This window comes from Chelmon rostratus, chromosome 17 (assembly GCF_017976325.1).
Source record: "Chelmon rostratus isolate fCheRos1 chromosome 17, fCheRos1.pri, whole genome shotgun sequence".
Lineage (NCBI taxonomy): Eukaryota > Metazoa > Chordata > Actinopteri > Chaetodontiformes > Chaetodontidae > Chelmon > Chelmon rostratus.
Window position 1 is genome coordinate 19117371 of NC_055674.1, and position 71323 is coordinate 19188693.

Sequence of the window (71323 nt, forward strand, 5' to 3'; positions counted from 1 at the left end):
CATGCAATGAAGCTGGAGAGGATGGAGTTCTTTATCTGTCCAGCGGTACTGCCCACCCCCACATCCCTCAAGCCCCGATGGATTTAAAGAGGAGAAACAACACAGATTATCTGCTCAGGGCTGAGTACACTTCATGGGGTTCACTTCTCCATGACATGACGCTGACATGAAGTGAGGTAGAGATGGAGAGAGAGAGCGAGTGAGGGATGAAAGGACAGAGTGTGCTGATGTCAAGCCACTGACAGTGATGGACACAAAAACACCCCTGAACGTGACAGTGGAAAGGATGTTTTTGAAGTTATTCCTGTGGAGCTTTTGCTTCATGCACAGGCTCCTCCAGGATTTCCCTGCATTTCATTTTAACCTCTACCCTCACAAGAGCCTCTGAGGATCGGAGCTCCTTCAGAGTTGTCACAGGTCTCTTGGTGTCTTCCCCCATAAATCTGCTTCTCAGACTCTCAGTCGCCTTTTCAAGACGGCCTGCTCCAGGCAGATTCACAGCTGGGCCACTCTCTTTCTGCTTCTTAGTGACTGAATTAACCGGACTCAAGAGGTGCTCAGTGACTGGCTTGGAGGGTCAGAGCTGATTAATCTGCATATTATTTTCTCGATTAATTGGATTAGTGGTCAGAAAATGGTGAAAAATGTCGATCAGTGTTTCCCAAAGTAAAGAAATAGTAAAGAATATCCACATTTAAGAAGCTGGAATCATAGTTTTGCCTTTTTTTCCTTTGATATTGCTCAAATGAATTAATCAATTCTTAATTAAGTGATGAAATCAATAGTTGATACCTAATCTATTGGAGTGTTCTTTCATCCTCATGGGGAGGCTGTAGCATGATAATCCAGATGCAGCTGGATTTATACTACAGTCAAGTGACACACAGGGGATCTCCATTTAACTAATTATGATGATTTGTGCCCTTTTAAAAGGGTTTTAAAAGGGTTGCATACTTATGCAAACATGTATTTTCTGTTTCATATGCATTCATAAGCATTAATGGGATAGAAAAATGTGATTAAATAAAAGTAAAAGCAGCTGACTGAAACAGGCTTTACATTTACAAAACTCCCCTGAGATTGGAGTTGGTTTTTCTGAAGCAGTGGGCTGTGGTCCTGCTGTGTCGTGTCTTTGTGAAGGACAGGTTGCTGTAAACCTGAGGACCCCAGGGGAGGACACTCCTGATGGCAGCCCTGAGCAGCACAGACGCAGCATGATGCCACGTCAAAGTGAAGTGCAGCCATGTGTCACCGACTGCCTGCACTTTTCAGTTTAAGACCATGTGCTCTGGCCACGTCTGAACGCGCTTCAGCACTGTATGGTTCAACAAGTGTCGGCTCTAAAAACCTTGTAGCTTATCATTTCACATAAGCCTTGATCAACATTTCTCCATTGAACTCACGATAACGGCACGAGTCAGTATGAAAGGTGAAAGGTCAAACTGCAAGGTAGTTATAAAGGCAGTGTGAAGGTCCTACATTCATCTTCATTTACAGTAAAGGCAGTACTGGAAAGAAACTAAATACGTTCACTCAACTGCAGTATTCAAATACAGCTTTGAGGTACATGTTCCTGAGTATTTCCACTTTATGCTACTTTATAATTCTGCTTGATACATTTCAGAGGGAAATACTTTTACTAAACAATATTCATCAGACAGTTACATATAAAAAGATGATAATCTCGTAAAATACAACGCATTGTTCAAGATTAAACCAGGTAGTTCCCAACCTTTTTTCCACTTGTGATCTCTTAAAAAACAGCAGATCACATTTCAGGTATCTATGAGTTGTCAGCAGTTTCACATTAGAGATTTTCCCTTCAAATCATCTTTCTTTTATATAACTATTTGAAGCCCAAAGAGGTCAAATTATCCAACCTGATTAGATACTTGAAGTCCAAACGAATGAAAAAGAACTTTGCTTTTTCTTCATCATCATCTTGTGACCCCTGGGGAACTGGCCCCTGGGTCAAGAACCCCTGGAATAACTGTGTGTGGTGACATTCTGTCGCTGTACTTGTCTTTAGTATTTGTACTTTTAGCCAATTAAATTGTGAATTGAACTTTAACTTGTATACTGGAGTATTTTAAGTGTTGCATTGGTACATACAGTACGTAAATAATCAAAGTACATCTAATTCATAACTGTCTAGTTTAACCTCTGAGTTGATTGTTTTCAGTGTGTTTCAGGACAGCGGTCACCCAACATTTGTCTTCTTCCATTTAGATGAAGAATCATGACGTTTCCACTATGTTGTACTGAGAGTGAAATAAGAGAACAGTGAGGCTTACACCTTATCAAACTTGCACTTTATCCCCTTGCAGACATTTGGAGTACTTCAATAACTTTTATTTATTAATGCTCTGATCAACATCCTTGACCGCTGACAAATCACGCAAACAGAGCCAGGAAAGTGCTACAGGTTATCACCACTGTGCATTTAACAGTAACTGATCTTGTCATTTCTTCAACATTACCTCTTAGATCAATCGCAGACTGACAAAAACTGCATGACTGGATCAAATTTAAAGCAAAAAAGCTTAACAGGCAATTCCAAATACGTTGTGGCCATTTATGTGTTGTGGTTTTACACTAATTAATTACACTAATACCGTTGCATACAACAGCAAGTCTCATTCAGTTTCATTGAAACTTCACTACAGTAGTGTCCATGACAGTCTATAAAATGATCGACAGTTTCTATACAACTAGGAATTAGGGAGCTAAACAAATCTCAGTGTTGTGTTTAAGAGTAGAAAAATAGAGCTTTTTAAGTTGAAAAATCGACTTTTGGTTAAATTACACAACACTCCAAACGCTCAGCAACAGACTTAAAACGCGACTGCTTTTTTCACTAAAATATATATTCTAAAGGTGAGGATTTGCCAAAAAAATCTGAAAGCTGCTGCAGATCATGCATGTTACATTTCTAACACCTGGCCCCTGCTGGTTGGGAGCAACAGTGAGACGTGGTGTCTATTTGCCCACAGTGAAGGACTGCAGCCCTGTGATGGCTCTGCCCAGGATCAGGGCGTGGATATCATGAGTACCTGGAGGTGGAGACAACAGATATTACACAGAATCAACAGGTGCAGGCTTAGGTGACTGTCGGATTAATAAACTCTCTGATAAAACTAATGTGATGCAATTTAGTTCAAACCTAATCTGCTGTGTTTGGATTCATACAGTCTATCGTGTGGAAGTCAATTTTAACTGTTTCTTCCTCCTCACCTTCGTAAGTGTTGACAGACTCCAGGTTCATGACGTGGCGGATGACGTGGTACTCGTCTGCGATGCCGTTGCCTCCCAGCATGTCTCTGGCCTGCCTGGCGATGTCAAGGGCTTTACCGCAGTTGTTTCTCTTCAGCAAGGATATCATCTCTGGGGCTGCTCTGTTAAGAGAACACCATATTTGTTTTGGCTTAGTTTTATGGATGGCAGTGTCAGTCGATAACCACACTGGTCCACACGGAAATATCACAACAACTATAGAAAGTCGTGGTCCGCAGAGAATGAATCTGAAAAACTTTGGTGATCACTTAACTTCAATCTAGCGCCATCATCAGGTCTAAATTTAATTTGGCCAATACTTTGCTTAATGACCAAATAGCTACAAAACTACCCCGTCAGCCTCAGCTGTACTTTGTTTTTAGTGCTTATTACCAAATGTTAGCATATGAGCAAACAAGAAGAGACAAAGCAGTCTATCGCTAAGGTCACATCATGAAACGCTCCCTCACATATTTGTTCTTTCTGAATGTAAGCAAGTTACAAATGATGTCAAGACTCCTAATGATTTTTAAAATCAGGAAAAGACTTTTCTCCTTTTTGTCCTGACAGAAAGAGGTCAGAGTGACCGTGTGGTTTGATGGAGAGAAACCAGCCGATGGCATGTCACATCCCATCGGACACACTTCAGTTAGAGGGTTAAGTGGTCTTTACTTTTTCTCATCGATGAGTCTCCCCAGCCGCACACAGCACTGCAGGCCGATGGTGATCTCTGTCAACATGTCGGCCAGTTTCTTCTGCATCAGCTGATTCCTTGCCAGTGGGACGCCAAACTGGACTCTGGAGTAGAGAGCAACAACTTTATCCTCACTATAACCTACTGAACTCGCCAAACATAATTGATGCATTACAAAACACCGAAAATTTCATCTAGTTCCAAACACATCTGACAACACAACTTTGGTAATGCTGGCAAAAGAAAACATGACACAAACAACTGGGACAGCTAACCTGTCGAGTGTGTACTGTCGAGCTGTATGGAAACAGAACTCTGCAGCACCCAGAGAGCCCCAAGCTATACCATAACGAGCGTTGTTCAGGCAGCCGAAAGGACCCTGGAGGCAACAAAAGGAGTGTGATGAGCAGTTACTGCTGTGTGTCCTGGAAAATTTCCTGAGCAACACTGTATCACCAAAAACCTATGCGATACTCGACAATAACAAAGTCTGTGAGTCATAACTTTTATTTTATGGGCATATTATGGATGTAACAGAGCAAAGGTGCACATGACTTTATGTACAACATTTCTCTCCACTCACCCCGAGGCCGGTGGCATTAGGCAGCAGGTTCTCCTCAGGAACCTCCACCTCATCCATGAGGAGCATACCAGTGATGGAGGCTCTCAGGGAGAACTTTCCCTCGATCTTAGGTGTCGATAGGCCCTTCATTCCCCGCTCCAAGATGAAGCCGCGGACCTTCCCATCATCACATTTGGCCCAGACTACAGCAATATCTGCCAGTGGAGAGTTTGTGATCCTGGAGGTGGAAGCAAAGGGAGCGTTAGGGAGACTGTAAACAACACAGAAACTGACATGAGCTTCATGAAGTATTTCAACTGTGAAGAGCTCCACCATGTGGACAACTCATGACACTGAGCCCTGTGCCACAAAAAAACCTGTATCATGAAAATACGAACGGTACACAAGGGGGCAAAAAAACGAAGCATAAAACCAAGACAACTAAAAGAAAACATCAGAAAGTGAGTGGCTGTTGTAGTGATATAAAATCTATTTTATATCACTTCCTTCTTTCAGAAAGTAAATCAGTGTTGTTAAGGGGATGTAATAAGTTAAACTACAAAGTGTAAACCCTACAATGACACAATGTGTCATCTATCATGGCTGATAATTTTAGTTAAAATCCTGACTCAAGGTCTTGACATTAGAATGAAACGTGTCATGATTTTGCACATCCTCACTACTCACCAGGACTTTGAGCCGGTGAGAGTGTAAGTGCGGCTGGACGGATTGTATTTGGCTCTGGTTTCCATTCCGCTGGGGTCACTGCCGTGGTTAGGCTCTGTCAAGCCAAAGCAACCCAGAATCTCTCCACGAGCTGGGAGAGGCAGACAGGAATAAACCGAGTGCTCATTCACTCATCACTGGGTTTTTACGGTTAATGAACAACATCTGCCTGCAGATTCATTTTCACCCATCTGTTGTTGACAGATAAAATGTTGTTGTTGTTGCTTCTTACCCAGCTTGGGGAGGTACTTCTGTTTCTGCTCTTCTGAACCATAGGCATTAATGGGATGCATGACCAGTGATGACTGCACACTCATGACTGAGCGATAGGCGCTGTCCACTCTCTCTATTTCTCTGGCAATCAAACCATAGGCTACATAGCTTGTCCCAGCGCAGCCATAACCTTTACATCAAACACAGGAAGAGGACTTATTGTCAGTGTTATCAAATATTAAACGCAAAGCCTTAAATGAACGAAAGTTAAGAAAGGAGTAAGGTTTAATGGGCTAAAACTTTCATAGATGCACTTAAGAGATTTCTCAAAAGCAACCACACACACAGGGCCAGCGTGCACACGGCCCAAGTCCACTTCAGGCAGTCTTTTTTTGTGAGAGAAATTTTACATAAGATATGTAGACATGTTTACATAAGAAGTATGGTGAAAGTTTATGGTACACAATAAAACGCTATAATGAACACATATCTGTGCCGCATTCTGTGCAGGTCAACAAAGTATTAAAGGGCATATACTGTGACATGCATCCCCGTCAACTTAAGCAGACTTGTTCAGACTCACCTTTAATGGTCGGACCCAGGATACCCATCTCTCCCATCTCTGACACAATTTCTCTGTGAAACACTGCCAAAAAAAACCAAAACACAACCAGCAGTCACACGAGGTTAAGTTAGAGTAAGTCAACAAACTGACAAAGTCGTAACATATCAAGATGTCATTAAGAAGCTGTGTTTAGCATAAACACTGACAGACAGCTGAACTGTTCATTATGTATGCGAGGGTAACACGGTGACTCATTAAAGCTTCATGAAAAATCAAGTGATGAATAAAGGGCTCACCTTCATTTCTGTTTGCCATGAGGATGCGAGGCATGAGTTTCTCTTGGCAGTAGGTCCGGAAGGAGTCCCTGATCATGATCTCATCCTCCTTCAGCTGGCTCTCCAGCTCCAGGGCATCCAGCCAGTTAAACTGGACCTTAGCTGTCAGAAGAGGAACAATAAAAACCCTGTTTAAAATATCTTCTGGTGAGAGCTTCAGAGTCAAAACATACATAGATAAAGAGTGATCAACACCTACGTGCTTTAGACTTCTGCTCAGTCTTCTCTGCACCTGTGGAAAATTCAAATCAGGAAAAGATCAAAACTGTGAATAAATTGTAAGGATTTAATTTGAAGATAAAGCACAGTTTTTCCCTGAAAAAAGTTACATGTGTTGCTTTGTATGGTTCCCTTGGATGCAGTGATACAAAATGGATCAGTTTTTTACATGAAATGCAATGGGGGAGACAACCCTGCGCCAGTAAAAGCTCCAAAGCATGTGGTGAGCAAATATACCCTGAATACATTAAATTTATATTCATAATGGCAGGTGGTGATGCTGAGCCGCAAAGCACAGTGTGCTGAATGAGGTGAAATCCTGTCATAGCCCAGTTTTATTTTTTTTTTTACTTTTTTGTCATGTGTTTTTGTTTTTTGTTTTTAATTTTATATATTGATTTATTTGGGAAGGTGGGTGGGCTTTAAGTTACAAACAGTTGAGAATACTTGCTTTTAACCTCTGCAAATGACACTGAAACCATCTGGATGGAAATTTGTGGGTCCTGAACTGTCCCTGTAAACAATGCTTTGTCTGTGGCCTGCATGCTGTCACAGCACTTACCCCATCTGGCAGGGGCCGCAGTCCCCTGTGTTCTGCAAGCTGAGATGATGGCACATCTCCGAGGGTTGACCAACAGACGGCACACAGCGCCTCTCAATGCCATGATGAAGACTGGTCTATAAAATAAACATTTACAACATTTGATCCACGTTTATTAAACTGGCAAGTGAACATGCAACCGTGCACGTTGCACTGAAAGTAATAAAAGCAAATAAATCATTCACAACTGTCTCCCTAAAGTGAGAATTGAGAGGAGCAAGAGCTGAACTGATGAAGTTGGTCATTAACCCTGATTGACTGAATGACCCTGGATAACTCCAAAGTCCATAAAATGTTGATGCATAAATTGAGATTAATATGAACGTAGGGCTTCCAAATGTGTATGAGAAATTAAAATAATGGCTGCTGCAGCAAACTGTCAGGGTGACTGTTCACTGTAATATCAAACAAAGAGACCTGTCACACTGTTAGTCCACACCAACCCTATTTTGTGTGTATTCAAGATAAGCTACCCTGGCTAACCTGCGTGGCCTTAAATAACTTTGCTGAATCAAGCTAACAACAGTAGCTCGGGACAGCTAGCTTTTGATTTAGGTGTTCATGGAAGAATTTCCGAATGATGCAGTAACAATGTACCGGATGAGAGCCGTGTGTAGAGAGTAGCAGTAAAAATCACGGTGGCGTTAGTATAGGGAGAATTTATTTACCTGTTTAAAGCGGGATAACGAGCTTCCCTTCTCTGCCTCTCAGGTTGACAGCGTAGCAACTCTGAACGTACCAACACAGCATGACGTCATCACGTAACGCAAACCAAGCTGGATGTGCCATATTGTGTGTGGCGGCACTGTTGAACCGTGTGCCAAATGACTATTTTTGTACAAAATCAATACATTTATCAATGCGAAGGCAGTGCATATAAAATCTGAGACTCACACATTAAAACGTGTTTGAAGCCTTTGTTTGTGGCCAGCCATCATCACTGAAGATGGCTGCCCTGAGAGGATGCTTCAGCCACTGCAGACGACTCTGATTGGCTCATTAGCAGAGGCGTGAATGTCGGAGGAGTGGATATGTATGACTATGTTCAGGTTTCAGTTCCCAGAATAAAAGCAACCGCGTATGAGGAGGAGCGACGGAAGCTGGCACTTTCCCAGTAGCCTCCCATTCTTGACAGCAGACACAATGAGTACTTCAATTGTTCCCGTAGAAACACTCCTGTCTGCTGCATGCTGTGACCTACACATTCTTAAATTACTCAACGACAGCTGTTTTTCCACTCAAAAATACTGCTTGCACTGTTGGCTTCCATAAGGTCAGACATGACATAACAGCAGCAGAAGACTGCAGCGTTCAGTCAAATAAAGCTCCACGAAGGTCTGATTTTGGATAGAATAATCTCAGTTTTACTGGAGTCACTTATGCAATGGGAAACCCCTTTAAAAGCTCTTTTTAAAAAAATGAAAAATGAAATGAAAAATTTAGTTAGTGGTAAAAAAAGACAATTTATGATTTGTTTGTACCAGTGGTGGAAAGTAACTACAGCAACTGCATTTGCATTTTCTGTACTGTAGAATCCTGAGGTATTTTCTGTGAGTATTTTCATTTTATGCTACTTCTACTCCAGCACCTTTCAGATGGAATATTGTACATTTTACTCCATCATCATTTATTAGGGTACAGGGTATGAAGAAGGTACAATTGGCTCCATGGCAGGCTACACCGTACATTAAAAAGCTACTTACATGGCATTTCATCAGTAATAACACAATATATTATAATATGTCATAATAGAGCTCTGACAAAGGCCATTTTGGCTGTACAGTGAGCACTTTTTATTTTAGCTGAATTCTATATACTTTTAATGAAATACAATTTTGAATTAAAGACACTTGCATGTATGAAATTTTTGTACAGAGTGATTTCTGAATACTTCCTCAACCACTGACTTGTATAATGTACTTTCCTTGTCTGACCACTCACAACTGATCAGGTTCTGACTTTTGCATTTTAGAAATTATTAGCATCTCATTCAAGGGGTTTTTGGACAAATTCAAGAGCAGCTACAAGACACATTTCACACTTTAGGTCACAGTCATCATCCCCATGAAAAGTAATAAAACACATTCATCTCCACCATATTGATTTGCTAGTGGTAGTTACTTTACAGATATGATTTAATATGGCCAGCTCATACAACATGATTCATTACACTGTCCAACAGTTGACTATGATAAGTAGTTAAAATCAGCTCCATCTGTACTGGCGACAGCATGTAGCTTGTTCAGGGGGCATTCCAATGATTTAGTAATTTAGTGTTTCACTTTCATGAAGCTGGGAGACTAGCAATAAATAGATTTTAAAAAGAACCCTCATTAGTTCATCTGTGTTGTTTTTTTCTGACTGTGGAAAGCTCCATGCAGAGCCGCAGAAGACATTACAGCTGTTTCCAAAGGCTAAATAGTTCTCTTTGAGTGAACCTGATGTTCAAAAATGGAGGATTGCTCCTTTAATGCTGCCATAATACAGTACAGTCCATTAATATATTCATGCAATACTCTGAAAGGGGCCATTCTGCATAGCGAATGATTTTAGCCTAAAAACGTGTGCACATTTATCTTAAAATACTTGTATATCGTTATGTCAGTGCATTTTTGAATGCAGGGTTTTTACATGTAATGGAGCCTTTTTACACTGAGGCATTTCTTATTTTTACTTGAGAAACTTACCTCTTACCACGGCGCCTACCAGCTGCTGTCGTGACTCACATAGTGCAGAGTCACATCAGGCGACGTGAGGCCTGTAAGTTGAATTATGAATGAATATATTGCTTTTATAATTAATGTTGTCTCGAATTTCATCAGACCAATAAAAGTTATGCTATGTCATTGATTTGCTGCACGCTTGGCTGATGAAGACACATTTCCACTCTGTGTGAGTAATGATGGACAAACAAAGACTTCGTTATGTTTCATTAAATATTCAGATGAATTGTATTTGCTGCATTGCCATTGCTTATTGGACAGTTATAACAGCTCATTGGACAGATGCGCCTGTATCAGTTAACGGTACTAGAAATTAACCCAGTCTCCAGGACTATAAACCCGCCTTCGCTCTGTGATTGGTGTAGCACCTTGTCAATCACGGTGTCCTGCCTCTTCATTGGTCGGCACTCTCCTCCAGGGGTTCTCCCTTTAAACGTTGGCAGGACAGTCAAGATTTTGGAGCGGATTTCTTCCAAGTGTCCGAGTTGACAGAGGCGCTGTAAGAAAACCTCCGTCAGGGCTGGAACTATGCTGTAGTGGTCGCCTTTGGCCAAGAAGAAACACCCCGTTATAATGGAACTGGAGGAGAAACCGAAATATGGTAACTATTCCAAGTCCAACACGGGCACGTTTTACTTGATTTTGTCTTGGGACAGCTGCCACTCATTAACGTCACGTCTGTAAACTAACGTTAGCTAGTTTAGTTTTGGCGCATAGCACACAGTGTTCCTGAAATTGTTTCATTTACATCATTACGTTTATTGTTTCTGCTTTTTTTTTTTTTTGGCTCAAGTTAGCTCGAGCACTTTCTCTGCTGCCTCGTGAACTTTATACGCCGACCTAAATATTATCTCGTGCCTAAAACTGCGACTTCACGACGCGTGAACACAAAGTTTTGTTGCCCGTCGCGTTTTTAAAACCCAGGTTGTGTGCGAGTGAACTGGGGGGTACGGGCTGGCCCCAGCACTGTCGGGCTGTGCAGTGTCCCAGTTTGCCTGGTGCTTGTCCAGTTGCTGCCACATTCCTCAGACTGGTATGGCAGCTTAGCTGACGCCCAGCTATGTATAGAGCTTATTAGAAAATACCTCAAACATGTGAGGAGGGTCTCCGTGTGTCAGCTACATGCCTCCACTGTCTCATGCTAGTGTCACATTGGAAATATTATGCTCAGTTTCAAGCACAGAATACATGTTTGTTTACAGTCTAATTTTAATATATCTATATTGTTTAAAGCAGTGTCTCTTTAGTTGCTTGTGTTGGTGTAATTATGTCCTCCTCACCCCAGGTGTCCCATACAGATGTGTTTATATGGTGACACACCCTGTTGTATGCTGGGTGCCACACAGCTCTTTGCTCATCTCTCAGGGGCAGTGCATTTCATAAAGACATGTATACGGCACATATTTACTGCCTTGTTTTGGGCTAATAACCTCATCTTTTGTACACAATAGTAAATTAAATGGACTCAGCAACATGTTGAACATGTTTACTTTATTCAGGATGTCGACGAGCAGGAATGAATAACAACACGAGTCACTCTTGCTGTCCGCTGGCTTTCACGATGTGCCTTGAACATAATGTTTTCCTCCTCTCGTCTGCACACACCCTTTTCCACTCTTCCTGCCACACGATGGCTAATTGACTCACGTTACCAACTCTGCACTGAAGGCAGCACCATACTCTTTGTGTTTTTTTCATAACAGTTGAAATATGTTAGTCAAGGATTCAGATGGTGTGATGCAGAGTAAGATGGCAAATAGGGAGAAACAGATGTGGAACGTTATTTAGACCACTGGAGAAGATGGTTGTCTGGCTGTAAATTCACTTAAGAGATGGCTGCGGTTTGAGATAACAGCCTCTAGAAACTTTAAGTGCAACACACAGATTAATATTTCTAAGTGCATCTTGAGACTTTGGCACAGGAAAAAAAAAAGAGACCAGGGCAATGACCTAAACACGCCACAGGGAGCACACTGTAGGATCCACTGCACTTTCACATGTTGGAGTAATTTCAGGCTGAGATATATCAAGAAACCTCAATGACAGGATTGGAAGCAGCCGGGCAGCCATGCCCTGGTGCAGATTAGGTGTAATTATAAGCCATATTTAGGAGAGGAGGTTTGAAACCTGATGCCGAGCTTCTCCTTCTTCATGCTCGTTCAGTTTGTTAAAGATTGTGCGAGCTATGTTTGTCCCGTTGCATTTGTTCGGTTCCTGCACTCGACAGTTTTCCCTCACCGCGACAAAAACACATCTCCGCCACTGCAGCCGCCTGCTTCCACTTAAATGCGCTTCATCATACCCTAACAACCCAAACTGGATCATGTGACTCCGCTAGCCGTCTAGTGGCTCTGCCAACTTGCCTACAGTCTGCAATACAAAGGCATGTTCAGAGCCGTGTGAGACTGATTGGTTATTAAGGTCAGGGGAAAAGGGTCTGGGGAGAAGGAGAGATACAAATGCTGAGCAGTTTGGACGTGGGAGCAGGACCACCACCAGTGGGCTGTGTTAGTCAGTTTCTTCTACCAGTCAGTGGCTGTATTTGTTGATCTTGGATGAGCTTGCTGACCCTTGTTGATGAGGAATGTGTTTCTTTGTTAATAGAAAAGCAACGGTTTCCTTGGAGCTTAAACAGCAACAGCTGTTTTCCTCATATGCTCCTTGAAATGTGTGTCGCACCAAGAGAATATTTAGTGTAGAAAATGTCTTTGTGATTGCTTCCTGTTTCCTGCTCCTGCTTGTGTTACTGATTCGGTCCGATTCATATAGCCCACATGTATGAACTGTATCTTGGTTTCACTTTCCTTCATCTGTGTCTGAGATACAGAAATAGCTACTCTGAGATAAGGGCTGGATAGTGACTTCATTACAAGTCGGAGCAGAAGTTTCACCCTGACACGGCGGTGAGGTCAGTAATGTCCCAAGAGATGACGCATTTCAAAGCTGAACTTGTTAGAGGATTATGAAGGAGAGGCTGTTGTGTGAAAATATGACGTGTCCAGACTTTTTTTCAGACTCTAGGAAACTCCTCTGTTGCTTGGCTTCCAGATTTTATGCGACAGACGCACCAAATCTTGTAAGAATACAACATTTTACTGTGGACACATACCGTAGGTTTGTGTGTGATAGTGATGTTGCTTCCTTTTGAACACTGTAAATAGATCTGAACGTGGACTAAACGCTCCACACCCTCTCACTGTAATGAAAGACATGTGGGAGATGTGCAGTGAGGGCAGCAGCTGTAACCTCTAGTTACAGTCTGCCTACTGTATTGTCTTGCTTTGATATCACCGCCTTTTAAGATACAGCCCTTGGATTTCTTGAACTGTGGCCTTTTTTACTTACTCTCTTCCTTCAGCTATTTATTTGACCTGTACTTCAGCTTCTTTTACACGAGTTGGGGGTGTTACTGAAACTGGAGTGTTAACAGTGATATGTGAAGGTTGACAGAGCAGAAATGATGGTTGGACAAAGCAGCCACAGGAGTCAGTTTGCCGTGACCAAAATGTGGCATGGGGCTCTTTCACAGCAGACAAACACAGGTGTAACACATTGCAGTGCAGCAGCCGCTGGGAGGGAGCCATCGTTAATGTTTTAAGTTATACCTGTGCTTTTCTGCTTCAACAAGCCAGCTTGTCTGCTTTGATAGAAGTGTTGTTAATGCTAATTCAATAAAATGCAACTTTGCTATTTTTGTTACTGGCATACCCAGTTGCATTGTCAGCTGATAAAATATAATCAAGTTTATGTCTCTGGCAACGGAGGCATGACAGAAGATGTATACTAGAGGTTATACATTTACGATGCACAGCTCACAGCGGCTGATTTTTCACATGTTGACTTGTCAGAGTAGCAAAAAGCTCAGATGTTCCTGACAACATGGTGGTCTGTTTAAGTGTCACGACTGTTTGGTAGTGAGCCAGCATGAACAATGCCATGATCCTGAAACAGGAGCAGCTACACAGAATTCAGCCACAATTGATTTTAGGATTAACAGCTGGTTGATCTTTTCCTACTGTGACATGTCCTGTAAAATGTCCTCCATGACAGAAACCGACCAGATTTCATATAGACTAAGGTAGTGAAGCTTTGAAGGGAGGTGCACAAAGACAGCTGAGGGAAACTCATGAATTTCTGTTAAAACAAAACGCAACATAAACTATGATGATACAACCCAGGTAATATTCGACTGGTTATTTTTTTCATCTTTTTTTAACAGCAATTGTTAAATACTAACTACGAGTAGATGCATCAAAACTGTTCTTATAATCAAAGCACACAAAAGCACAATACAAGTGCTGATTGTTTCTCTGTAAATGGGTGCCCTTGTTTAGACTCATTATAAAAAAGTCTGGTATTTCATAATTAAATCAAAGCTTTGACACGTGTAGCATCATTTGTGTTTTTTAATGATTTTAGTGAATGCTCAAGGGTTGTCTGGTTGCACAGCGGTGGTTCACTGGAATTAGATTCGATACACTAGAGAGATTTTAACAGATTAAAACTGTTGCTTGTTGCCAACAAAGAAAAAAATGATTCAATAATTAATTTAGCCTGTTTAAAAACCAGACCGATGGGTTTTACTTCACCTTACGTCACTCGCTGAGCTGTCCCAAACCAGCTGTCCAATCCAAGAACAGGGTTCAGGATCAGTTGGTCACGACTGATGAATGTGTCTCAGTTCAACAGTCAAAGAGCAATAGATGGAAGTAAGAACTACTGTTGTGATGTGTTGTCTGCTGTGTGTCATGCCTGGTATCATCATCCAAGAAATCAGATTCCCCAGAAACTACCAGTCTCTGTTTCAGAACCACTTTCTGAAAAAGTCTTTTTGTTATGGAAATTGCAGCGAAGCCAGAGCTCCTGATGGGAATTCCCATTGCAGAGAAACATTGGCCATAAAACAAGAACAGAATGGATGGAAACTTTAAGTCATTCTAGTTGAATTTCCTGTTTCAGCATCTGTCGAAAGCATTTGGGGCATTTAGTCCTTCTGTGGACTCTTTGTTAAAATTATTAATTAATTCATCCTAGAGTGATTGCCTTTGGCTGTTCAAAACAGAATAGAGTGATCCAGAATTTTTAGTGCATGAAAAGATTTGTTTTATCACTCGGTGTCCCAGTGCAGTACTGCCATGTCCCCACAAGATGGGAGCAATCACTTTTAGAGTAAGAGATTTGTGCTGCTCCACAAGGCAGTTTAAAGGCAATATTTAGAACACAAAATTAGTGTAGGTTAATATTGCGTGCCTTCAGTTCTCTGCAGGTGATGGTGTTTGCAGGCCAAAATATCCTGCACACCTGAACCTAATCACTCCTCCTCCACAGCAGCTACACAGACCACCACCGGAGGCGATAGCGCAGGCAGAATTTCTCCTTGTTTTCTCCAAACACGTGTTTCCGATAACATCAAAGCAACTCGAGTTTAGTTTTACAGCAGTCCCCAACCCGTCTTTCACATGTCCACACCTCTTCTCGTTCACTCGCACCGTGCTGGAGATTGGTTCTTTTGCCCGGTTCGATGGCTTCTTTTTTTAAGGCAGAAACAAAGAGGAAAAACAGACAAAAAGAGGTCATTTGGAAGTGGGAGGAGAAAGAGGGAGATGCCCAGGTGGGGCCCAGATTGGAAAGAGGCAGTTGTTTCAGGATAAACACAGAAGGGAAGTCTGAGGTGGAGCGTTGCTGGCTGCCCGGGCTCACAGCTATTCAGGGACAGGTTGGACTGGTTTCTCCCTTCACAATACCTGTGTTTCCCCCACTCTCGCTCAGTTAAACCGGCAAGAAGGAGTCAACCTGAAAAAAGGGGGAAGAGTAAAAGGCTTCTCTGTACGTTTCAACAGTTGGCCCAGAAAGGAATTTCAACATGCCCGAGGAGGGAGAATATTATGGAAAGCATGGTAATTGCTCTTTTTGCTTAAGTTTAATTTGATTTGCAGCTTTCTTTCATTCGGTATCCATCCAAGAAACATCAAATGAGCAGAAGATTATTGATTTTGATCTTTAGGCTTTGCTTTTCTCACTGCTTAAAATGTGAATCGGTCTCACGAGGTGTGGAAATTGTTTTGAGTGAAACTGGAGCAGCAGTATCAGCATGTCAACATTGTGGGGGAAGAAAGGGTGTGTGTGTTTGTGTGGAGCCGTCTACTGCTGGTAGCTCTGCTGATTGTACAGGTGTGTGAGCTGGGAAAGTCAGTTGCCAGTTTTCTCTTTCACAAATATTACTGTGCTGTGTGTCGACAATCATTTCGAGAGCAGGCTTTTCTCCTGAAATGGCTTCATTAAGCCTGCTGTCACTGATTCCTACAGCTACATACTGAAGTTAACGAGTTAGCCCTTTTCTGTATTGGGTCAAATAGAGTCCTTCAGCTATTCATCTTCTTCAGTGATAATGTCACATATGGAAACAATTAAACTTGCCAAAAATGGCACTTCAGTACACACATCACACTGTGTATATGAAACGCAACACCCGTGGTCTTACTAACAGGAAGCTGAGGCTTCCCTAAGAGCTCGTCTGGTAAATGCTTGCTGCAGCATTATTTTCTGGACCACATACATATTTAATACGCAAAGGCGCCACAGAGGATATCATACTCCTCCGTCTGGACTCTAATCTGCTGGGATCCAGTGCTACACATGTACATATACATGCTGTGGTGGTATTGATGTTGGTGCACAGTGTGATACTTTGTGTGAGTTTTTTCTGTCTCTTGTATTATCTGCTGGTTTCCAACAGGTGTGTGATGAGAGATGAAACTCAGATAAAATTTTGTTATTCAGCCGATAAAGGCTGAGAGAGAAACTCTCTTAACGAAGAGAGAGGAGAGCTATGAATGAACAAGGGGCAACTGTGTTAAGGACAGCTGTTAGTCTCTGATGACAGATGAGATTGTATGAAGGAGTAAGATTATATAAACCATTATAATATCTTTATTTTTGTGTTTGTGTGCAGCCTGCTCTGTATTCGCTCTTCAGTCATAATGTGGCACATTTCTGTCCTGGAGTGCACCGACCTGCCGAGTGAAGCTGATGTATTTAAGCTAGAGCTGCAAGATGGATTTGTTTAGATAACGGATGCTCTGCCTCCTGCTCCTGACATGCTGACCTCAGATAACCTGCAGCAAACGTACGCATATGCCTGAGCCTGCAGTAATTACTCATAAAACATGAGTTGACGACTCCGAATCTCCAGTGACATTAAGGCAGTGGCAGTCCTGATCGTCAAACCTTGTGACAGCTTCATGCATTGCAATCCCATGGAAACGCTGGAGATTGTTATATAAATGTGTTGAGATGGGAAACTTTGCTTGTGATGGTCCATTTGTAGGAAGTCTCACTATCATAACCAATAGGGCAGAGTTCTTTGCAGAATAATGATGCCTTCATATTCTGACTGCTTCTGGTTTGAAGGAGCAACTTCCGGCTTTTGGCTTCAAATTCAAATTTTACCTTTTCAAAGCATGTGCACAATTTTGCATATCTTGCTTAATCTTTTGGCATAAATCAACATGACATTATCACCTTGTCAAACTAGATGTACTGCAATAAATGATGTGGCCCCCCTCTAGTGGTTATTTAGTCATGTTGCCACCGTCTTTCATGGGTTTGCTTCTGCTTAGTCACCAGGGAGGAATTTGTTGGGTTGCCAGGCGTGTCTGCCTGGAGGGAAAAGTCATCTGACAGAAGAACGAGAGGAAGAGGGGGGGTGTGCTTTTTTTTTTTTTAACCTTAAACCAGACCCAGTCTGGGTGCAAGGTGCTTCTCTGTTTGTAACTTCCGCACATACGTTGCACAGTTGTAGACCTCTCACCTAGCCATGCTTTCAGTAGCTACAAAGCTAAGAGCTCACTGAGTGATAAATACACATTTTTTTCTTGTTATGCAGGCGAGCCAAGGAAGTATGACCCGACCTTCAAGGGCCCGATCCAAAACAGGTGAGATAGAGATGTGTTCTGGCTTTTTATTGGGTGTAAGTGGCTACAAAAAGTTTTTTTCAACCCTTAAAGCGTTGCTCTCTCAATTCTAGGGGCTGCACAGACATCGTGTGCTGCATCCTATTCATTATTGCCATACTGGGTTATATTGCAGTGGGAATTCTCGGTAAGGAAACAGCACTGCAGTTTGGTTTACCTTTTTAAAAATGGCAACCTATAGACATACAAAACCCTTTTGTCACCTTTCCTTTCTATTTTTGTGCTTCCAGCCTGGTCACAGGGTGACCCCAGGAAAGTGATCTATCCCACCGACAGCCGAGGCCAGTTCTGTGGGCAAGCTGGCACCCCTCTCGAGTGAGTTGCTTTTCCAAGTATAGATTATAATTACCCCTGTTTCTCTGCTGGAAATGTTCTGCTCACTTTGAGCACTTCTTTTGTAAGCGTTTTCTTCCTCTGACCATGTTGCGTGTTTTAACAGGAACAAGCGGCTGTTGTTCTACTTCAACATCATGAAGTGTGCCAGCCCCATGGTCCTCCTGGAGTTCCAGTGCCCGACCACACAGGTGTGAACTCCACTCTTCTCTCATCATGTATTCACTGGCGACGTGAAACTTGTTTTGTTGTATTTACATTTTCCCAGCTGTAAGCAACTCCTCCATTTCCTGTTTGCATTGCTCTGTGGGACGAAAATGTCCCTCAACAGCACACTCAAGAGGTGGTTTTAGTCTGAATTCTGTTTTGAGTTTACTTTATTTTGCGATTTTTCCCAGTATGAACTCTCCAAACTCTAAATCTGCTTAGAATTACAAAGTATGATATCGATTTGGGACTCGGCTGTTGCTTTAGTTTTCTCCGTTATTACCATCATTTGAAAAATGGTTTGTCTTGGCATTCAGTCTCCCTGCTGTGCTGCATTTTTCTATCCACAATTTCAACCAGTGAATGCTTTTCCTGCACTCCATATAACTGTCCTGCTGTAAATGCTGCCTCCTCCTTAGATGTGTGTCGACAAATGCCCCGAAAAGTTCATGACACTACTCAAAGCCTACAGCAACAAAAATGACTTTGACTACTACAAGCAATTCTGCAAGGAGGGTGTGACTAATACAATGGTGAGTTTCAAGCCTGAATTTAAGCCTCCTGGAAGCCTCTTCCTTTCTGTAATATCTCAGTTGTTTTGATTGTCCAAAGGTTTCCACACGCCTGCTCATCTCTTTTGGATGTACTGTGTTTCAGGGTGTAACAGAAATCCTCAGATTAGGTCTCTGTCCTGCCATGCTGACCCCCAGCAAGCCCTGTGAGTTGGATCTCTATCGATCCATCGATCTAGAAAGTTCTGACGTATAAAAATTGACCAGCCTTGTTGTAATTTTTCTGCATTTCTTCTACCTTCCTTCAGTCACTCGTAGGTGTTTCCCAGCTTTGGGCCAGAAAGGAGGGGTGATAACTGTTGGAAACAACTCTCATTTTGATGATGGAAGCGGAAACATGAGAGATGCTAAGGATCTTGTGGATGGAGTCAAGTGAGTATATCACAGAATAATACTGTTCTGTCCCAACCCGCCCCACGACATGTTGCAAATAATACCTGACGAGGAATTCCATCGCACTTGAACCGATAAATAAGCAGGAATCTCTCCACAGGAATGCCACCGTGGTTATTGAGGCTCGTCAGGTGGTCATGAAAATCTTCGAGGATTACACACAGTCCTGGTACTGGATCCTGATGTAAGTCGCCATTTGTAATTTTTTTCCCCCTTTGATCCAGTCTGTCTGAAGGAATGAAACATCAGCTGGTTTCACCCCTCACTCTCTCTGTGCTTACCTCCCCTCCTCTATCCATCAACTCTCTCCAGTGGGTTGGTTATTGCTATGGTCACCAGCCTGCTCTTCATCATTCTCCTGCGCTTCCTGGCGGGAATTATGGTCTGGGTCATGATTGTCTTGGTGATACTGGTCATAGGATATGGTAAGGGTCAAAGCCATTATCTTTGTCATAGCCGCCTCGCAGTAGTTCAGCACTCCAGGGGCCTGTTTCAGAAAGCAGGTTTAACAAACTGAATGTAACGTGTTTTCTACAACTGGTGATTTGAGTTAGTTCAGTGAACAGAGTGTGTTTACTCTGATGCTGTGTCCCAGTTCCATATTACATACTATTTGTATTCGATATAAACTACATACTATACTCTATATAGTATCTTACTTTGACTGTTGGTTGAAAAATAAAAAATAACCTATTTTACTGTTCCATGCAAAAAGGAAAGGGTACAGTACTCGTGCTGTCAAACTCCAAACATTGTTTCCTGCGACGTTCCTGCAGCTTTTTACTGCCAGACACAGTTTTTAAAAAATATGAAAATGTAGCAAATCTCAAGTTTTCACTTGCTCACATCACAATACGAGGCCAAGTACAATAAACAAGTGAAATTAAGTATTTTGTCCTCCTTGACTTGAAAACTTGATGTGCTACCCTTTCATATTTTTTGGAATATGCTCACTGGATTTTAGGTTTAGCACTCCACTGAGAGTCCCACTGTTGAAGTGCAACCTCGTTTTCCAACGCAATTCTTTTTTTGGGATTTTTCCCAGCTGTGAGCAGCCCCTCCATTTCCTCTGTGCATTGCATTCTGGGAGAACATCTGGGTTTTTTTAGTATCTGTACTGACTACTTTGATTATAGTTAATTTTGTCACTTTGCCAGTGTGAACACACTTCATGCTCAACCTGGTTTGAATTAACATGTAATATGATATCGGAAATCATCTTGAGTGAAGCGCATGTAGCACAAAGCAACAAAATCAACAGAGCTCTGATACTAAGATTCACCATGGCAACAGGTGAATAACCTCCATTTTAATCCAGTGGAGCTAAAGATGTTCTTTCAACTGTTAGTTCACCTTTTTTGCCTGTTCGACATTTTATTCAGCACAATCCACTAATTCGTTTACCAGATTTCCAGAGCAGATGAAGAAATCTACATCCATGAGCTTTGCAGCATATGAGAGAACACAAAAGAATATTCTTCCTCACTATAACTTGAATTCCTCACTGTTCCCTGTCTCACTCTCTGTGTCGCAAACCTCCTCGTGCACCAGGTGCTACATATCATGCAGCTCCCTCCTTAAATGTGCTGTCATGTGTGAGTCAGACCTACTGTACGTCCGACGATGTTAATATTGTTTCTGCAATGAATTACAAAGCAGTTCTTTGTTACAGCTGTCAAACACCAAATAGTAAAGTTACACTCAAACTTCATAGTCAGATCTGTCTGTCAGTGTCCTCCCAGCAGCCACAAAAAAGTGAAAGTTATTTTAACAGTAATCCTTTCATTGTGTCTGCCGAAACAATACAAGCACTCATGAGGAAGTTACACCTGGAGTCTTATCTTTCCTCCCTTCCTCCAGACGTACAGCGAGTGAAAAGATAAGGGCTTCTCACAGGGAGGAGGATGCACCGAAGGTCAAACTAACCTGTGTGGAAAAACAGGAGGAGATGAGACACAGGCGTACTACACTATGCCTATTACAGCAGCTTATTTCATGGCTAAAAGGGGCTTATGGAAAAGATTGCTGTCAAAATATGAAGAAGAAGCTTTAAAAGCAGCAGGAACAAACAGCTTCAGACTCACAGGAGTGGAGCAGGTTACTGTAGCTTTACAGAGTAAGACACTTAGATTAGATAAGACTTTATTGATCTCACAATGGAGAAATTCACTACAGCAACTGACTCAGAGGTGAAGTGATTTGAGTTTCCCTCAACTCCTCAGTTTTCACTGAACCTACTTTCTGGAAAAGACCCCTGATGTTTTTAGCCCAGTTTACGTTTTTAAAAAGTGCTGTTGTTTTCATGCACACACATTAGAAGATTTTTATATCGTATTTTTTGTTTCTGGTTTGTTGCAGTGTTTCCATTTTAATGAATCTAGTTGTTTCCTATTGCCATTTTGAAAGTTTGTTTGTTCTGTGGCGTGTTTGTTGTCGCTCTTTAGGTATCTTCCACTGCTACATGGAGTACGCTGCCCTGAAAGGAGAAGCAGGAGCTGATGTGACTTTGCAGGAACTGGGCTTCCAGACAGACTTCTCCGTCTACCTGCAGATCAGACAGACCTGGCTGGCCTTCAGTCAGTACACAGCACATAATCTACACGCTTGTACATTCTGACATGTCGCCGTGAAACTGGGACACCCATTCCACCTCTCCCTCTGCCACCCTTCTCCTTTAGTGATTATCCTGGCCATTGTGGAGGTCATCATCATCCTGCTGCTCATCTTCCTCAGGAAGAGGATTCTCATTGCTGTTGCTCTCATCAAAGAAGCAAGCAGGTCAGACTTCACATTAGAGCTGTAGGCACTTTTAGAGGAGAGGATGAGAGGAGCGGAAAAACAGATCAATGAAAGTTAAGATGTTAAATAGTTTGACTGAAAAGTCATTTTGGTCCTCATGGTAATGGATTAAAGTGTCAGAGTGTTGGCACAGGTACCGATGAAGTAATTGAAATATAACCCATCGTGATGATAGATGTGGGGTTTTGGGTTTGTTTGTTTTTTTTGCTTGGTTGTGATGCTGTCGTTGTGTTTACAGAGCCATTGGACATGTGATGTCTTCCCTTTTCTACCCACTGTTCACTTTCCTCCTGCTGGCCATGGTCATCGCCTACTGGGCAGTTACTGCTGTGTATCCTTTCACCTCACTGTCAGTCAGAGATATTCAGGGTTGACTATAGTCAAAAACGTTGGAGCAACAGCTAGAGAAAATGAATACCCAGCAGCACTTGTGTAACTGTCCATGAACCAGGCATTTAACCACCATCTACAGTGACTGAGTGCTTTCAGAGGAAATAACTCTGTTCTATTAAAGACATTAAAGATGAGTAACAGCTTGAAATATGATATATGACAAGACATTTTGTGACATGTCAAAATATAACCAATCCTTGCCTTGACAAACAACAGTGGCTGTGGTAATGGAGGCAGTTGTCAGCTCTGAGTAATTAAAAAAATGTACAAAGCAACGATCCATTTCATTTGGAAAGCCAGGCCAGACGGCAGAGTGCAACATGGCAAACTTTAAAGAATTCAATCCAAATGTCCAGACTTGTGGACTGAACCCCTGCAGACTTCTGTCATACATACACTGACACGTTTGTTGTCATCATGAGGGCTCAGTGTTTTTCATGCATATGAGTCAATAATTACATTACAAACACTGGTTATTTATGCAGGATGTGTTCAGGGCCTGCTGTTTTACATAGCTGCCTAACACGGCTAAAACTGGTGTGTCTACGCATATTTTGGGCAGGCTGAGACACTTCCTGGGAACAAGTTTGTGAGTTGACGAGTGTGGTGAAGTCTGGACTTTTGGATTTAACTTTAGTGTTGCAGTAGGCAGCTGCTAGATGCAGAAGCAGAAATACATAAAGGCACATGTGGGTAAGTAATTAAGCTCAGGTGGGGGAGCCCATCAGCCATTAATGTGAGGTTTTGGACACTTTAAACAAAACAGGGAAGCCCAAATTGCTCTCAGTATATGTGTGGGAAACATGTAAGTGACTCTGGACCAATGTGTGCCAAAAATGAATGTAATTAAGGCAATGTCGTAATAGTGGGCTGTTGATTGAGGTTGGGATATGCAGTCATTTATAGTCCATATGAGCGTTGTCCTTGACAGCACTGATCAGCTTCTTGTCTACCTCAAATGAACCCATCTACAAAGTTTTCAATGAGACGGAATGCGAACACTCGAGAGCAACGTGTGACCCAGCGGTAAGTTTTCTCATTTTATTTATAACTGAATGTTGGAACCTCTAGGCAGCATTTTTTTATTTTACTACAGTACACCTCTGTTCATTAGTTGGCATTCTGAACCCTGAATCCCTTAAATCTTCACTTGTGAATGTGGTTTTTTGCCCTCATAACAGAATCTGCTTGTCCAACTCTTACCTTAATGCTATTTGGTGCCATCACACAAGATAGAAGTTCTCTGAATTTCCTGTGTATGTGTGTGTGTCTGTCTGTCTGTCTACACTGTCTCTACATAACCTGTATCTGTGCTCAGAACTACACGACCAGTCCCATGAAAGCGAAGTGCCCTGACTCTGAGTGCCTTTTTGCCTTCTACGGTGGAGAGACTATTTACCACAAATACCTGATCGGCCTGCAGTTCTACAACGTCTTCCTCTTCTTCTGGTGTGCCAACTTCGTCACGGCTCTGGGACAGATGACCCTGGCTGGGGCCTTCGCCTCGTACTACTGGGCCTTCGTCAAGCCGGATGACATGCCTGCCTTCCCGGTGTTTTCTGCCCTAGGGAGATCTCTCAGGTGTGTATGTGTGTGAGGGGGAAGTTTGGGTACATCTCACACCTAGCATTTGTGGATTTTCATCTATGTTGACTCCCTTGTGATTATCTATTTTTTTTTTCCTTTAACAATAGATTGTGTTTCATTAGTTGGTCTTTCAGCTGACAGACATGACGTATAGCACATGCTGTTCTCATGCCTTGTTTGAAAGCCACTTGTATCTCGTTTTAGGTATCATACAGGAACTTTAGCTTTCGGCTCCCTTATCCTCTCAATCATTCAGATCATCAGGGTTTTGCTGGAGTATCTGGACCACAAGCTGAAAGGTCTGGTACTGTTTTTGACTACAGTTTGGCTACAATCCATAGTCCATCGTCTATCTGTTTGTTAAGTAGTGACATGCAAAAATCGCAAAGTTCAGACATAAATCTGTATTGTCCAACACTGGAGACCTGGAGTGCCTGTCTCCAGTGTGGATTAAATGTTCATTTATCTGTTAATCATCATTCACAGGAGCCAAAAATAAGTGTACCAAGTTCCTGTTGTGCTGTCTGAAGTGCTGCTTCTGGTGTCTGGAGAAATTCATCAAGTTCCTCAACAGAAACGCCTACATTATGGTATGTGGTTTGTTCACTCATTTCACAGCACCCAGCCCCTCATTAAACTCGAAATGTATTTGTGATGCTGTGTGCTTGAATGTAATGAGTGTATTTGGCTGCTAGGTGGCAATTTATGGCAAAAACTTTTGCACCTCTGCCAGAGATGCCTTCCTCCTCCTCATGAGGAACATGATCAGGTGAGCGTACATGGCGTTTGCTCTTGTAGAGTTTTCACAAATGTAATGTTTTTTCATGTTTAATTTCATGTGATTGGCAGTTTCTTTTCTGCAGAGGATAAATTATTCTCTGTGCTCCCTCAGGGTGGCGGTCTTGGACAAAGTGACAGACTTCCTCTTGTTTTTGGGCAAACTGCTCATAGTTGGGCTCGTGGGTGAGTCTGGTTATTTCACCTTCATTCTTCATGCTTGAATATGTCATTGGCCATGTGCAGCATTTTAGACTAGAGAAGCATTTTCTGGAAAAAATGCATGTGATATATGTGATTTGATTTTTTTCCCTTTCATGTATTTAGAAGGACAACAGACATCAATCAACATTTCTGTTGGCTGGCTAATTTTCAACTTCAACAATTTATAATCCTAACTTTATCATGATATGAAACACTGATCTGAAAGTATTGGCTGAGTTACTGATGCAGTGAGAGTAAATGGAAGTTTTAAAACACTCGAGCGTTAGACCTCTATGCATTACAGTTTAAACTCAAACTGCTGATTTGTGTCACCATCACGAGCTTCTTCACAGTCAGTCGCTGTATATCATGAAGGAAGTCCTCTGCAGAGTTTGTGCTGTATGCTAGCAGCTGTTTACCAAGGATTTAATATGATTTGACAAATGTAAGTGTGAGGTTTCTATGGTCTGTCCTCCACAGGGATCTTCGCCTTCTTTTTCTTCTCTGGGAGAGTGAAGGCCTTTGAGAACACAGCTCCCAATCTCCACTACTACTGGGTACCCATCCTGGTGAGTCCAAGGCGCCTTTTTTTCCCAGGAAAAACATTATCAAAGCAAAACACAACAGGATTGTTGCGTAATTCTTTTGTTCCAGCTTTTTTGTTTTTGTTCTGATTCATATGTGCGTTATGAATGAAATGCGAGCGTGTGGTTCTTGTCGTCCTCACCAGACTGTGGTGATTGGCTCCTACCTCATTGCCCATGGATTCTTCAGCGTGTACGCCATGTGTGTGGACACTCTTTTCCTCTGTTTCTGTAAGTAGCACCTCACCAGCCGTTGTCGACTTCCATATATTAGTTGGACATTGTCCACACAAGTGTCAGATGGACTGAGCATTGCAGATATGTTGCATTGAAGGCAGGACTCAATGTAAAAAATGCAAAGCTTAATAATGAAAACTTTCCTCGTTTCTTAAAGTCTCACATTCTTTTGGTGTCGGGCTGTCACTAATTCTAAATTGCATGAATTTGGTGTGCCACACTTCAAAATTTCACCACCATTTCAAAATAACAGTCTGTGGCCTACAGTATGTGAATATGAATATTGCTGCTGCATGGTGTTGAACTGTCTGAAATGCCTGTGGGTGCCTTTGCTTGCTTGCTATTTGACTTTCTTTCTCTTTGTCTCTCCCTTCTTTTTTTCTCACGTCCCACAATTCACCACCTCCCCTCCCACTGGGCCTATAACACCTTGTTTTACCTTGATTTAAATACTAATTTTCTGTTCCATTCATTAACACACACAAATACACACACACACACACACAAACAATAAGGTGAAGACCTGGAGCGCAATGACGGTTCAGCCGCAAGGCCTTATTACATGTCGTCAACTCTTCATGAGATTCTGTGGAAGAACAAGGCTGAGGATCCGTCTCTGTCTTCTGCTCAGCAACAGGATGATGAAGACGTCCAGTTGAAACAACAGCAGGCACAGGAGGAGGACGCAACTTAGAGGCGTTTTGTGGGCAAACACACTGTTTTGAACGCTGAAATACGGGCATGACAAAATCCATGAACACTTTTTGACTGTTATAGTTAAAAAATAGTCTTAAATTATGATTGTAAGGAGCTGGTACTTTGTTGTTGCTCATTGGAAATTCATCTTTGCACCTAACCCACTCATCTCACAGAGGCAGATTGTAGGACGGCTACCGATCACCGTGCCTCAATTTCCTTGACTCACAGCTGAGTGGTGCCTGTTTCCTTTCAGCTCATCTGTCCTTCAACACAAGGAGACATGGGAACATTATGTTAAACAGCTGTTTTGTTGATTGACCATTTGCTAAACCCCTCCCCCAAACAGTGGCTGTCCAATCATAGCTTAGCAACTATAACTAGGCACAGCAGGGTTTTCAAGCTTTGGATTTCTCCACATGCAGAGGTGGTGTGCATGTGGAGATTTTATCAGTCGTTAGCATGTTTGGCTAACTAGCTTACTACCTACCACACTAACCCATTGTTAGTTCCATCGAGCATGAGCTTTTCGTACCACATCACATCTTGTGGGGTTACAGGTTACGATAGAAAAAAGCCTGTAGTATTACACAACGGTGTGGAAGCTGTTCTGGGATGCTGTGTCAGAGTGTAAACTAACGTAGTGACTTGGTCCTGCTCTTTGTAGGAGTTAGGGAAGTTTACACACCGGCCCGGACTCATTATTCAAGGCAGCATCATGTCCGCCAAACAGAGTGGCTAGTCCTCTTCCCAAAAGCCTTTCATTAAAAGTAAAACAAACTGTTTGAACTTACGAGCTTGTATTATTGTTAGCGATACAGCATAAATCTAACTTCTGGATTGTATAAGTATGTAAGATAAGCAGCCACACACAAACACACACATTTATAATACAAGGCCAACCCTGTTCCTTTATTTCCATGTCCTCTTTATCATCGGGTGAGGTCAGATTTTTTTTAGCCACAGTCTTTCAACATGACATCATGTAGGTAATCATAAAATATTAATTAAGGGTCCTTTTACAGGATCTGTGTATTTACAACAAATCAGTTGGAAACATTAAAATGTCAGCAGCATTTTTAACCGACTCATCGTGTTAACGCTAGCTTAGTTAGCTGGCTACCTACAGTTTATAGTGTTCAGTGACAGGTGCCACTTCAGGAGGAATAATTGTCAGTCACAGCTGGAAATGAGAAGGCTGCGTATGTCTGTGTCTGTCTGTAATCTCGGGCCTTTTGTTTCAAAGTGCACATGTGCTGTGCGAGAACTTGACAGGCAAAGAAACAGTAACAAAGTGGGTTAGCGAATGGTCAATAGAACATCAGGCATGTCTCTAATGATGAGCACATTAACATGTGCACAGTTGTTGCATGATTACAATGATGAAATGATGGTCTGTAGTTGGAGGTGAGATGATTTAAGTAGTTTAGAAAGTCTCATCTTACAGACAGCTCTTTCTTCACTTTTAATGACAATGCTTGAGATGTCTGTAGCTGGTTTTCAGTACTTTTGGATGTGTTGCAACACCTGCTCATCTATATGTCTGGAAATTGCATTAATGGGTTCCTCTGAGGTAAAAGACATTTCTAAACTCTGTTCTAGCATTTTAATATCCTCCCACTGCCACAGGCCAGTAGAAACTTGAAGCCATTCTTGTGCCTAATTTACAGTGTTAATGTTGGTTTGTTTGCACCTTTGACCTAAAATGTTCAGGTTACCTAATTGTTTACAGTTCATGCAATCACAATCATCAGTGCTGCTTGTTAAGCAGGCTGCACTGTTAATGCACTTTAATTTCTGTTTGCACTAAGCCAGAACAGGTTTACATCTGTATGAGTGAATACTGGTGAGCTCCTTGAGGCTAGCTGCTTTGTACCCTTCTGTTTTTACCACCATGTAGTTTTGCGTCCTCTTTCTAAAGGAATGTGTGCCTGGCAGTATAGTTGGTTTGATAAACAGTATTTGAGGTAATGACTCTTCACTGCATAAAACAGGAATTTAAACTCTTGAAATGAATCCATGTCGTTGGTGATTGTCTGAACGGTTGATTAAAGCTACATACCTTTTGTTAAATGCGTTGAAAGTTAACTGTGTCCTCCAGATTTACTACTAATTCGTATTATTTATGAAGCTTGTCCCTATTTTAGAAAGCTTGTCCATAAATGTCCTTCATTTAATGTGATTATATTGGATCTCTTTCCAGTGGAGGATCTTGAGAGGAATGACGGCAGTGCAGAGAGACCCTACCTGATGCCTGAGAGCCTCCGCAAGGTCCTGAATAAGAAGAACAAGACGCAGCCGGCTGAGTAAAGCACGTCCCGTAATAGTCCGAGCCCGTGAGGTGAGACTGTGGCCTGAAGTTGACTGTGGCTTTGTTCAGGAGACACAGGCCTGGACAAGCAGCTGATGCTGTCAGTCACCAGGAGCCTGTAGGTGACAATCAGTAGTGTCATCCGTTGTTTTGTTATTGCCAAATGTTTCATGAATCAGACACTTTGGTTTGACATGATGTCTGGTATTCAGTTTAGTTTGATTATTCATTTCTATTTTGAACCCAGTTCATATCCAAACACGTTTTTAATATGTTGTACATGTTTTTTTTTAAATCTAAGAAGCAGTTTATGTTCATCTGGTTTTATTTTAAATATTTGAGTGTTATATGAAGTTAAGCTTGTAATAATGTTGTTCAACACTCATGTTTTTTTTTTCTTTTTAGATGTGTAATCTTTTATTATATTTGGATAAATATTTAACCGTGTTACCAAAGCCATTAAACTGCCCCTTATGCAGAAATGTACATCTACAATTAGACAACTGGCATCTGATGCTGTGGTGTTATCAGCAAGTGCATACAGATAATTCTAAATAAGAACAAACGCAAATTTTATATTTTAATTGATGTATGTGGTCATCCTTGATGCTTATTTTATGTTTGTGCAATTGAATTGAGAATGCTTTCGAAATAAAACATAGTTTTCTACATAATTGTCTGAGGCGGTCTCTCCTTTAACCAGTTATTCATTTCCATCTGAAATGTTTACCACTGCTCTTAGAGCTGCCGATTTATATTCCATAATCTATGCAATCAGGTATCTTTCAGGTGCCGGTCATGAGAGCCAGTCTGCTCTGTTCTGTTTCTTGGAGATGGTCCCGTGTCGTAGAGAGTTTGCCAACCCCAAGTCCATATCTAATGAGTGGGAAAAGGGTCCTGTAGTAAATACCCAGTAAGTAAACACTATTGACGTGTGTGTGTTTTATTGACCATATGTCAAAGTGCTTTGTGTTTAAGTGCTGTAATTTTAAAACTATTACGGCCGCTAAGCCACCAATCAATTACATCTTTCAGAATACATGAGAACAGTATATTTCTTTTTAGTATTCCCTGCTGTATTACAAATGTACTGAGCAGTGAAAACCTTTCCAATAAAAGTCACAGCTGAAAAATTCAAGTTTTAAACCCTGATTCTTTCAAAAATATTTTTTTCAAAATGTACTGTAAGCCGTCATCATGAGTGACTAATGACAGCTGCTATGTTTTCATGACATTAATTAGACATATTGTACTTTTGCAAAGTGTTTATGCAGTGTCTCTGTATAACCTACATCTGTGCTCAAAACTACTGGTCACATGAAAGCACTAATAGCTGCACCGCGTTCCATTCCATTGCTTAACACACAGAGGTTCATGCTGCGTACACAGGTACACTCATCTACCTCTGTGTGACACACTCACCAACAACACGTTTAACAGCCACAGAGCTGTTCCTGCTGTTCTGTTGTTGACCATGAGATGGAGTGTGTGAACCGCTGTGTGAGGCCAGTCGTCAGTGCAGCGGAGGGAGGCCTTATCAGCGCTGTGGCCTCCATGCTGGCATTGTGTAAGTGTCACCTGAAGAAAGTTTCACCCTGCTTAGATTCCGATCATCTGAGAGTCGTATCACCTCATCACACTTATGTTGCTGCTTGGACATGACAGTCTCTTTACACAATGGGTGGATTGGTGACAGCAAATCACCTGTAAATATAATGGGTTGGTCTGTCTAATCGACTGTCTTACAGTCACTATTAGAAATAACCTGTTGCATCAAGGGTATAAAGTGCATAGATTACTAAATAAATGTTGTTTTAACATAAAGTCCATGGGCCTGTAGCTGGCATCAGTGGTCACACAGTGGCTGCTATGTTTGCCACTAGCCATCGTAGCTGTGCCTTGCCCCACCAGCTTAACTCTGCTCTTTGTGAACAAAACTGAAAGAATGATCCCTTCTCAGGCTAACATTGTGTAACGTTACCTACTTTTATTGTGTTTTTTGGACTGGGATCAACCTCTTTGTGGTTTATAGAAGTAGCTTTAGAAGGAGGGGTTGATTTTTGCTTGTTATTATGTTGTGTGTACACCAATCCCAAAGGTTATGCTCATTCAGCGGAGACAGCTTTTGACCTTTGCACAATAAACTCCACCGACACAGTAAACACTCTGGATTTCAGCCGTGTCATTAGCATCATCGGCGTTCCCGGGGGAGCATGGCTTCATTTTGTTTGCGGTCAAACAGCGAGCGATAATTCAAGAGCCCATCCACAAAAGATGCTGTTTTCTTTGCAGTTTTGCGTCAGAGGTCCTGAGTGGTTTATGAGGCTTGGTGGCCAGTGAGTGGTTCTCCATGGAGAACACCTGGACTGACTCTGTGGTTTAGTCATAAGCAGGAGTGGTGGAGTTCTTCAGAGTGACTGGTATGCACTTGATATGGGCCACTGTGGCCTTGGCAACCCTAAACAATGCAGCCTTTTGGTGATACATCAATATGCTTCAATGTCAAGCATTCTTGTGCTGGACAAAGGTTGGCAATGAAGGTCAAGAGTCATGTTCTACCACTTCTTTCATCTGGAGAGGTTTACATTTGGAGCCCTAAACCTCTGCTCCAACATCTGCAGGCATATGATTTATCTTACGTAACAGCAATCTAAAGAGCACAGAAGTAGTTGAGAAGGCAAAGACTGACCCTGTTCTTCATAGGATGCTTTTGTTATTTGGTCCACTTTCCCGTCCTATGTGTGGGATGCAGGCTTACATCCAGTAGGATATGTCACTCTGGACTTCAGTGGATCATTGTGATCAGTAATATTAGTGTCTGGATACTGGTGTGTGACCAGAGGTGTCTTTTTTTTCTTAAGCTTGCATTTATTGATTTAATTAATTTAACACTGACACATTGTCACCAAACACAAGACAAACATGTTCGCTAAGAGTTTCCACATCCAGCAGACATGGAGCAACATTAGCACTCATTTAAAGTTTTTGTCTCTGATCACCTGGTGAATGTTCGTCCAACATTCAGTCTCCTTTTTGCTCTGTTTTTGGTCTCTACCAACTCGTAAGGGAAATATCCGGCTCTGTAGCTGCTAAATGCTCCACTATGTTCAACAGCTAATTAACAGCTAATTGCTAACTGTTTCTGTCCGCTGTGTGGCACTGGACAGGTAGTGCACAGTGGGTTTATCAGAGCTTTACTAAAAACAGCTCATCACTGAGGCTTGAAACAATCAACAAGTGCAGTGAAAGGAAACAAATCATACGGCTGGGGGCAATAAAAACAAAGCGATGCACTGAACTGTGCTAAAATGCCCCGTATAGCTGTGGGAAACTGCAGTCAGTTGATCATTTTCATGGGTTTGTCATTTAAAGCAACTCCTGTGATTTTTCTGTATGTTACTCTAAAAATATTGATTAATGCAGTTTTACAGAATTAGCGCTTCCCCAAACACTGGTGAAATACCTCAAACATGGCTGCCTAGAGCTCTGGAATGACAGCCCTGGTTGAACTTGTGAATTGAACTTTTGATTTAGACCAAACTCAGATGTCCTGAAGTGATGAACATACTTTGACAAGGCTGAGGAGTGCTGCGAGTTTCAAAAGGTATTTGTCTGCTATGATGTGTTGATAAAGAACTGCCCGTCTGCATTCCTTACCACTGCTGCAACCTTTGTGCGTCAGCCTTCCGCTGAAGTCTTTGAATTCCTGAGTCCAGAGACCGAATGCCTGAATTACATGAATTGTCTCAGATTTTCAGTTTGAATTTTATTCTGATGGGAGCAGGGAGAGATTAGCCGGGTGCTTCTTTGTCCACTGCCGTTATTTGATGTCAGATGTGATGTGTAAGTTTGACACCAGTCCATCAGCCAATACTGTTAATCAAAATGGGTGTGAGCGCCAAAAGTGGCAATTGTGCACCCTGACAGGTGCTCACCTGGCAGAAAGCAGACATGGACACATTCAGTGGACTGCTGCTTGACAGTCTTGCTCAATGTGAAGAGCTCTTGACAGGAGGCATGCAGAGGTGGGAGTGTGCTCAACTGTGAAATACCTGAGGATTAGGTCGTGTGTGGTGTTTGTTTTTTTAGGCTACACTGGCAGCATGGCTCCTGGGAGACGGCTGGTCTAACGGACTCAACTATCTCAACAGCCATTGGAAGAAGTTTTCACATTCATGGTCCACAGAGGATGATTCCTGCTGACTTTGGTGATTTTCCCCGAGCACCACCACGATGCTGACATCTTTGACTCTTAGTGACATGGACCAGCCATCACTGGATGGATTACCATGAAATCCAGACATTCCCCTCAGGATGAATCATATTCATACTGTTTCATTTAGCTCCAGCATCATTTCAATGTTTCAATTTGTCCAATATTTTGGTTCATGACCAAACACCTGCAAAACTAATGACATTCTCATCATCCTCAGCTGGACTTTGCATTTCATGCTAATTAGCAAATATTGTCTTGCTAAAATGGTGAGCATGGTAACCATTATAAAATCAGCATATTAGCACTGTGATTGTTAGCATGCTGACATTAGCATTTAGCCCAAAGCCTCATAATCCTTCCAAGAATCAAAATGAGCAGTGTGTGCTCAAGCCTTCAGAAATGCTCTTCAGTTGAACTTACACATTATATTGAAAGAGATGGCGTGTTCACAGCAGGTGTAGGTGGGGCCCGTGCTGTACGGTGTCACATTTGTGTTTACAGCCTGGCTTAAGATATGATACCATCACTACCAAAGGTGCTCGGGGGAAGAACCACACCTAAAGGCGTCAGAGGGTTCAATACAATGGCGTAGTTGTTGGAAACCAGATATGTGCCAAGATTTTAGATGAGGAGGAAACATGAACGTCACTTGTTTCAGTGCTACTGTTTAAACAAAAGATTTAAATATGACCCCTGTGGTGTTGGATGCATGAGTACTTAACGCATCACTTCAGGCCCAGGATTAAATCATTTGGCGCTCGTTCGTCATATGACTTCTATACATGGCTCAGTGGTTCGGTGAGACGGGTCTCGTCTTGACTAAATAAAGAGCGTGTGATGTGTTTGTTGTCCCATACACTTGGACAGTTGGACAGGAAGAGGTGGACTACACATCAGCTGTGAGGATGACAGGTAGCAAAATGCCACGCTCAGGAAAGAACAGCCGTCTTTCGCAGAAGACTTGAGCACGATTTCACTGTCGCGGAAAAGCCGGCGTCATTGACCGTAGGTCAGACTGCGAAGGTACTGCCGGAAACATAAACACACACACTCGCTCACGCATAGGTGGCCTGGGTCAGGGTCTTATTAGATTGTGGATCTTCGTGGTCTGGAGAGATCTAGAAGGTCAAAATACTTTCACGCTTTTTGCAAAATATCTAAAACCTAAAGTTAAAAAGTATCTGCTAATGTCTGAGCAATATAAACATCAGTCATGCTGTTCATTTATCCGAGCAGTAAAACATCAGGAGTCATATGCACTCAGTGTGTAAGAGATAAAATCTGCAGCCTGCACTGCAACGTACTCTGGTCATCTTATCAGCGCCACAGATCACTAGTGACGACAGTCATGTGATCCTCACAACGCTCTGCCACTTTAAACTCTCAGAAATGTGTCTGCCTCTGTTCTTGCATTTGGAAAAAAAAGCCCCACAGCCAACACGACAGGAGAAAACATTGAGACTTTTAGCTAAAACACCTTTAAATAAGCATCCTCTCCAGGAAAGGTGCACCGACACGCCCTCTGCACCATTCAGCGACAACATGAAAAAAACGTCCCACTTCACTCAAAAATGTGTTCTGCTCCCTGTTGCTTCACCTGGACGCTTGAGCTCCGCTGTGCAGAAAAATGCACGTGCTATGTATGAGTTTGACACTTGAAGGCTGTTTTCAAATTCACCTCCTGAAGGGGGACAGTTTCTCTGCGCTCAGCTTAAATCCCAGTTTGGGACGTGTACCTACAAGCAGGATTTTGTGGCTTAATGTTGTGACAGCTAGTTTGGAAGCCAGTCATGGTCCAGCATGCAGTTTACACAAGTGGGATATGGAAGCTTCAGAAAAAGTTGCGATAATAAACTAGGAGAATACTCCATTACTAGTAAATATTTTACCAAAGTGCACAAGTATCAGCAACAGTATCAAAGCATGAAAAGTTGGCTGAAGTGGAGCAAAGTCAACTGCTTTGTATACTTTTGGGTATAATCTGTAACAATATAAGATTTTTGTGTGTAAATCTTAAAATTCTGATTCCTGGCGGAGAAGATGAGACTCCAGGGAGTCATTATGCTCCTTTACACCACCCCTGGTAAAACCACAACCTGGTTGTTTTTACTTATTTAGTACAGATTAAACAGACGAGGTGTATCGTGTTAATTAGTGAGCTTTTGAGGGGCTGGTGGATTTTGTCACCTTTGGACAGGGCCAGGCTAGATGTTCCCAGCCCCAGTTTGTGCCTCTCATGTATAAGCATACGCTACGTTCAAGTCACAGTGGCGGCCGTCGGTTTCTCTGAAACAGAACTAACCTGCCATGTTAGGTCGTTTAAAAACACTTACCGTTGTCTTAGCAGAATTGTCAAAGACTAATTGTTCAGATCTGTCTGTGTCATGTTCTGTCCGCCCGTCTGAGTTGAAAAAAAAAGAAAAAAAGATGGAGCCTGATGCAGCACTACTGATGAGTCGCAACTTGGGAAAACATTTTTATCATGACGACAGAATATATTTTCATCCACATGGTTCAGAGAGTCTTTGTGGATTGTGGAACAATGGTAAGTGTTTGTGAAATGTCATGTTCTATGAAATGTCCCTGCGCCGGTGTTGTTGTGTTTTGACCCTTGGGGCCACCATACTTTTTCAAAACACAGCAGGTTAATTAGTGGTTACCTGTGTGACCCGATGCATGCCGATGCACGAGCGCCACAAACTGAAGCTAGCACTTTCCCCCCGCCTCCAGTCGTTGTGCTAAGCTATGCTAACAGCTGCAGCCTCACTGCAGACTGGCAGCAGCCTTCTACTCTTGGCAAGTCAGCAGATAAATGTGTGTCCCGTCTTTTTAAAATGTCAGACAGTCACTGACACACTGTGCTCACACACACACACACACACACACACACACACACACACACACACACACCTCCCCTCACGCCTCCTCGCTCCAGCAGGGAGCCGCCTCCCACTATAAAGCCCGTGAGTCGCAGCCTGTGCGGCCACAGTCAGGGAGGAGGTCCGCGCCGCTTCTCACTGGGATCAGTTCAGATCTGGTCCGATTCGCACCGGCACAGTCCGTCACACGGGAGCCGCCCTCCACATTTGTATGCAGGCTTGAAATGTAGCCTCTGCCCCGCTGTGAAAGTCGGCTTTCTAATTGTAACACAGGCGCGTGCATGTAGTCCCACACAGGATCATAACAAAACCCGGTTTTATTAAGTCAGGATGCAGCCCTGAAGTCACTGTCTGACGAGGTGGAAGTTGATTTTCAGTCCAGCAGTTCCTGTCAAGATGGAAAACTCTCCTTAGGCGACCGGACGAGATGGGAAAATGGGAGTTAACGATGGTAAGAAACGTTTGATCCAATGATAACCTGATCGATAAATGAAGTCAGCTCAACAGCTGAGGCGGACCTTTGTTTGGATTGTATGTTATGAGCCAATCAGGGCCGGTCAGGGATGTGTAATGTCATGGATGCAAACTTACAGGAGCATGTGAAGTGATCCCTGTCAGTGATATTAATGCCACAGTAAAGCTGGAGTGTCAGGTCTCTGCTCCAGCTGTGTGTGGCTCTCATGTAGCAGCAGCTGCAGATGTCTGAGAACACCCAGTGCTGGTCTGAAGCTGTGTCCAGAGTCTCCACCCATCTGGATGAAAGACTTGTTCCACATATTCAGATTCAGAGAAAAAGTGAGGTTATTTTAGGTTGCTGCGGATTAAATGTCCTAACTTGTCAGGTAAAATATTGATGCCTTCTTTTGTGTCACCATGTAAAATGTTGGAAATAACATTGATACATAAATACTGAAATTTTAAATTTGGGTAGAACAAACTGAGCAAAGACGTGAAGTGTATGTCAGCTATCACCTCTGGCTGGATAAGAGACAAGAGAAGCAACTTGAGAAACGGCTTTAAAATCTTATTTTTTAGCACAAACAGCACAAACCGAGGCTGCTGCAAACCACTCTGTAACCGTGTTGAACAGCGTAGGCCTCTTGAGTCCTCCTGCTGCTCCATGATCTGCTCTTTCCTCCATATGAAGCGCTCCACACAGGAGAAGCCCTCATTTCTCTGCTTCTGATTCAGATTTGACCATCAGTGCTTAGAGCCACCGTCGCTGACGCTAACAGCAGGACACAATGCACAGTTTGCCGTCTGTGGGGCCAACAAGCCATCCCAGTTTCTGTGAGGGACAAAAGGGTTTGTGTGCGATACTGGATAGCGCTCGCTAACACAGCAGCTAAACGTCACCCTTTTACATAAACACATTTAAATGATCACTTATAGAAGAGGATGAGTCCTCCCATGTGGATGATTTCATTTAATGCTATGAGCACAGGCGGTGTTTGAGTAATGGTCGCTGTGTTCCCATATTGTCCAAACAGGATTTAGACATAAAACTAGAAACCAGAAGTTGTGTAAGGATTAAAAAAACTGATTACACAGGTAGCTGCTTTCATTCCAGGGCCTCTGAAGTCATGCAAAACATGTTACTGACGCTTGGTCTTATGATGTACCGCACTTAAAGGACCATTTTTGTTTACTTGTTATGGGGAGTACTACTCATCCTGTGAAAACAGCGTTGTGTCTCATGCCTTCTGTTGCTCTGGAGGAGCTTTCTAAAGACAAAATAACCCCCGGTGATGTCACGGCGATGACGTCAGGGCTACCTCGGTTCAGGCTTCGAGGTTGAAAAGTTTGAGAAACTGTGTTACAAACTGGGCCGTGACGTTTGAAAGACGCAGGCTTTTTCCAGGCAGGGAGAGTGCAGTGACAGATGCTGTTGGAACATGTAGGATCCAGCACACTTGGAGCTTCACTTGTACTATAAGCAGAAAGTCAGGATGTGTCAGTCTCAATACATTCTGATGCTCCTTCTTTTATTATGACACTAAATCACTTGAGTGTTCCTTTAATGGAGGTTAAAGGGGGCAGGTGAAGAGGTGTCTTCAAGAGAAAAACCGGCATGTCTGAATTTACAGTCCTCCAAAGCTCTTCCTTTGTTGGTCATCAGAGGATTAGTGACAGTGATTGAAACTGGGAGCTCTCTGACATTCAGCCAGTGTTTTGCATTTGTTTTGGTATTCTGCGTCGATGTACTATTGGATGTACTAACCTTTTGATAATCCTGTATTTGTCCATAAACATCCATGTGAACCTGCAACAGTCTGAGAACTCTCAGGTTTGCTGTGTAGCGGGGAAATTGTGGAGTTGAAGACTAAGCACTGACAGCAGCGTGTAAAGTGGATCATCTGATGATTATCATCATCATACACGCCAACCTGTTTGTACAGTCACTGCGGGTTGGAATGATGGTTATGAGTATAAGCGAATAATATGTTGTTGTTGTGGTTCACACGGGATCAGTGTGTGTCTCAGTGGTGTTGTGTCTCTTGTGTGTGTGTGTGTGTGTGTGTGTGTGTGTGTGTGTGTGTGTGTGTGTGTGTGTGTGTGTGGGTTCAGCTGGCTGTTTGGCCATAGAGGCTTGCTTCTATTTTTACCTCCCCGCTGCCCAGCCTGACCCTGATGTTGTTACCAGTAACATTACTGGATATATATGTGTGTATCTGACCCGCACCTGTATATTTTTGACACACAGGACATTGGATGGTAGCCGCTCCCTCAGAGCGAGCGTTGGTGTAAACCTTAAACATTGTTTCCCACCTCTACCGCCCCCAGAACCCGGTGCAGGAATGGGGTGAGGAGTTCGAGGACGGTGCAGTTTATGGGGTCACTCTGCGTCGGGAGCCCGTCCCTTCCTCTGACCCCAGCGAGACGAGTCCATGCTGTGCGTTCGTCCAGTACCGAACCTGCAAGGTGCGCCGTCTGAAGGCCGCCACCCTGGACCTGCTTGTGAACCACCTCCTTGACCCTTGCTGCCAGGAGCAGGACTATGGCAGGATCTTCCTCTCCACCTACAGAACCTTCACCAGTGCCTCAAAGCTCACAGAGCTGCTCTTCCAGAGGTGCACTCACCTTCTTTTTTTACCACTGTATGCCTGCCAGTCAGCGGGTTAGCTTAGCTTAGCACAAAGACTGAAAATAGGGGCACACAGCTAGCCTGGCTCAGTCTGAAGGTGACAAGACCTGTCAGCACCTCAAAAACTCACAAATTTACACACTATGTATAATTTGTTCATCCATACAATAACTGTAGTGCAAAATGCTAGCTTCAAGGCTAGCAGCTTCCCCCTGTTTCCAGTCTTTATGCTAAGCTAAACTAAGCATGCTTAATATACTTGTGTAAAAACTACTTTGTGGTTTGTTAGTTTAGTGCTTTCAGTGATTGTGTCAAGCCAAGGAACATCATATAACCGCCATAAAACACAATGTGTCGTCTGTGACGTTTTTGTTCTGATTAAGCTAATGAGAAACATCATCTTCACTGGTTAGCTGTAGAGGCGTTGGTTGGTGGAGTTTGTTGTTGCAAAGCTAACTGACTGCTGCCAGTAGCTTCATACTTAGCATACAGATGTGGAAATGGTGTCAGTCCTCTAATTAACTATGCAAGAAAGCGAATAAGTGTGTTTCCCAAAATGTTGAATTACTCCTTGAAATTACTGGTGAACTGAATGACACTCCTCATTTCAGTTTCCCCTCATTCACATTCAAATTCACATTCACACGTACATTCACACATACTCTCTTCGGTTTCTCTCTACTTCGGGTTTCTGTCTCTCTTTCAGCTGCTGCAAATGCTAACACTTTAGCATAGTTTAGCCTTTTTCTGGCTATCTTCCCCTGATCAGAGAGTACACGAGGCTCCTTTCTAAACATGCAGCTCCATCTTTTTTGTGCTTGATTCTGGGAAGACAACGGGTTGTTGCACTTGCAAAGTCACCATGATGCATCAGGATCTTTTTGTACATTGTTTCTCTGACAAAGCAACCATCTCCTACCAGCTTTGATGTAATAATAAGTACCTAGCAGGTGCTCATTATCTTGAGGCTTTCAACAACAACAATTATCCACAGGGCGGTTTTAGACTGTGGTTGGCATGAATCGAGGTCTGATTTAGGCTAGCTGTGGTGCAGGAACAAATAATAATTTTAAAATGTCCAAAAACCAGCCTGCAAAGTGTATGGCTAAATCTGTTTTCCTCTATAGAGACAACGCTGGCTCAGATCTGGACAACAGTGAATGCTACAGCAGGTAGGTGGATGACTTTTGAGCCTCACTTCAGTGTGCTTGAACCCTGACACGGTTCATTTCTAGTGTGTCTTTTCAATAGTTAAGCTGTAATGGTTCTTCCACTGCCTCCTCAGCCCTCTGTTGGCCTTTGTCCAGACATGGTTGGATGAATACAGCGAGGACTTCAGAGATCCTCCCCTGCACGCGGCACTCAGGCTGCTGTTGGATCACCTGAGGATCAGCTCTGCAGTTCACCACAACATCCACAGCCAGCCCAACTTCTGCTCGTTGGCTTCGCAGGCTGAGGAGCTGCTCAAGAGGTTACAGAAAGAAGGTGATCTTCCATCACATAACGTAATAGAAAGTGATGAGACCCGTGTCCATGTGCCATACCATCATGGCAGCTGTCAACAATGAGCAAACCCTCCTGCAAACAGCCATGCTCACGTTTTCTTGATTCCCGCTCTGTTTCCTCAGAAGCTGAGGTGAGTGTCAGTCCTGCCCAGGCAGACCTGGAGCAGGAGGAGGAGGGTTCTGGAGACGAGGATTCAGGATGTGAAAACTCTCTAGATCAAGGTGGCATCATGGATTTTTCCACTGCAGCCATTGCCGAACAGCTCACGCGAATGGACTCAGTACGTGGGAGGATATATTTCATGTTTTACAAATTTCTGTTGTTTTACGTTCCTGATTAAAGGCTGATGATTGTTTTCATGGTGTTTCAGGCTCTGTTTGTCAAAGTGGTGCCTTACCAGTGTCTGGGCTGTGTGTGGTCACAAAGAGATAAGAAGGAAAACATGTCTCCCACCATCCGAGCCACCATTGCACAGTTCAACGCCATCACCAACCAGGTCATCATGTCCTTGCTGTGCCTGCCGACGGACGCCACCTCCAGTCCCACCTCCTCCCGCCGGCCTCCCACTACACCAGCTCAACGGGCCCGTATCATAGAGAAGTGGATCAGAGTAGCACAGGTCAGTCATCCAAGTTTGTCTGTTAAAAAGTGAACACCTTTAACCTTTTATCGAAGGAGATCGATGGTTAGGGCATGGTTATTGGAAAATTAGATTTGAAATCCACTGAATGCAAACTGTTCTTCCTGCAGGACTGTCGTCGGTTGAAGAACTTCTCCTCTCTCAGGGCGATCCTGTCGGCCCTCCAGTCTAATGCAGTTTACAGGCTGAGGAAGACCTGGGCTGCCGTTAGCAGGTGGGGTTGGGTTATAGCCAAAGGCCACAATTCTGTCTGTCTCTGTGGTTATGTTTATATTGTGCTCTACATAATTGTCCTTTAATGAGGACGTTGAACCATATATCAGGTGCAGTTCTGTGTCAGCGACAGAGCAAGTCAGCAAATGTCTCGCTTGTGGACGACCCATGTTTAACGTCAGGTCATAAACACTGCAGTAAGCTGTTACAATGTCAAGGATAACCGAAGCATAACTTCATGCTGTTCTCTTTATGGTATAAACATCTGGTCATAGACCAAGAAGTGAAATGTGACATGTGAGCTATTAACACCATTTATTGTGTGTATTAGTTAATTATTAAAGTATCTGGTTTTGGACTAAATGTCTGCATGCTGATACATACTGTCTGTGCTCTTGCAGGGACAGCATGACCACGTTTGATAACCTCTGGGAAACGTTCCCTGATGAGAACTGTGTTCTGACCAACAGAGAGCTCCTGGTGGAGGTGAGAAGACAACTCGTTGTACAAAAAAAAAAAGCAGGCCAGATTGACTTCAGTATTTACAGCGTTAACCTTTAGCTGCATCGGCCACTGAAACCTACAATGAGCCGTATTAGAATCGTTTGAAATCATTGAATTTGCTCATAATAAATACATAACATCTTAATCGAATTGTTCTCAAAATATAAGTAATATCTGTTTACCATTTTCATCATATTTGCACTTGCAAATATTAGAGCCACTTAAGCTGAGTGAAAACCACTTAGCTATCATACTAATGCCAACAGTCCATCCACAACTACAGTAATGTTAGTTAGCTGTGAAGTTGAGTAATTGCATTAATACTGTAGCAGATACTCACATAATTCTAATCAGTGTGTAAATGATAGGGAAAACTGCTCTCAGTTAAGTAATATAATTCTTTTCTGAGTGGAAAAGTCTAGATAACAATACTTGTATCAAATGTAAAACCATCTCGCTGTGTGTAATAATGTAGGGTAGTGGTGGTGCCAGTGATATTTGAGGTGTGGTCCACAGTACATACTGAATATGCCTGACAATGTGAACCGATATTCCTATAAACTCCCATAGGAAAGGCACACAGTTCATTTGTGACCTACCTGTGCAGCTAAGGGTTAATGTTTACCAATGCAAACAACCTCCGCAGCTGTTACGTCCAGTCCCAGCAGTCAGTTGAGACGGGGGAAAGCCTGCAGTCATATGAATACTGCAGTTACAGATTGGGTCTTTTAATATAGAAAATGATGTGACGGTAACCACAACACGATATAAACTGTAGATTAAGAGCGTAGTACAAACCCTGTTTTGCATATTGAAAACATGTTTGGGAATGATTGTCCCTCTAAGCACTCAGTGTGCATGGACTTCTCCTTTTAATCGTTAAAACGATTCATTTTTTCAGTTAATATTTACAGAAATGTTTAACAGAGTGTTAACAGGAAACCAGAGGCCTCAAGCACATTATGTTCCCTCTTTCTTTCATGCTTACTCCTTTAGCCAATTGCGTCAGAGGTGGCTTGTGTCTAGTTACAGTGAAAGGAGTCCAGAGTCAATAGGTCATGGATAGATCACAACAGCCGAGCAGCTTGAACCTGTCTTTGCTGCTTCACAATAGCATTCAAAGAGACTCTTCTCTGGAAAATCATTTCAGATGCCTGACTTTGTTCTGTAGTGTTCAGGTGTGGTCTTTCTCAAAGGAAACTTTTATCTCTGTAAACACTCTTACTCATACGTGCTTTTAAAGCCTAATTGCTGTTCTTTTTAGAATGACATTGCACACAAAGACTTCAGAGGGAAGGCTTGGAAGTGGCCTCGCTCCCTTTCACGAGATAATTATTAAACAGGATATCCAAGTTAATATGTAATAAATCTCATTCTTGTATTAAAGAATTGGTTTCATAAGCCGGTTTACAGTTTGCTCACTTTGTTGTATGCGCGCGTGTGCGTGCAAACAATAGAGTGTTTATACACCTGAACACAGAGACGGAAAACCATGCCAGGTTATTTATTTTTTTATTTTAATCACTTATTTTTGACAATGGGCCAATGTACTGTATGTGCATTTAACCTTGAACTGAATGGAGCTCTGTATGACCTACTTTGACAGGATGGAGGCCAAGCAGCTGTGGATGACATCTCTCCAAAGATATCCAAGCGGTGTCCGATCCCTAGACAGATGGTAAGTCACACCTCAGCATGGGAAAAGAGAGCTGTTTGAGAGACGTGAGATGAAGCCCAGTGCCCCATATATCTCCAAGGTTGAGTTCAACCTAAACACTAAGCTTCAACCTTCATTTTCTGCCTCCTTGAATGTGCTGTTTCACTGTAGGAATGTTGTAAAATGTGATCATTTTTCATGTGATACTCTTTTAGAAAGATGTTCCCCGAGGCAGGGTTTAGTTTCAGCTTTTCAAAGAGACACATGCAAAATCTCTCCTGTATTATTCAACTCTAAAAGCCACAAGAGAGCTGATTTTTCTCAGTGTGGGTGGAGTATTTCTGGCATGGCAGATACCCAAACCTATCTTTAGCCTTGCTCTGTGCTGAACGAGTTTCAAATGGCCTCTGATCACCAGGATTACAGGACAGTAATAATAGACTAGAGCAGGGTCTTTATGAGTCATATGCACATTCTCCTGGGCTGGAACATGAACCCACAGTGCTGCTAACCGGGACATGCCCTGGGTGAATGTCCTCCGATCTCAAGCAATAAGAAAAAGTTAATGACTGTGTTTAAAAGACACAAATAATGAGATACAGTGAGTCAGGGAACTGCTGCTGTAACCCTGATGGGCAGTGTGCTTACATGTCTCTCTGCAGAGTACCTCCAGTGGAGTGGTTCCTTACCTGGGCACCTATCTGACCGTCCTCACCATGCTGGACACTGCTCTGCCAGACACTGTGGAGGTACAGAATGCAGCCTGAGTAGCAGCTCCTCTGCTTAATGTCTCACACTGTTAACATTCAATGGTTGAGTAGATACTGTACAGTAAAAAGGGTTCTCTCATCCCTCATAGGAGTTAAAAGCAATCTCTGTTTCGCTCTGTGTTTGTCTGCTTATCTAAGGCTCACATTTATAGTAAGACCACAAAACATGCGATCAGTTTATATTAAATGATTAACTTAATTAAAATTAACTGCCAAAAAGTATATAAGCTACTACTATACATAGTATAGGAAGAATATATTCCTATACATACATGTATACACATGCTCAAATGTGGGTTTAGAAATGTTAATAAATGTGTTCAAAGAAGGTGAACTCTTGACCGTGGCAATAGTTTAAAAAAAAAAATCCCCAAAAAGTCTCCTGGAGCTTTCAGTCACAGAAAACAGACTAACTTTATGACTCAATATGTTTAATAGTTCTAGAAGTAAGAACACAGTATTTATGTTCATGTAAAATATGGAGACATATTCATGACCACAATAACACCATGTTTTGACACAGCAGATACGGATGATTCACAGGAGGCATTATAGTTATTAACAAATACATTAATGCTTAAAAAGGTCCTTATCTATGGTTACAATACATTATAATGTGCTACAGACCATGGAATCATTATTTACCTACTGCTTTTGAATGCGGTACCGTAGGTTTTTTTTATCGGACTGATGTATGATTGATACGTGCAATAAAGAAGTAATGTACTAACAGTCTACTCTTTTGACAGGGTGGACTCATTAACTTCGAGAAGAGGAGGAGGGTAGGTTGTTCCTCTTTGTGTCATATTTTATGTAGTCGCCTTTATTTATTCTTTTTTTCCCTCGGTGGTCAAAAAGCAAAGGTTTCTGTCAGCACAGTACACGCCTGTGTGGTTGGGTGTGTACGGTGTATTTGCATTGTTAAAGTAAAAGGAGACAGGCATTTTCTGACACTTGTTTTTTAGTATATGACCTGCTGAATGCTGGAAGACCTTTGGTTATCCCTTTTAAACATTTACACGTGTCTTTAAGAACATTTTACTGCAGCTTTGTAACTGCTGGTTTTATCCTGTTGCTCCAGGCAGGTCATGCAACCACACAGATGTCAGGTGTCAGGACATATTGCTGTCTCCTTCTCCCTGTTTATCCAGCGACTTTTCTCGGTCTCCCTGCAGGAGTTTGAGGTTCTGTCGCAGATCCGTGTGCTGCAGGCGTCCTGCTCCCAGTACAACCTGCCCCATCACCCCAGAATCGCTGCGTGGCTGCAGGGACACAAGCTGCTCACTGACCAGGAGAGGTGAGCTACAGAAACACAGAACTTCACACGACAAACCTGAGTCACAACCAGAGGAAAGCTCTGGTATCACACAACAAAGGTGTGTTGTAGTATGCACAATAACTGATCAAAATGTCCCGTCATACTGAGTAATGGCATCTGAGACGTGGGTGTAACCCTGTCACCGTCTGAGCCTTGACAAGTTCATAAAATCTTGACATTTACTGTATTTCTGTTTTAAAAACAGACGCTGGTTAGATTTCTGTTATGCGAACTGCAAACAATAGACTGAAAATAATAAAACAATATACCGGTACATTTAAAAAAAAAAGTAATATAATAGCTATGCAGGGTAATCTTTCAGATCAGACAAACTGAACCGACCAAGAAAATGGAGTATTTCCAATACACTTCAATGTGGACAGACCCTTTAGGCAGAGGTGGCTCTGTCCTCTGTGGTGAGAGTGAACTGGTCAATGTCCACAAGTGTCTTAATTCAAATTATTACATTATTTTAAGTTTGGTTTTGTTGTATGATTATTGACAGTATTAGCAGCATCCTGGATTTACTTTAAATTAGTGACTGTATTGTGATTTCAGACAATTTAGAATCAAAATCTTTGTATTTCACAACAATAATCAGGTTAGCGAAACAACATTTAGAATTCATGAACAGGATATTCATTTATTCAGTCAGCACTCTGAAACTAAACTAAAAAGATATGATTAGCATAAACACATGTCAGGAGCTGGCCTTGTTTTGTTTTGAAAACCACAGTGCACCCTGGGTATTTTCTGGGGGGCTTAAAGTACTTCAACAGAGTGCTGGAGACGTCTCAGGCAGGTTGAGCTAACTGCAGCTGGTGTTTCAACAAGACCTCATGAGTAAAAGTGCCTGTAGACTGACAGAGCAGTACCAAGAACTAAGTTTGAGAGGATTTCACAACTCATTTATGTTTGTTATTTTGTTTTACAGCTATGAACTGTCGAGGCAGCTGGAGCCTCCTGTGGACTTGTGTTCGCCAACCCCCTGGAGCCACCGCACACTCACAAAAAAACTCTCCTCGTGAGTGCAATGCTGTGGTCTCGTTTGAATATTCAAACCCAATGCATGCACATTTTACTATGCACTCAAAGACTTAAACAGTGAAGGTCACGCAGTCAGTACCTGCTGACCTAGTTTTTGGACCACAACATGATGGTTTGTTGTGTGTAATGTTGATACAGTTAAAGGAAATTAAATGATATTCTATAATTTTATATAAGCCAGCACTATTATTAGCATAAAGTGAGTTTTTTCTGGCTTTTTTGACACAAACTCAAGTTCAATCTCTGTCTTCAGTCTCCTGACGGTGAGCGATGGATCTAAAAAACTCCCTGCTGACCAGATCAGCGTTACGTCTTCCGGATCCAGTGGATCTGAGATGGAGGATCTCTCCTCCCCAAACTCAGCCTGTTCCATCAGACTGCAGGTAAACAGCTGTTTGCTTGTGTGCGTGTCTCTGCCTCGTTGTCTCATAGGCTTGTTTTCTGTCCATCCTTTGTCCTCAGTTGTGCTAACAGTGGTGTCTTTGTCGTGCTGTGCCTTCATCAAATGGGCCTCTGTTTAGCACAACATCCACTATTTACACTTCACAAACAGTCCTCCTGTTTTAAGCAGTCAGACAAACCCCTGAAGCATTTCTAATAAGCAGTGAAATACACCAAATTGCTTTTGAAACTTGGAAACTTACATAATCTCCCTTCACAAAAGAGCCCCTTTAAAGGGCCATCGAAACTAGCACAAGCTCTCAACAAGTGGAGTTTCAGCGGAGCGGGTCCTGAGCTGAGCTGAAGTGGCTCTCACTGCTGCTCAGTAGCTTTGTCTATCTCTGCAGAACAATCCATTCTGAAACGCAACAAACACAATATTTCCAGTAGCACTCATCAGCTTTCTCTCTGCCTCAGTCCTTTCACAGCTCCTGCAACAATGTGTCTGATGCCTTCTCCTCCTCCTCGTCCTCCTCCTCCTCATCCTCCCCATGCTCCTCCGCGGCCTCCTCTCCGGACTCCGCCACTCCTTCCGGCTCCTCCTCTGACTGCCGGACGGACCTCTGTTCTCCGGCCGCGCCCTGCGGCGGGGCTCGGCCGAAGCCCTCCCTGGCCTCCCACCACAAACGCTCCGTGTCCATGACCTCCCTGCCGGTGTATAACCGCCAGGTGGCCGACTCCTGTATCGTCAGGGTGAGCGTGGACCTGGGCCACAACAACGGCAACATGTACAAAAGCATCCTGGTGAGTTTATTCTGACGTATTAGAGCTTCACCTCCTTGTGTTGTGGGGAGCACAGAGAAACTTTCCTCCTTCAGTAACTCCTGACATGCATCACACTGCTGCGCTGCTCTCTGTGCATCACCCGTTTGGCTGATTATTATTCAAAGTGCCATGTTTCAATTGGACTTCACCAAATCTTCCACCTACATTGATGTTTATTTTATAGCATTTATGGTTCTTTGTCTTTCACAGTTGACCAGCCAGGACAAAACTGCACAGGTGATTCAAAGAGCACTGGAGAAGCATCACCTTGAGCACATGAACTGGCGGGACTTTACCCTGACACAGGTCATCTCCCAGGAAAGAGGTCAGGACAGAGAGACGCGACTGTCAAAAGAATTGTTGAAATAGCGCTGCAGGAAAGAAAACGCAAACCTTTTTCATGATGTTTCTTGTTTTTCTGGTTTCAGAGTTGCTCATACCAGACAAGGCAAACGTCTTCTATGCTATGTCCACAACGGCAAACTTTGACTTTGTGTTGCGCCAATTCCCCAAAGGCCAGAAGAAACCACTGAGAGCCACGTCGAGTCTCGGACGATACACAAAGTAGCACCTCTAGTCTTCAAATTCTGCTCCTGGAAGTGAACCGAGGTCGAGGGACTCGCCTTGAGATTGGCCTTTTATTTTAAATACTTGTTTTGTAAGAACAGTATGTTCTCCGAGATGGTTCATCCTTGGATATCAAAGAGGTGAAAATGTGACGTTTTTATAGTAACTGATAAGATGATGCAAAAGCACTTTATGAAGAAGAATGCGCACCTCAACAGAAACTGATGGAACTTAAAAACGCCGGCATCAGACATGGTTTTATTTCCTGCTGGAATAAACTTGGTAACAATCCTAAAAGGAAAAAATAATAATAACCCATTCCTTGAAAGTGACGTTGGTTGGTAGATGCATGTGCAAAGATTGTACTGATTGATTTTTAGCTCTGAGACTGCTGCTAGATGTCACTTCCAATAACTGTATGGGTGAAAAAACACACACAGAGACACACCGTCCCACAGAGAGCAACGCATGCCAACATCAGTCACCTGGTTATATGTGAACATTGAGAAATGGACTGGCCATCTCCCAGCACAGCTGGGTGCCATGAATAACACGTGTGTTAAAAAGGGAATGGGGTCAGATGCAGTGTGAGGGGCATATAGTCGGTGAAGACCTCCTGGGGCCACTCGAGACGATATCGCCTGGTGTGCTTGTGTGTCGCTGTGCCAGTGCCATCTGACGAGTGGGCGGGGACGCTCTCACCAGGGATCACAGTGTTCCCGGGGAGTTTCAGCGTGGCTCCTCAAGCATTGCTGTGATACTCATCGTGTGTGACCGGCTGCCCGGACTGGAAGGATGGCATTCCTGAGTCTGGGTAACCATGGCAGCAGAGACTTTGATGGATGGGACACAATGTCACATGGTAACGGCCACTGTATCTAGATGAGATGACAATAAGGGTGAACTGTTGTGTGGGCTTTCAGTGTTCGTGCTATGACTAAGTAAGTTTGACTTGTTGAGTTTAGATTTTTTCTAATGTTTTGTATTTATTTTCACTACTGTGGTTCACTTTGATCCCACTGTTGATTGCACCTTCATTTGATTAACACATTGTGACGACTCACTCGGTGGCTTTAAGTTGTCTCTTGACTGGTAGGAACATATTTTTCAAAAATCAAAGTTTATTTTGAAACAGCTTTGATCGGGGAGGTTGTAATTCTAGAGATTTCTTATTTTTTGTTGAATACCGAGAATATTTAAAATGTAAATGAAAGTGTTGTTTTTTTTAATTGTATTTAACAAATTTGGTTCAGACTTGTGAAGCCTGGATGTAACTGGTGCTTAAATGGCTTGATTTAAAGCCTAATGAGGAGTTCAGTTGACGTCATGACTCGAGTGAAATGGAGATAATAATCAGATTTTCTTCCAGTTAGAGCTCCAGGGAGTATTTGCAAAGAGGAAGAGTTGCACAATGAACAGACACTTTGTAAAATCACAAGTTTTATCACTCGGTGTGAGTGTCTGCGAGCGTCTGGGAGTCAAGAACCTTGCTCAAGGGTGAAGATGGCTGTTGAGGGAGGGAGCAGACATCTCATTGACCTCCTCTGCCTACACTGTCCCGACTGACCTGGGCCTTTTTATTACATTAAACACTATCTAAAGCTTACTTCTCCTCACACTGCGTTTCCTCTCTCTTGGCAGTTGAGACTTAAATGGTATTCCTTGGTTTATACTGTAAATAAAACTGCTTTTTGTTCACTCTTGTGATTTGTGAAGAATGTCACAGTTGTAAAACAAAGCAAATTAAACAGTTTCAAAAAATGTGATGAATTGACGTGTATTTCTACACTATTGATTCCGCTGTCAATAGGTTTCTGCTATTAAGCCTAATGTGGCCTTCATGAATTAATATAAAGTTGCTTACTTTTTACAGCTAAAAAACTCAAGTCATCTAAAACTTAAAGCCAGAATTATTATAACTGTTTGTGGGTAATAACAATTTCTATAATGTTAGAGAATATGCATGTAGTGGACATTTCAGTAAATGTAGCCAATGTTTCTTTTCTTTATTGAAACTCAAAAATAATACAGTGTAGGCAACACAGAAAGTGACATAAACTCATTGTATACTAACTTTATCTTCCAACAACCATTAAGAAACACAAAAAATGTAAACGTAGGATGTTATAAGTTGAAAATACAATCATACTACCATATATTTCAGGTAAGTCTGTGAACATTGCTAAATGGGAATTACAAGAATATTCTGCAAAATGTTAAAGTGAAGTTTCTCAACCATGCTCCAGTATTTGTAGGCAGCCAAGCTTTTTTCCAGACTGCAATCAAAAAAGGGATCTGCAAAGACATTTTGTTGAAGGGCTGAGTCTATTTTGGGAGTAAATAAATCCTTGTATGTTTCTTCTTTTATTCACTAGACAGACTTAGATACCCTAAAGGTAGGAAGTCCTTTCTGCTTACTTATTTTCGCAGTTATTTTCTTATTTCTTCAGTCAGACAACCTTTTAATTTCCGGTTTTGATTTCCTGCTTCGCATGACGTCACTGACCCCTACAGTCCCTCATGCGTGGTACAACCGTCAGGCTACTGCGCCAGACTTTACTTGTGACGGTTTGAATCTGTTAAATACAACTACACCGACATTTAACTCTAATTAGTATGACCTCATTGAATAAATGTTGCGACAACTTAACTCGTCTTTAACAGTACCCACCTAATGATATCCTCGAGCCAGCAACGGAGGAGGAGACTGCTTGTCAAAGGTAACACAAAGTGCTAGCCGCTTCTAACAAGCTAAGCTAAAAGAAAGGGCCTGGGGTCATAACAGTTCACCCCGTATTTACGACCCCTCGACAGGAAAAGTCGATGAAGTGTGGCCAACAGATGGCGCCAGACAGCTGTATGTTCAGCCACTGGGGAGCTAATTCACCAGTAAACTGTACTGGCACCGAGAGGCCGCGCGGGTGCGGTAGCATCCTGGCAGTGGTGACGCTAGCTTAGTCTGGTGGAGCGTTTTGCTCCTTCATGCATTTGGCAGCAAAGTGCGGTTGTGAGGTATTTTAGGGCACCACTTGCTCCACCTCATTCCATCAAACCTGAATGTTACGTTTGCTTTGAATGGAGGTGATTTTTAACCCCACCTCTTCTAAAATAGGGAAACATGATAACATGTCCGTGGGCCGGGTTCAGCATCTGCTCAGTGGCTCACCTGATGAGGTGATCAGTGCAGCAGGGGATTTCTATAGAGTCTGTCTTCTATTGAGTGTTGCCGGCCCATTTCCTCACTCAGTGCACTTGGCTGCAGTAGACGCACACTCAGCAGAGGCATACAGGTTTGGATTCATTAGATGAGGACTTGCCTCATGATGTGAGGGGTGGGGAGGGATGCACAGGTCAGCAGTTCTAGAGGAGAAACAGGACACTGCCCCTCATCTCATACTTACTCATGTATTATGTATGCCTGTGATGTCCGGCCAGGAGCTCGGCTGTGTGTGTGAGCTGCATGTAGCCACAGAAGTGCACGCTGCATCAATACTGCCCTTAGCTCTGAGAGATCCAAACTGCCTTTGTAGCACTGCCCTGGAGGCCAGATGAGCCATTCAAGGTCTTATCTGGATTTGTCCAGGAAATCAGTGCAGCGGGTCTGTAATGAGGATTGATGAGACATGGAGTTTGCATGTCAATAAAATTGATGATCTTCACCTCTGTTGACCCAAGAGTGTTTTGAGAAAGTCAGAGATGTTTTGGTTCATGCCCGCTTGCAGTCTTTTAAAATGAGGTGTGTAACTTGTGGTTAAGTCACAATTCCACACAGTCTGGCCTGTTATGTATTCAGTCTCCTCATAAATATAACAATAAGAACTTCATATGGTCATAAAATGTTGACATCAGTTTGCCTTGTCTAAATTTGGCTCAGTGTATTCCCCTTAGCTTTCACACTCAGCTGTAACATCCAAGCTGTGATGACATCAGATCCTGTGTATTGCGTAAGGAGGAAGAGAAGTATATACATAACTAGAATGTGCATTTCCTGAAGAAAATGAGTGTGAGAGCTGGAAGCTGTTAGCTGCAGCTGCTGCTCCCAGCTGCTCCCAGCTGCCTCCAGCTGCAAGCTGCTGCTACAGCAGCAATCATACAACACTTTTAGCGTCACTGACCGGTGAAATTGTATCAAATGCTTGTTTGGCATTTGTACAACTTTGCTGAATTTGGTCACAATGGAATATTACATTAAAGAGATACAGCAGTTAATAAGTAGTAAGGTGGTGTTTTACCAATGGCGACTAGGTGGGGCTGTTGGTGCCATCCTCAAATATGTCATGCACATGCTTATTGAGAACTTCTTTTCCAAGTTTCATTTTGTTAAAGTCAACAAAATTGTAGAAATATAATGTTTTAGTGAAATGTTACACACTTGTGTGTTGTGGCTGTACAGAGAAACTTCCAATCCAACTTAGCATTACGACCTGTTCAGTTTGGTAACCAGTGTACGGACGAACAGTAAGTGATGGCCAAAAACAGACTCAAAAGTTTTGTTCGGGGTCACCTGTGTTCGTTTGTGCCAAAAGAAGCAAAAAAATGTGTTTGACAAAAAATCCAAAATGACGGAAGAATTTTTATCAACGTAGCTGGGCGTGGTCTGTGCCAGTCAAATCATCATCCAAGAAACACACTTTGTAAATATTGTTTTGCTACGCCTCACCAGTTACAGTTATTAGCCAAAATGGAAGCAATATAAAACCTGACCACATGGTGGTGCTAGTGGCACCATGTCGTGATATGTTGAGCATTTCCATATGGGGCGTCTGTGCATAAAGCATGAATACTTTGGCACTTGTAGGTGTTGAGACTTCAGCATTCAAACATTACTCTCATAGACTTACATTATAAATCTTCACACTTTTAACAACAAATGATATAAAATCACTGAAACATGTTCGCATAATAAGTAGATTGACGCAAAATAACAGTAATAATAAGGAGCGAAGGTAGCATAACTAAAATGAAACTACGTGAGGACGCTTTACTTGTGCTGGTAGGAGCTCATGATCCTCCATTTTTTTTACATCAAGATGAGGTTGAGCATGTCAAAGCAGAAGAATTGTCCATCCCTTTTCTAAACATCCCCTTTGTTTTGTTATGGTTGTTTTTCATCCAGCTGACGACAGACAGCTGCCCCCTGCCTCACCTGGGCGTCTCTGCGCCTGTGGAAGAGAAAGCCGTTCAGCTATTTGTGCAGCTCAGAGCCAGAGGAAAGGAGGTATGTGTCGGCAGCTTGTTTGCGTGTGTGTGATGTTACATGTGCGTTGATATCAGCGAGCAACATTGAGCAGTAGTATATGTCGACGTTACATGTGTGCTGGTGGCTGTCAAAGCTGTAACAAACCAGCTTGAAGCCCTGTTTGAATGTGTGGTTCTGCACGCTGTTGATAAACCTTGTTCCCCATTTTCAGAAGAGGAGGCCCCCACCCTCCCACACACACACACACACAGAAATTCACACCATGTATACAAACATTGAATCACCATGAGTGACAGTGGTGCCTGTTTGCACTCATGCACCCTTAGATATTCTTGGCAGGGTGCAGATTGGTTGTGCCATATGTGCGCATGCTCATACATATGCATCAAGGGCTAAATGTGACTCCATACTTCAATGCAGACATTTATGCGTTTGCATGAACATTTCTACTCATCTACAGATGTTTTACCACCCATGTGAGTTATGCATGGCTTTCCGTCCTCACCTCTGAAATGAATGTAGGGTGTTGATCACGTTTGTCAACCTCCTCCCCGCCAGAGCTGGTGTTACCACAAAGTGTCTTGTCACACACTGGAGGCTCGTGTATGGAGTTGGTATTGTTCTAATATGAGAAAATCACACTTTTTGTATAAATTTGTGTTACTATAATGATATGCTGCTGCTTCTCTCTCTGTGTTTTTATGACTGCTTTTAATCATACTGAGAAGAAGACTTTTGATAGTGTAAACCATGATGGTCTTAGATTCAAGCTATTGAATTCTGGTACTGATGGGAAATTTTACAAAGCTGTGAGAGCTCTGTATCAGACCACAGTTGGGTGTGTGCTAGTGTAACACTATTTTTTTGTGAAAGAAGGGTTTGTGCTTTCCCCTACACTGTTTGCACTCTGTATACTGTAAATGATTTAATAGTCTAAACTGAGCCAGCAGGTATTGATTAATTGTACAGCCTATACTTTTCTTTATGCAGATGTAGTTCTTCTGGCAGGAACTGAACAGGCACAGTTATTATCCATACTTGCTTTGTATTTTATATTTAGAAACAAGTAACCTTTTGTCTCTGCTACTGGAATATTATAAAGAAAAATGCAAAGAAATAAATACTAAGAAACCAAAGCTGAGAACACATCGTGTTATTAAGCACACTTGAAATCCCAGGCACTATGGCCTGACCAGAGCTCAGAGGTCCAGTTGTGCTCAGTTCAGACTGTGAAAACTGGATGCTTCCATTCATCCTCTCACTGGTGTGAAAACGTCTGCTGGAAATTGACTGACAAATGTCGATTACAGTGCATGTACACATACACAGCATTTAACATACACCGCACATATAAGCATTTTATGTTTAATTTGCTGTCTGTATTTGATAAGATGTGTTTTTCACATACAGTACCAGTATTGGCTTGCTTTCCTTTCCTGTAAGTTGTATGTAGTTACATGTTAGCCCATCTGGCCTGGACCCAAAAACGAATAATAACCACTCATATATTACATACCACTGAATACAGCTGCTCTTTAGTAAAACCCACACTGGTGATTTTTGAGTCAGTGTTATAACATATGGGCAAAAGAACCGGCAGCCAATGAGAACATTACATCAGTGTCATACTTCCTTATTAATAATCTGTATTTCATTTTAGGGCAGAAGTACATGATTATTCAGTTAGCCAGGCTCTTGTGCTGAATTGTACCAGTGGTCAGCGCTGGAGTCTTCCATATTCTGGCCAATCAGGACCTCAGCGCGCTTCCTGCCATAATTTTGCTCTTTGATCGCTTCCAGGGGAGGTTAACGTCTTTCCCGTACTTTCCTGGCTTCTTTGGTTAGTGTGCATGTTTGCGGCGATAAGTGTTTTTGCAAGTGTGTCTCATGCTTGTCTATTTTTAGACAGTTGGTGCGCTTGCACACGTTACCTTCATGGATGGGTCTGTGTGTATGTGAATGGAGATGTGTGGAGCGCCAGCCTCCTCCAGTATGAGTCATGCGGTGACGTGAACCGCTCCAGTCACTCACACGCCTGGCCCAAGCACATGGCTCTCAGACACCACACTCCCTGCCTTCACGTGCTGCCCTTCACCCTTCCTCTCCTTCTCTCCCACTCTTTTTTTCACTCTCTTACCAAGAATCCACCCTTTTCGTCAGCTCTGCCTATTGATTCACAGACAATGGCAGCGACTCTTATTCCCTGCTATAAGTACCTGTCCATAACCTAGTTTCTCTTGAAAAACAAGCTGAACACATAACATAACTCATCTGTCCCCATTTCTGACTATCTTTTCCTTCATGCAGTTTTATTATTTGCCTCTTTCTGTCCAGATGAAGTGTAGTTAATCTCGCTGCTGAAGCGTTTTCATCACCTCTGTTGCAACTCATGGCAGGGGCTTGCTGGAGCTAAATGTAAACATGCCCCAACTGCTCATGCTGTAGCTGCTATTAATAAGGAGTGGTCTGTGCAGGAGTTGCTTAAGAGCTGTAAAGACTTTTGCCACGGATTCCAGTGGGGTTTTTTTGGAAGTGGGAGGGCTTCTTAAAAAATTGCGTTGAGTCAGAATGGGACTGAGCATCAAATCAAATTGAGAAGCCTCTCGCCAAGCTCGTTTTTATGACTTTAGTATCATTAGCTACTGAGTTCCTGATTCATAAGACTGCAACAAAGAAGAGCTTTCTAACATTTATTTGCTCATGACCGAGGCCGGATGTAACTCAGCAGTGAAGTGTTTGAACTGTACTGTTAAATGCCATTGCCAGCGTTATGACAGGGTCTGAAAAACATGCCGTTATAGTTTCAGTGACCCACAACTCCCATCTTCGCCCGTCCTTCTCACTTGCAGAAGCCTTGTGGAAACGCAGCCTGTGTTTACCTCTAGTTGAGTCTCTTTTCTGTTCGTCTGTCTCCCTGAGCTCCCTAACTCCAGTTATGTCAATCAAAGTAAGACACAGCGCGACCTTGAACTACAACGTGAAAAAAGTTATTTTCGAAATATGTGTCTCGATCCTTTTAATGCCCTACAATTAGCATTTTTGTTTGTGTTAAATGCTTGTAATCACACTTTGGGATTTGTCGCCTCCTCTGCAACCATCTCACCTCCAATAAGCCTGTTGAATGTAAACGACTCGCACATTATGTTGCTTTGGCAGTCGGTGTGTTAACTACCGTGGAGCTTACGGTGGCACAGTTAAACACAGCATGTAAGCAGTGAAACAGGAAACACAAACAACAGCTGATACTATAAATCCTCTCCGTTTCAATTTGCGCCCATACCCACCTGCTAACCCGACCACCTCATCCCATGCCCTTGTGTGTGTCTGCGTGTGTGTGTCTGTACTTTACGTAACCGCCCGCCTTGGCCCCAGTAAAGGTGTTACTGTAACACGTTGCTAGCCGACTGCATGTGAGCAACCACTCACATGGGGCCTGCCGTTCCCTCCCTCCCCCCTCCAGGTGTTTGGATTAGAGGAGGAAGGACTGAGTGGCGGGGAGGAGCAGGGAGGCCCTTAGTGTAAACTGACTCCTCTGCTGTCACTGTGTACACTTACAGCCCACTTCTGCCTCCTTCCCACCGTCTTTCTCTCAGCCTGTCTCAATCTGTCTCAAGGCTCCCTGACTTTTATGTGCAGTTTTTTGCTAGACTGTGGTGACTTTACTTCTTTGCCTGTGTTATATTATTTGTTTTTTCTTGTTTTTTACTGTTGGTGAGCACTCGAGCGTGCTCCAGCTTTTCCTGACAACCAGTGAGACCCAGTGCTGCTAAATGCAACATTGCATAAGCATCTCCTTAGGCAGCTAACAGTGTTACAGCAGTTCTTTTGGCACAAACATCTGCTCATTTTAAACTGAAACACTTCTTTAATCTTTGATGCAAGTTACGTAATTGTTGGGTGGTGTTTCAGTTATCAACATATCAAGGCAATGTGCTCTCTATTAAGGATTTTGAAAGAATTAGCAAGCTGACTTTACGACTCTTGTCTTAAACAGACGTTGTAGCAGTGATACATTGGTTCCTTCTTATAAAGGTTTGTAATGATAGAATATATAATCTAATGGCTTTATTAGTGATCAATAAATAACATACTGAAGCTTTGTAGATTAGATGTAAGAAGTTGTTAAGAACAAATTTTGGGTTTACATGTTGTGAAAAGTCACTTTTACCAGCGCTTATCCTTTCGTCTGCAAATAATAATTGTTTACATCATCAGTTAGTCTGTCAATTATTTCCTTGATTCCAAGGTGATGTCTACAAATGTTTTGTTTTAATCCAACCAGCAGTTTAAAAGCCAAAGATATTCAGTTTACTATAGGAGTCAAATAAACCCAGGTTATATTCACATGAGAGGATGGAAGCTGTGAATTTCTAGATGCTTTGGAAACGAAGCAATGGAATTCACACAATTCTCAATTTTACTAAAATTCATTCTGGTCCTCTCAGCCATATTTGCCACTGTAGTGTTACAAGCATGCTTTTAAAGCAGTTACCATGGATATTTTTGAATTAACAATGGAGCAGTACTGTGAAAGGGGTCGCTCGTAGTGACAAACCCACAGAGGAATAAGCCACACTCTGCACTGTGAATTTATTGCTTCTTTTTGTTCATTGTTTTGGTTTTATGGCCCTCAGCTTTACTATTGTAAGCAGCCACAGCAGGCGGCTGCTTTCAGTGAAAAATGAAAAAAAACTATAAAAACCCACTGTACACTACCGACTCCACAGCAAACTGAAGACAGACAAAGTTAGCAACTATCTGATGAACACAGTGGAGCATTTAGCAGCTTAAGAGCCAAAGTTTTCCATCAAGAGATGGTGGAGACTAAAAACAGAGCTAAAACTTAGTGAATGTGGGACAGTCACCACGTGGTGGACACAAACGTGACTCCAAATGAGTGCTAATGCTGCTCCATAACTAAATAGCTGTTAGCAAACACATTCACTATATCAAATTAAAATGTGATCACCTGTTAGCGTTGTGTTTAAACCTGTTTCTGCTGCCACCGATTGGTCAAAAATCTCTTAAAAGAATAATAAAATTCAATCATAACAATAATAATATACCCACGTAAACCAAAGAACTTCCTCATTGCAACTTTTATCATTTTATTGGCATAACCAGAGAAGTTGTAATTGGACACTTCCTGCATATGTTTGTCAGCACTCAGCACACTCTGGAAGGGTTGTTTATGCGGTTATTGAACCAGGAAGCCCCCCTCCTTCTCTTTTGTTGTTGTCTCTCAGTTCAGTTCGTCCTTTGGCACTCTATAAAAGAAACAGGAAGTACTCCTTTTGTCCACTGGCTGTTCAGACTAATTCATCATTGAGTGCTACAGGTGTAAGCTTACTGGCCTTAGTGTGCTGTAGAGCGCTCGTTCTGTGTGTGTGTGTGTGTGTTTACATTCTCGAATACACACAGGTACACTCTCTCTCTATGTGCGTTGCTCACAGGTACATTTGTGGTTGTGATTCTTTATGGGGACAAACCTGAGAGCAGGAACATGACTGCCTGTTGCTCTCCTTACAGTCACTTGAACCAGGACGGCTCTAGACAGATGGTTGGGCCTGTTGACACTAATCCACTGTATGAGGTAATGGAGTTAGCCTGTGTTTGTGCACTCCTTCCCTGCCACTCCTGACTTACTGACTGACCTACTTAGCCAACAACTCACGTGGCATGAAAACAAGCCCACGCATATTTGGTGTTTCTTTCCCAGAAGTTTAGGAGACCGTAAGATGCAGTGTGTTAGTAGTGGTAGTAGTGTTAGTACAGTAAAGTAGTTTGTTGAGATAAGACCATGAATTGATCATTGATATTAAATTCTTGGGGTGTGTACTGTCTCCTTGGATTTCTGTTTGTGTCTGTGTGTGTGTGTGTGTGTGTGCACGTGTGCGTGTGTGTATATGTATGTATGTGTGGGTGGATGGGTTTGTTGGTGCAATGATTAATTTATTCATAATTAATGAAACTAGAGCAGCAGTATAATCTTACTAATACAAATTCTGACTTATTTTAATTCTGAATTCTGGTATTTCTTGAAAATCGCCCTAAAATATAGAAAATAATATATAAAATAATGTTATTTAATGTTGTAAATGTTGTCACCTATTGATATGAATATGTTTGTCCCTCAACCCCGGCTCAAAGACACCAGAAGTGTACACCCCCTAACTGCGGCTGGCAGAGCTCGGCCCAGTGTACCGGCTGCAGCCCTCACACCATGCCCGCTGTTATTGGCTGGGGTGACACCCAGAAACGCCTTGAACACAGCAAAAGTGTCACCAGTGTCAGGGCCCAGTGGTGCTCCAGCCAAATGCTTACATCAGAGTAGGAACATGCTCACAGTGATAATCGTAACATGTTTATCACATTCAGTGTTCACCACATTCATTTAGTGGGTTAGCATGCTAACATTTGCTAAGTACCACTAAACACAAAGTACAGCTGAGGCTGATGGGAAGGTTGTTGAGTAGTTTTACAGATATTTGGTCACAGTTGGTCAATTATTGGATAAAGTATAAGTTTCACTAAAAACTACAAACCTAACACCTAGTGATGGCAACAGAGGAAAGATCAGAAGATCACCAAAATCATTACGATTTATCATCTGTGAACCATCACATGTATCCAGTAGATGTTGAGATAATTCACTAGATAAGTTAAGCATGCATTTCTTCTTATTCAGACAGACATTTTTTTTACATACTTGCCTTATGAAGGCAAAACAAAGCCACTGGAAACTTCACCTTGCTATAAAATAGTCCAAGCTGACCAAAACTGTTTTTACTAATTTACCAGAATGTCCTTGTGCCTTCATTGTTACTTATTTATTTCTTATCCTTACAAAACATGGGCTTGCGTCTTTGCATTAAGGTCTGACGTATAGTCACACAAACAATATACAGTATGTGGTCATTGTTGGCACAGATATCTGCAAGACCTTGGTGCAAAAGATTCACTTGTCGCAGGAGGAACGAAGAGCTAGGACAGGTGGGCTGTCTTTTTCTCTGGTTCTCTCTCTTTATGATTTATCAAAAGACGAGGACAGTGAAACAGTAAGAACCGTGCAGTCATAAACGTGGAAGAAAACTTTCTAAATAGGTTTTTATTCTTTACTCTTTATTACAATTGTTATAGATTATTTTATGCTGCTGATTATTTAAGCCTGATTCGAACCCAGCCCGTCTTTTCTGGCAGGAAAAGTAAACGTGGGCACACTTTTGACAATGAATGGCTGAATGGATATGACTAAGAGCTGGATAAGAGAGGACTCATATAGACTGGATACACATCACATTAAAAATGATTTAGATGTTAGTCACAGGGTTTTCTTAAAAAGTAGCACACTCTGGTCAGTGGAATGTGTGTGTGTGTGTGTGGCAGGACCGGGACAACATGAACATCATCAGCTGATGACTGCACTCCTGTTTGAAGTGAGCGGCAGTTAAAATGGGAGTGTATCAGTGCGGTGTAAGATTCTATTTACTTTACGATAATAATCCCTTAAAACAGGCTCAACCGTTAAGCCGTAAGTGTGTGATATTTCATCTGTCTTTCATGGGCCTCAGCTGTGAAGGCATTTTGCATAGCAGACCCTCTGAAAACAAAATGACCAAACAACATATTACAAGATATTTTAGTTATTTCGCAAGAAGGCCTTCCACCCTTATCATGAGTTTGTTTTTGTTTCTTTCTCTTACAAAACAGTAACTGGCATCTGTGCTCCAAGGTCCTGCAGATGTCTGTGTGAACAATGACCAGTTGTTACAGCATGTATCTTTTTTGGACCAGGACTAGTGAGGGGAAGCCTGTCAGAGGGAGCAAGACACCGAGAGAGAGGGGGTCGAAGAAGAAGAAGACATGTGATAGAGAACGATGGTCAGCTACAGAGACTTGGACTGAGATACAAGGCCTGTCATTGTCTGAGAGCTAGTGCCTGGCTGGCACAATAAACCAGATCCACATGGAGGCCAACAAGGAATCCAGGCTCACGGCCCAGTCCTTTGTCTGTGGCAGGAAGCCATCGCCACTGTGGGGAGGGATAACATATCCTGAAACATGACAGTAACAGACACACTCTCTGCACCTGAATCCATTATGTGTTCATTTGGAGCCCACTATAGATAGAAACCGAGGAGAACTTCCCCCCTAGACTCCTACGCTATTCTTAAACAACTGTAACCTAAACACAACCAAATTTGTTCCTATACCCAAACGTAACCATGTTAAATTATTTATAATGATGACCTTTTTATGTCTAGTTTTTTGAGTCTTTTACTTCTTCATTATATCCTAAAATAATTTTGAGTTTTGATGGTGGAATGGCTCCAAAGACCTGTTGACCTGTTGACAGGTTGGTCTGTACTTTGGTCCAAGGTGAAATATCTCAACAACTGTTGATGACGTGAAATTGGGTACAGATAACCATTGTACCCCAAAGATGTATCTTAATTATTTTGGTGATCCCCTGACTTTTCCTCTAGTGCCACCAGAGTTGGCAGTGGGGTTGGCATTTCTGTTTTTCACCATTCATCTTCCCCACAGAGTAAATTGTAAAAACTATGGTGATCCTTTAACTTTCCATCTAACGCCATCATAGGCACCAGTTCTTCAGTTTAGGACTACCTGAATAACTGATGCAGTGTAAAATAAGTCAAAAAATAAAAGAAAGTTGTTTACAGCAGAGAATAATACAATATATAGCATTATGCTACGTACATTGTTTGGCATTTATATGCAAGTTTGTTCTGTCTACTGTACTGTCATAAACAGCGAGTCGTCTCCAGTGATGTTTGTCCAGTGTCACTTTGACCTCTGACCCTGTTAGGAAGTGGCCGAGTCCTTTTCTTTTGTTTTTCTGACACCTGATCTGCCAGAAATAACCTTACACAAGGCTCTCTGGAATGTCCGCTCACGAGCCTCTCAGGTCTCACTCACCTGAGGCCCGCTGTTTGCTGCTTTGTGACAAACTGGATCGAACTGGATGAGAAACTAGGTTCAGAGGCTTTGTGTGTGGGAAGGAGCATCAGTTACACTGTGACACACTCTGGACGTGTATGTGTGTGATCGACAACGGCGACGGACAACATGGCCAAAAGATGTATGTCAGCATGGCAGCGATATGTGCGTGTGTGTTTGTCACTGAATGGAGGTCATGGTGTTATCTATGCATTTAAATTGAATAAGATGCTGGACACAGCATGTAATGCTTCTGCAGTCTGCCTGTTAACCAAGAAATATAACCACTGTACAATGTCACAGACACATTGTAAACAACTCAATCCTACATTTGTTTGTGGGCCTCTCTCTTTTCTATGCAAAGGCCACTGTGGATTAGATTGCACTATTCTGTTCTCTCAGTCTAATACAAAAGGCCCTTTTTGTACCAAGTTGCGTAACAGACCACTGAATGCGGTTTAGCTTCTCTGCTTTCAGATCATATTTTGGTTATCTCTCTGTGAAACCCTTCTCTGAGGTTTATCTCCTCTCCCCTCCCACCGTATCTCCTTTCCACTGTGAACTGTGGTGATGCTGATGCCTCGCTGCAGTGTGCAACAGTTCTGTCACTGCTCCGACATGTTTTATTGCTGCGCAGGTCAAGTTGCAGGTTGAAATTGAAAGATTTGATACATATATCACGGAATGGTCCAGGAAACAATAATAGCGGGCATCAGCATCTAACTGCATGCAGATTTACATACACTTCTCTTCTCCTCCAATCATAAGTAACATCTTTAAGACAATGACTCATCGACATAACTTCAGTGACTTCCACCTCCCCCTTAATAATTTCATATTACTCAGCTCTTGATGCATAACCTATGATTTAACTTCCCTTGTTGTGTGAATCTTCTTGGCTGCAGCGCTATCTGCCAGTGCTGTGATGGAGAGAAAGTGTGCTTCCCCCAGTATGTGACACATTGCCCTGAACGGCAGACTCATAACGGAAGGCTGTAGTCACCCACCCACACTGGCGCAGTCAGCTGCTGCTGGGGGGCCCCAAACAGCATCGCCGCTCACATTCCAGTCTGAAGAGAAAATAAAAATCATCTGCTCCTTCTCTCGCCGTTTTTTCCTGACTCCATCCCACCACATAAAATACCACCTTTGTGTTTGTCACCTTAAAAGGTGGCCTTGTTTGTGCGCCGCAGACAAACACTCATGGCACTGCATTAACACTAGGGAACACTAACTGAACCCTGCTGACAGATAACGGCCGCTCCCCTAAGAGGGGTCGCAGCAGAGACATGGCATTCCTGGAGTCAGCCGTTGAAGCCGTGGAATCAAAGCCAGCTTAGACACGTGACTACAGTTTAGTCTGTTGGTTTGGGATCCTGCATGCTGCTGTATATGGTCAGGATTCTTGGAGCAGACAGGAGATTTCCTCAGAAGTCAGGGAGGAAAAATGGGAGGCGGGTTGCAAAGAGGCACAGCCATGTTAGGAGGGCCAAATCTGAATTTTATGCATGCTGTCCTCCGGATCAACCGCCCCCACTGCACCCCTTTACCCCTCTGTTACCCCCACAGCCTCACAAGCCTCAGCTGCTTCTCTATGACGTGTGGGTTCACTCGAGGCTCCACTGCTTGAAAACTTATTTGGTGGAACGGAGAGAGCAGGGCGGACCCGTTGAAGAAAGAGGGAGGAGCTGACCTACATTTTGCCAGCTGCTTCCAGTGTGCAGACTTTAGCGCTGTGCACAAACCCACAAAGGGCTGATTTATTAATACCTATTTTTGGTTCAAATTAGGACTGTCAGGCATCATCAGACGTAAAATTACATCAGATGACATTTTAGCATGCAACAGGTTATTTTTTGCTCTTGTGTTTCTTTTAATTGATGAAACAAGATGTAATGATTTCACAGAGTTTGATGGGACCAAAAAACAAACCCCTTTGTTTTTAGTACTAGTTAGCGAATGTTAGCATGCTAACTGATAAACTAAGATGGTGAACATCTTGAGCATAGTACCTGCTAGATGTTAGCATGTTGTCCTTATGAACGTATTTGTATGCTGCCTAAGTACAGCCTCATCTCTACTGCATTTAAACAGTGCATGACCACTTCCAGCCTGTAGCCTGGTTCCAGACCTCTAAATCACTGCCCACATATCAGATTTGTTTAGTGATTCAAATAGGTCTGGTTTTGTGCCCAGTGGCAGCTGTTTTCTCCCATGGTTGGAGAAATAGTTTTTGCTTTTGTAGAGCTTTTGTAGCCAGGATCAGGACTGGGCACATCATCTGTCTACATATCTAGCTGGATGCCTAGATGTCATGAACAATAGCGGCAGAAAAATGGCTGCATGCATGAATGAGATGGACACAGCTGTGTCGGCTGTTGTAAGCTGACTTAAAAAAAAATTACAACTTGTAAATCAAAATATTTATTGACTAAAGTGAAAAATACAAGATACATTAAGTTATATGTAGCAGCGGCTAATATTGTCGAATGAATCTGATATACATCACTTGCTACTGATTGGCTAGGGGATAACTGAACAAAACACTTCTTCCCAATGAGAAATCATTCAACATGAACTGAATGAATGAGTGAAACACAAAGTTAAACAAAATATGTCAGTGTGATTATCAAGATGGCTCCAATAGGTAAGCATGTTCATAGGTTGGAAGGTAAGGGAACAGGGTGTGGTCGCTGGCACAGTCACTCTTGTACAGAGAGTTATGATTGCGGAGCGATTGCGTGATCTCACCTGAATGTTTCACCCTTTTGGTGAAGATCCTTGCTTAACGGGTGAAAAGAAGCAGACAGTGACTCCACACACATCACAGTCGAAAGACTAAATCGTTGGAAATTCTTTATATAGCATTTCAGAAGCCCCCACTGCCCAAGCATCCACCTGTAGGCTGTGAGTCTGTGTTCCCCTTGAGGGGAAAGATTTTATCATCCCTGGTGCTTCCTTATAATGGGTGCAAGGTCAGAATCTAGATATATCAATGCTGCACGTGTTCTGCATCCACATAATAATCCATTCCACATGAGTTAGCTGACTGACATAAAGAAGTGTGAATAAACTGTAAAACAAATGTTGGCATTTTATTCAGTTTTATGATTGGAAAAAGGTTATTATGGTAAATGCAAGTGTCAGCTTCTGATTCAGCTGCGTCACTGCGTTTATCGTCTGTCCCTTTTTGTTTCCTTTGGCCCTTTGTTGACATCATCCATTCAGCCTCCACAGCAAATAGTCCTTGAGTTAAACAATCCATTGTGGACTATTTTACAAATAACACCATGTGCGTTGTCAAGACACCAATGTGGTATTGTTTGCTTGTGTTCCTGCAGCTCCTTTCAGGGATGATCTCTGTTCGCACTGATCTCAAATATGCATCATTAAAGAACGTCAAGACGACACATTCAGATTTCATCTGTGTGCCGCTTCATGTTTTGTTCTTCGTTTCCTCGTTCTTGCTGCTCCGACTGCCTGTAAACACTCATATCTGAAATTTGGCCTGCGCACACACCACCAACACCTGTGGTTGTGAATTTCCACAAGGTCACTGAGGCTGGAGCCCGTCCAAAGTCAACAAGAAGCACAACACATGGCCAACCGCCATTTCCGTGAACTTCGGTTAATAGGGGAAAAAAAATGTTTTGGGTGAAGAAGATTTTGCTTCAGAAAGTCTACATAAAGCTGATAAAGCTTGAGATTAAGATTTAGAGTTTAAAGCTTAGTTACACACAGAATTATCTGTGAAAAGGGTTGAGAGTGTCTCGTGTTTGCTTTCTTCCTTTTTCCGTCTCTCGGTGCTCCTCTGGCTGGAACACATCACATGTGACTGCTGACCTAATTTTTAGCCATGGATGAGGAATTGAAAACAAAAACAGAGGCAAGGCAAGTGAGGGTAATTTGCCGTGAGTTAACCCTCCCCTCATGTACGTGCACGCTTCCACACACACGTACACACACACACACCGTACGGGCCCCCTGACTGAGCCCTCTAAAATCAAAATAAACATTCCACACTCACCCCGCCTGGATCCCACAGTAACCAGGCAGCTTTATATTACTCAAGTCTGACTACAGGCAGCAGGTTGTCTTGCATTGTGTAATACCTTCCCCAGTGCTTTCCAGCCTACACCACAACACTGATGCCTTGATATGCCCTCTGTGGATGCAGCCAAAGGAAAAAGAAGCTGTGTTTTCATAGTAGACAAAACACAAAACAACTAAAAACAGATTTTAACACAACCGAAGTGTTGTGTTTCAAAGGCGCCGTGCGAAAGGCTTTGGCACTCCCTTTTTGTTCTCTTGATAATGCAGGAGCTTTTTATCTGCACGTGGCTCCATGCGCTTCCGTGGTATTGTAGTACTCATTACACATTACCAGTAAAAGGTTCATTATGATGTGAGTCATCAACCCTTTCATAGCCATCGAGCCAATATTTACATCAGATTGGCACAGTTTCATTTACGACACTGGCTGTTATATACTGTGCGCGCGCTCTCTTGTCTAGCAGCAGCACACTCAACTCAGGCCAAATATTCACAATGTCAGTGTTTTATTTCCCTGAATTTTGCAATAATCGCAGGATGGCTTATCGTCACACTATATAAACACATTCCTCTTCAGTTACTTAATGCGCTTTGTTCCTTATGGCAAACCATTAAACCACGAGGTTGTAAAGATAATAAATGCATCAAAAATAAAGAAAAAAATCAGCTGCAATTAGAGAGGAGCCCCGCGTGCACACGTACAATCAATTCTTCAAGTTGACACAGTCAGTGGAAAACAGCTTAATTTCATCTTTATCGTCACCAGATGTCAGCCCATTTGATACGAGGCAGCATCAGCGGCGTCAGTGCGCAGTGTTATTGCAGTTGTGTAATCTTGGTGAAAGCATGTTGCCCCACTGCTGGCAAGCGACATGTTTTTCATTCTTTGATTGATGCTCTTGGCCTTTCAAATGACAGCTTGTGATAGCTAGTTTGGACGTGTATTTGGATTCTAAGTGTTTTTACATTTGTTAAACACAAGTATTGCGCAACAGACCCCTTTCAAAGCATCTGATATATTATTAACTCTTGATCGTTATTCCAGATTGTATGTCTGTATCAGTCCATCTTAGGTGTCGCTGTAGGAGTCCTAGCATTTCCACCTGAGAAAGTGACTGGCAGGGCGGTGGCACAGGGTGTTGCAGTGAGTGTGTAGGGTGGAGCTGCAGTGGGGGCGCAGCAGAGCTCCGATGAATGCACAAACAACAGAATTTGCGGTATTTGTGTCATCCCCCACCTCTTACATCATTTCTGTGAGTTAACCCACTGTGTGGCTTGGAGGTGCAGGTGGGGGGATGCTGTTTGTGTGTGTGTGTGTGTTCGGGTGGGGCTGCAATGAGGTGATATGCTGAGCAGATTTTTCTGTTATTTTTTCTCTCTCTCTGGCTGCAGTTAGTCAATGGCCTTGTGGCCTAACAGGAAGGAAGCCCACGGGGCCAACGACACAGTCGACTCTTTGTTTTTACTCCCTGAAATGTTTTCCCACCCCCCCACCCTCCCTCTGGGCCTCTATCATCATTCATTATTCGCCTCCTCACCCGTTGGACTCCGGTTATTGCAGATCCACGCTCACACACCTGCCTTCTCTTTCTCCATCTCTCTCTCTGGGTTGAGCTGGCAGAACCTGACACTGCAGTTACAGCCCTCGTCCGGGTCGGCTGCTGCGCGCCAGTGAGCAGCGGATCCACTGCTGCATTCGCGTTCTGCTTTGCTAAAGGGGGGCGACTAGTAGTTGGGATCCCGCTGCACTGCAGGTGTGGGCGGTGAGAGGTAATTTAGGCGTTCGGTTTTTCCGACACCAGATATGAGGACTGGAGGTGCTGTTGAAATGTGGGTCATATGAATATAGCGATAAGTGAATCAGAGGTTGGGGACTGACTTACTTGTTAGATGAGTCAGGTTTTTGTTTTTTTTCTTTTCACAGGCTGCTCCCATTTCTTATCACATGGTGCTACAGACACGTACACATACACTTTTAGAAATGAGCTTTTAGCTTGTGTTTGTTTATGCAAAGAATGCCCGTGACGTACAGTTAGATTGTGAGACATACCAAAGGGTTACACCTGCCAATGTTCCGTATTGGGTTCTGTCAGCTGCATCTCACTCCTCTTCTCTCAAGAACTTTAAATGTAGGCCCAAGAAACTATCTGAGGAACTAAACTATCTGAACTGATCATATCTGAGCTTTATCTCTCTGCGTCTTTTGAAGTGTGTTGACTGAACATGCTTCAGTATGTGTGCCCACACACATGCACTCGCACTCTCACATACACTAAAGCACACACACCCTTTTTACGTTGTTCAATTTATTTCATGCTTTTTGTTTGCTTTGCTTGTTTTTGTGGAATATTTGAGTTTTGATTCCTTCTGTAGGCCTTAGGGGTTTTCTACATTTCACCTGTACAGTTTCCTTCTGTTCCTTTATTGGTTTTTGCTGCTTTGTTTTTCTTGTGCAAATAAAAAAAGAAGGAAAATAAGCCATTAACTTCACGAATAAATGCACAAAACAGAGTCTGTGACATGCCAGTACCTCTTACATCACTTGGACTGGGGGGAGGGGGTGTAACAGTTTAAGCTGCAGGTCCAATGGTCTTTTGTGTGTGTGTCTGGTGTGTGTGTGTGTGTGTGTGTGTGTGTGTGTGTGTGTGCATGACCTAGAGTTTATGATGAAGACAGTGAAAAGGGTGGGTGTGCGGGCTAAATCCAGGCGAGGCCACTCCCTGTCCCGGCTCTATTCAGTCCAGCAGCCGCTCCAGACCAGTTTGAATGTGGGTGAACAGCTGCACAGAGCATTCAGTGTGTCATCTCACCTCACCTCTCACTGCTGCTCTTTGCTGAAACATGTTTTAACTTTCACCGGAAGAGTTTATCTCCCACTTAAATTGCACACTTAAGAAGCTTGAATAAAATGTTTTATTGCTTTAATATAATATAGTCGTAACACTTATTTGTGTTCTTCTCTCTGTATTTATGCACCGCAAAATTTGCCTCTCATCACTCTTCCTTCATATTTTTGCGTTTGTACCTCTTTATTGCTGCTGCCTCTGATCAGACATCACTCCCTCTGCCTGTACCCCCCTTGTAACAAGGGATGAGATGTGTACTGAGCCTCAAGCTACAAGTGAGTTATGTAAGCAGTTTTTGATCTTTACATTTTCATTTCCTTGGCTTCGAATATTGGAATGCTTTTCTAAGAATCCACTTTTTTCCTTAAGAATCCATTATGTTTTGTGCTGTTCATGTATTTGTAATATTTAATTGACCACGCTCTAAGGCTACAAGGCCTCGTAATGAGACCTTGCAGTGTCGGATAGTGAACAGGAATTTTGCCTTCAGGCTTATGAATGATAGACAAGTAGGTCATGTCATCATCAGTGTGGTAACTATGAGCTTCATGACTTAACATACTGTGCATATCTGTTTCTTTGCATGTGGATATGCAATGCAAGCATTCATTGTATTCACAGGTGTGTTTGCTTGGAAGCTATAGAATATGCACACAGGTGCAGGTAAGGAAGAGCTCAGCGAGGGAAACATGTTCAGTTGACAGGTCTGCTGCCTGAGTTTGCTCCTTATTAGCATCCAGTGTAGGTCACTGTACACCTGCTACCGTATGTAATGACAGACAAAGCAAGTATGGTCACGGCTGTTCTTCACATTATGCAGGGGGGGTTCTTCGGTAGTGTTACTTGAATGTGACCTGGCTTTGCAGGCATCCTGGAACCTGCCCCAGAAATGTGTCAGTTTCTAGTTTGCCACCTTGGAAGCAAACCAGATCTCTGCAATCCTGGGGTCCCCCCCTCCCCATTGCCTTCTACTCTGCTCTCTCATTTTTCTCTCACTCTCCATCAACCCCCTCCTTCCCCCCTTTCCTGCTCCACTAACCTAAACTTTCCCCAGTGGAACCAGGTAACACGAGAGCCCTGTTTCTGCTCTGTTTGCCAAGAGCATCTCTGCTGCCAGAGACAAACAAGAGTGACATAGATGAAGCCATAGCCTCCATTGATCCATCCACCAGCGCACTCCCTCTCCCTCTCTTTACTTCTCCTTTTCCTCTCTCCTCCCTTCCCGCGCACACTGACCTACTTTTCTTCCTGACCTGTTTATGCAAGCTCCGGTGCAGCAGCCATTCAAGTCAAATCAGGAAAACGGGAGACACAGCAAAATGCTGCAGGGAGTGTCACCTTGGCACAATCTCATGAATGCTATGCAGGGGGGCTATTGTAAGGAATTCCATGTTTACTGACTCCCAAAAGCTATATCGTATAGGAAGGGCAGTCTGTGTGCTTTTCCCCCCGTTTTGCACATGTGTGAGGGAATGCGCACTGGTACGTGTGTGTGTGTGTGTGCGCGTGTGCAAGCATGTACTTGTGTGTGTTTGTGTGAGCGTGTGTGTGTGTGTGTGAGTGACAGAGAGCATTGTGAAGGGCATTGATGCGTCAGCCTCAAAGAGCTGCTTTGTTTGCAGACTTAGATCAAGTTAGTGCACTGGGTTAACTTCCCTCCCCTCCTGTATTCTCCCCC

At 42.7% G+C, this 71323-nt stretch overlaps 3 protein-coding genes across 5 annotated transcripts; 2 read left to right on the top strand and 1 right to left on the bottom strand.

Annotated features, from left to right (window-relative positions):
- Positions 1 to 2336: 2336 nt before the first annotated feature.
- Positions 2337 to 7984, bottom strand: LOC121620935 (glutaryl-CoA dehydrogenase, mitochondrial-like). Its single transcript, XM_041957189.1, has 12 exons — positions 7857 to 7984; positions 7150 to 7265; positions 6568 to 6600; positions 6330 to 6470; positions 6052 to 6114; positions 5488 to 5658; positions 5217 to 5346; positions 4551 to 4767; positions 4243 to 4346; positions 3946 to 4071; positions 3235 to 3395; positions 2337 to 3053 (listed from the first exon to the last, which is right to left on the bottom strand). Exons 2-12 carry the CDS (start codon positions 7250 to 7252, stop codon positions 2980 to 2982), a joined length of 1323 nt encoding a protein of 440 aa, XP_041813123.1. The 5' UTR covers positions 7253 to 7265; positions 7857 to 7984; the 3' UTR covers positions 2337 to 2979.
- Positions 7985 to 10359: 2375 nt separating this feature from the next.
- LOC121620634 (choline transporter-like protein 2) lies at positions 10360 to 29648 on the top strand. Of its 3 annotated transcripts, none has more exons than XM_041956760.1 (22): positions 10360 to 10512; positions 17797 to 17845; positions 17938 to 18011; positions 18115 to 18199; positions 18324 to 18408; positions 18844 to 18957; positions 19082 to 19142; positions 19245 to 19368; positions 19490 to 19573; positions 19702 to 19814; positions 21834 to 21965; positions 22068 to 22167; positions 22427 to 22519; positions 23523 to 23607; positions 23900 to 24162; positions 24373 to 24467; positions 24655 to 24758; positions 24864 to 24937; positions 25061 to 25131; positions 25630 to 25718; positions 25880 to 25964; positions 28870 to 29648. In XM_041956760.1, exons 1-22 carry the CDS (start codon positions 10485 to 10487, stop codon positions 28974 to 28976), a joined length of 2115 nt encoding a protein of 704 aa, XP_041812694.1. In that variant the 5' UTR covers positions 10360 to 10484; the 3' UTR covers positions 28977 to 29648. The 3 variants fall into 3 exon arrangements, with proteins under 3 accessions (XP_041812694.1, XP_041812695.1, XP_041812693.1); XM_041956761.1 differs by lacking the exons at positions 10360 to 10512; positions 28870 to 29648 and adding exons at positions 15562 to 15808; positions 26486 to 28863; XM_041956759.1 differs by lacking the exon at positions 10360 to 10512 and adding an exon at positions 15566 to 15808.
- A 6541-nt stretch (positions 29649 to 36189) lies between these two features.
- On the top strand, positions 36190 to 49992 carry LOC121620792 (ral guanine nucleotide dissociation stimulator-like 1). The gene is made up of 17 exons (XM_041956987.1): positions 36190 to 36523; positions 38857 to 39143; positions 40285 to 40329; positions 40443 to 40642; positions 40786 to 40943; positions 41034 to 41282; positions 41414 to 41517; positions 41918 to 42002; positions 43627 to 43698; positions 44340 to 44426; positions 45197 to 45229; positions 45623 to 45744; positions 46700 to 46789; positions 47066 to 47195; positions 47671 to 47997; positions 48229 to 48343; positions 48447 to 49992. The coding sequence occupies exons 1-17, from the start codon at positions 36500 to 36502 to the stop codon at positions 48584 to 48586; spliced, it is 2268 nt and encodes a 755-aa protein (XP_041812921.1). The 5' UTR covers positions 36190 to 36499; the 3' UTR covers positions 48587 to 49992.
- The last annotated feature ends 21331 nt before the right edge of the window (positions 49993 to 71323 follow it).

Coding starts and splice junctions, on each gene's coding strand:
- LOC121620935 (XM_041957189.1), bottom strand. CDS start 7,252: ATGGCATTGAGAGGCGCTGTGTGCCGTCTGTTGGTCAACCCTCGGAGA. Junction 4,347..4,550: donor CTAATGCCACCGGCCTCGGG/GTGAGTGGAGAG, acceptor TGTTGCCTCCAG/GGTCCTTTCGGCTGCCTGAA. Junction 3,396..3,945: donor AGACTCATCGATGAGAAAAA/GTAAAGACCACT, acceptor TTCTCTTAACAG/AGCAGCCCCAGAGATGATAT.
- LOC121620634 (XM_041956761.1), top strand. CDS start 15,775: ATGCCCGAGGAGGGAGAATATTATGGAAAGCATG. Junction 18,200..18,323: donor CAAGCTGGCACCCCTCTCGA/GTGAGTTGCTTT, acceptor GTGTTTTAACAG/GAACAAGCGGCTGTTGTTCT. Junction 18,958..19,081: donor AGGGTGTGACTAATACAATG/GTGAGTTTCAAG, acceptor ACTGTGTTTCAG/GGTGTAACAGAAATCCTCAG.
- LOC121620792 (XM_041956987.1), top strand. CDS start 36,500: ATGGGAAAATGGGAGTTAACGATG. Junction 42,003..43,626: donor ACAGAGAGCTCCTGGTGGAG/GTGAGAAGACAA, acceptor CTACTTTGACAG/GATGGAGGCCAAGCAGCTGT. Junction 45,230..45,622: donor ACTTCGAGAAGAGGAGGAGG/GTAGGTTGTTCC, acceptor GTCTCCCTGCAG/GAGTTTGAGGTTCTGTCGCA.